This window comes from Nuphar pumila, chromosome 5 (assembly GCF_984573655.1).
Source record: "Nuphar pumila chromosome 5, dmNupPumi1.hap1.1, whole genome shotgun sequence".
Lineage (NCBI taxonomy): Eukaryota > Viridiplantae > Streptophyta > Magnoliopsida > Nymphaeales > Nymphaeaceae > Nuphar > Nuphar pumila.
In genome coordinates, this window is record NC_143253.1 from 7929844 (window position 1) to 7984940 (window position 55097).

The window sequence follows — 55097 nt, forward strand, 5'->3', positions numbered from 1 at the left end:
AACCATACAAAATAAATTTAATTTGTTTTAACATTGTCAACAGTAAATTTCTTTCTTCCTCGAAAAACTATATTGCCAACAGTAAATTGAAGAAATTGATATTAAACTAACTTGCATATTATATGAGAACAGATAGTGATCTGAAAGTGATTTGACATCTTCACCATACATTGCTTCATCTCACATGGCCTCATGGTCCTTGTGCACATTGTAGACGGTGAGGATGCCAAATGACATTGTGGACTATGACATTTGATATGATCCTGTGCTCCAAATGATTTGATGAGTGGCATTTATTCATAATTATTCATAAAAGAGTAGTTATGCAATAAATATTCCACACTCATCAATGGTGCAGGTACGGGTTGGTGGGTCAGAATACCTCAACACGAACATGACCCATTTATTAAACGGGTAACCCGACCCATTTATTAAACGGGTAACCCGTTTAATAAACAGGTCGAGTCAACACGACACGATTACATGACACGGCGACCCGTTTATTAAACGGGTCGACCCGATAACATAGACACGATAACCGACCCGAGTAACCTGAATAACCTGTCTAACCCGAATAACACAATTAGAAACACAAAAAAAAATACATATTATACTTTTTTCTGCAAATCTCAATATGGAATTGTACTACCAACATTAACATAAAATTTCAACATAAAGTCATAAACATAAAGACACATAACTGTCATACAAGTTACAACCATACTACAAACATATCCACCAAGTTGTCTTACAATCATCAAGATAAACATAAATAATTAAACGGGTTGACCCTTCCGCCTAACCCGTTTATTAAACGGGTCAAACGGGTTGGCGGGTTGGCATACCCCTAACACAAACACGACCCATTTAATAAACAGGTTAGGCGGGTTGACCCGTTTACGACACGAACCCGTTTAAGCCAAACCCTAACCCGGCTAAAAAGCGGGTTGGCGGGTCGGGTCAGATTTTGCCACCCTTAGGTGCAAGAAACAGGAAGCAAGCTTTGTAGCACATGCTAGTATTGACTGCTAGAAATGACGTGCCAATTAAAGATTGCTTATTGTTATTGTTACGTAGAGGCAACTGAGAAAACTACCTTTCTTATCTTTTTTTTTCTTTTCTTTTTTCCAGCTACTTATCGCAATGTTTCATGCACTGCTATTTTGGCGGTTGCCTTCTTTTGTGGATTTATAACCAAAAGAAACTGCACCCGGCGCTAAGACCTGGTTGTGCTTGCAGTATAAAATTTTAAAACTATGACCCCTGCCCCGAAGGCCTATGATATGCTTTGGCTTGCGTATAGAGGCAATCGATGAAAATCGAACCTTGACTGCCCGTCTAGCAGTTAAGGCCCCACCCCACTACGCCAACCCCCCCTTAGAGCCGTTATTTAAGTGACTGACTTGATATTGAATAATGAGAATGCGTCAAAGCATGCTTCAGTAGGTGTCTAGTCTCTAAGTTAGTTTTAATCCACCAAACTCATTGCATAATTGTTTTGCTATTGTTTTTCAAAACGTGTAATCTTTCAATCCTTGGCATTATCTTCTACTTTAAGGCAAGTTTGAAAGCGAGAAAGATGTAGAAAAAGTGATGCAAAACAGAAAATCCGTATGGATTTTTTGACCCTTCCAAACAAGAGAGACTTTTTCTTTGAGAGTTTTTTTTTAAAAGTACACTTTTTGATAGAAAATAGTTCTCCATTTGGGGGGAATGTTTTCTATCAAGAGAAAATTTATTTTACATTCCTCACAACTCATCTCACCATCTCATATGATTATCTGAAAAATGACACATGATTCGCTGAAAAATGATGAACGATCACTGAAATACAACTCCAACAACGTTCCTAAAACAAGAGATGAACAAATGCGGATGTGCCTCTGTCTATTCTATAATATTTTTTGGCTACTTAAATAAATAAAAACATATCAAAACATTAGCTTTTCAACGCCACTATGATCATCTTTATCTAATGAACAAGTTAAAGATAAACATCCTCTAAAAGATAGATTGTTCAATATATGCAAGGACGAAGAAGTCCGCATAAATATATGCGAGGATGGGAAAGTCCGTCACCAAGATTACCTTAATCTGATGAGCGGTGGGGGATAAACATTCTCCGTAAGATAAATTGTTCGATTGTTTTAGTTTGCAAAGCATGCTTTTATTCCGATTTTAGAAATCAAAAATAGAAACCTTAAAATGGTTTTTGGCTCTGACCCAAAATAGAAAAATTATAGACGTGTCTCAGCTTTTCAACAACTATACAAACATAAGTTTTGACATCGAATGAGAGAAATACAGATATAAGAAAAGCAATTGTACTGTAAAAAATATATATATATATATGATTTTTCTCTTATATATATATATATAAGAGAAAAATCATATATATATATTTTTTATATATGATAACTATACAAACATAAGTCTGGTTTTTGCCCAGGCCGATGTGGACATCATGCCTCCTAGCCCCATTGGCTTCGGTCAACGGATCTGGCTTAGGCCTTGGGTTCAAAACCCTTTTGCAATTAGCCCATCTCGGTTAGATGGAGTATAGCCTCTTGCCCCTATTTTTTCATCTCCAGCCAGGCACAAGGCGAAGGTGAAGTCTGGCTTTCGCCCAGTCATGACAGGCCTGCAATGGAGAAGGAACTTTCCTAGGAAGGGGGATCACTTAGTAGCACCTCTACATAGTAAACCCCAGTGGAGAACCTTCGTGGTGACGCCCTCCAAAAAAGCCGACTGTATGATCTCAGGGAAAATCGATAGTAAGCAAGACAAGATTCCACACCAACGGGAGCTCCGTTTGTTTGGTAGGAACAGTTTGTGCAAGTCACCATATAATGGGACGTTACAAGTTCAAACCCCACTGATATGGGTGGTTGAATAACTGCCCGATTGTATAACCACCAGTAAGGCTTGTCTACTGGAAAGGAGGGTGTCCTTTATCTCCCAGGCTGATCATCAAACATAAAAAAAACAAGACAGGATTCCACCATCTTCCTAAAAACTGCCCCAATCACTTTTTTTCGACAGAGAAAGCTACTGCCCCAATCATTCCGGGTAGGTTTGCAATACCATGAGCCACTTTTTTCATTTGGGAGATTGGCCTATGAATCATGGGAACTTCATTCACGAGAAAATTTTTTTTTTTTTGAAAGGCAAGCTGGGTTAGGCAGACCCCTACCAGATATCTCTTAAGCCCTGGCAGAGGGATTCAAACCTGGGCCTTCAGCTTGGCACAGGACCCCGCTTGCCTATAACACAAAAGGGCACTTTTGCAAGTGGAAAAGTAGACCACCGCCCCTATGAAAGTGGCTGAAATTTATTTGCTCAGTGCCGAGAATGGAGACAAATATCATAGGCAAGTGTTCTCATCTGTGAAACATGCCTTTTTGACAATTCCCCCCCTGAGAAATTGAATCATATGTTTGCACAGCTGTGAAGAACTTTCTCACGTAAGAAAGCATGGCCTACCATCTCACCTGAGAATCCATTTCACAGGTTTGAAAACGTGCCCTGAGTGCATGCATCCCACTGACTGCAATCAGAAAACGTGAGTAAAGAGGACCCTCACTGTAAGCCCCACATAGCATGTTAAAGCCCGGAAGCCAGTTTCCGTGAGGAAATCCGCCCCCAAAATCAGCGCCAACCTCATAAATCCAGAGAAGTGCCGGCCCCATAAATCTGTAGAAACAAAACGGAAGCAAAGGAAAGAATGTTGAAGAACGCTCCCACTTGGTTCCACCCAGAGCCTTCTTCCATGGGATACAAACCTCCCTAACAATGATCCTTTTCCCATAAAAAACTATGAACATAGTCAGCAAGAATAGATAGACTAAACTCTCAGGCACAAATATTTCATAGATTTGCAAACATGCCTTTAATTTTTTCTTTTCCAATTAATTAACAAGTAGAACCAAGAGTTGCCAACAATAACCCGGTGAGCCAAAAGTAATCAGGTGGGCTGTCAATTTTGGTGAAAATATGAGACCTATGCAACTCCGAAAGTTGATTCAGCAAAGACTGACCATGCACAGGTGCTACCGTGCTAGGTTACAGATGATACATTTTTAAACTAACCAATGACTCCCTGGTTCCAATCCCAGCTGCAACTACTAACCCCTCCCTTGGCTACCAATTTATCAAAACAAGATAAGAGAAAAGGTTGCATGTATGCAAGAACCTGTCAATAGATTTTTAGTTATTGAACTCATGCCAAGCACAAAAAGTCCCCCAAGATCCTTGTGAGCATTAAGGTCTATCCTTAGTCTCATTGAGCCCTTGGATGCAGCCAAAGTTCACTTGGTGCAACTGTAGCAGCAATGATGAGGACTCGATAGATAATTATACCATAAAAGCCACGACCACCATTAAAGGTAGCAATCTGTGACATCAAAAATGAGGTTTCCTGTGCCAGATTATGGATTATTTTACAAATAAAACAAGCAGGGTGGGAACCTCCTGGAGCATTCCATGAACCTCCCCATTACTATATGCCTTCATGGTCCTGATTGCGAAACCACTAAAAGCTAGTGGACAGAAACCAGTCAGACCGGTAGAGACTTCATTCAAGCCAAATTTCCAATTCATTGCCTATGATGTTTCGAGCAAACAGAGCAACGTTGCTGGCAAATTTGGTTGACTAGGCCACTATACCTTGGCGCCCTGAAACATCACAAGAAAAATTACATAAGGCCTCTGTTAGAGGATGAACTAGCAGCACGTGTTACAAGGTGTCTGCGATTCAAATTTTTCTGGCCAAGGTGTGAGTGGACAAGAGATGAGTCATAAAAAAATGCTTTAGGCTTCAGATCTTCAACAAGCAGACATTTCCACCACCGGAAATTTTCTATTACAATCATACAGAACCCTAAATCTGGTCAACTACCAAAATTTTGATTTCTTAATTGAATGGTTGATGAAGCCTAAAGCTCTAAATATGAAACAAAATTATTTTCAAAAATCCAGGCTACCAGTGCTTTCCACAAAAGGTTGACATAAAGGCACCAATCAGAACCATAACCTTGAGCATTCAAATCCATACAGACAAAATTGCAACTTCAATACTTCCAAGCCCAACTCCAACTCAAATTGGGACTTCTTGGTTGAATGCTACCCAAAACCTAATGCCAATCAACAAAAGAGAAATAAATAAAATGCATATTTGCAAGGAAAGGCGATCCAAGACAGGAACCTGGCTGTATGATTCGTGTATCAATAGATTTGATGAAAAAAGAATTGCAGAAGGTTAGCTAGCAGAGATTGTGAAGGGAAGAATAACAAGGAACCAAAGAGGAAGAGGTGAAGAAGACAAAGACGACGATGGTGGAAGTACGTTAGGATGAGAGAAGAAAACAAGTGCAAACACAAAGACGGACAAGTTTGCAAGTAGGTATAGTAGAGGAGGAAAAGAAGAAGATAAAAGGCGATCAAAGACGGGAACCTGGCTGGTTTGAGGATGCACAGCTATGTAACATGGACACTTCTATCAGGGCAATGCACCCATGTCTCACCCGCACCGATGAGGGTGACACTTGAACACGACTTTGTATCAGATGAAGTCAACCAGCCATTTCTGTCCAAAAGTGGATTTGGTGAACCCTAAAGTTCAGTTTTATATATATCATATACATAAATACATAAAATGCACACACACACATAATATATATATATATATATATATATATATATATATATTCACCCCCACCCCATGACGTATCCTCCACACCCCCACCCGCACCTATGTGATATAGATGCACAGATATATAGCACTATTTCTTGGAATATGTACAATATTGTAACACACGCATGTGTGTTACCCCTCTTCTTGTACATACTATTGTTTATAGGGGTAATATTGTACCTTTTTACTTTCTTGTATTATATTGTTAGCATGTGGAGGTCGACCCCCTTTTTGTAAAGATTTAAAGAGACTTCAATCATGAACCAAAAGTCCACCAATCTTCAACTTGAGTAGATAACAAAAGTGTTCTCTAAGGACACACCTTATACACCCACAAAGGGAACCACAAAGCGTTCTAAAAGAACACACTCACAAACCCCACAAAGGGCATATACAAATGACAATATAAAAAATATATATTTTATTCAATGGAGAGATTGTGCAAAAGCATACATTATAAGGAGGGAAAGACCCCTATATACGCATTATGAAGGGGAGTTAGAAGGAATAAGACAAAAAGGAAAAGGAGATCAGGCTCATTCCCAACAGTTAGATTTCTAGCTGTTGGGAGAGCCCAACGGCAGCTGGGAAGGCTTAGTCAAACTTAGTTTGACTAAGTCCAAATCTGTCCCAAAAAATAACTAAATATAAAAATAATATATATATATTATTGTATATACATAGATATATATATAGTACATAATTATGCATGTACAATTTTAACACTCCCCTTACACTTTCGGTAGGATAACCAAAAGTTGGCCTAGAAGGAAGTAAAATTTAGGAGCAGAGAGAGGTTTGGTGAAAAAGTCTGTCAATTGGTACTCTAATGTGACATAAGGCAGATCAATGATCCCTTAAAAGTATTTCTCTCACACATAGTGGCAGTCCATTTCGATGTGCTTTTTTCTTTCATGAAAAGTGTTGTTGCTGGCAATGTAGATAATGCTCTTATTGTTGCAGCACATCTTTGACGCTCCTAGTATAGTGACTCTCATATCAGCCAGCAGTCTCCTCAGCCAAACCACCTCTATTATGGTTGTAGCAATAGCCCGGTTCTCAGCTTCAGTTGAAGAAAGAAAGACCTTATGTTGGTTTTTGCACCTCCACGAGATTAATGATTCACCTAAAAAAACACAGAAACTCGTGGTTGAGTGTGTTGTTGGGATCTCCTTCCCAATCTGCATCGGTATATGCAAGCAAGGTTAGTGCAGACGTAGATGACATAAAAAGACCTCTAGAAATAAAACATTTAAGATATCTAATAATACACAAAACATCTTCCATGTGAACAAATGTGGGAGTATGCTGAAAATGACTAGTTGGGTATACAGCGTGTGTTATATTAGGTCTCATAATAGATAAGTAAGAAAGAGCTCCAATAAGTTGTTGATAAGGGGTTGGATCATCTAGAGGTTCCCCATCATCGATCTTCATCTTGACATTTATCATTGTTGAAGTGTCAACCTTCTTGTCATCTGTGATTTCAGATCTTAGAATAATATCATAAGCAAATTTAGATTAAGATAACAAGTACCATCTAGGAGAATAAGCGACTTCTATGCCTAAAAAATATAGTAAAAACCCCAAGTCAGTCATTTCGAAATTAGTTTTAAGAATCCTTTTAATATTTTGAATTCCCTGTTTGTCGCCTCCAATGATTATCATATCATCTACATAGAGCAACAAAATAACAGTAATTGCAATAGAATCCTTAACAAAGAAAGCAGTGTCAGTCAAGCAAGATCTAAAACCAATATCAAACATAACTTTGTTGAATCTATCATATCAGGCTTTAGGTGCTTATTTTAACCCATACAATGCTTTTTATAGGCGAAGAGTGTTTCTTAGAGGAAGACTCATACCAGGAGGTGCCTCTATGTACACTTCTTCTATAAGATTTTCATTTAAAAAAGCATTTTTAACATCCATTTTGTATATATACCATTTTTTAATTGAAGCTATTGTAATAAGAGTTCTAACCATGGTCATGTGGGCTACCGGTGCAAAGGTTTCTTCATAATCAATGTCATGTTCTTGCAAATATCCCTTTGCAACTAGCCTAGCTTTATATCGCTCAAGGGCTCCATCACTCTTTGTTTTATTTTATATACCCATCTACAACCTATGGGTTTCTTTTCTTGTGAAAGATTTTGAATAGACCAAGTTTGAGCCATTTCTAAAGCTTCAAGTTATACCCTCATAGCTTTAACCCATTCAGGGTGTTCACTGGCATGAGCGTAAGATAAAGGTTCTATATATGAGTGAATTAGGGTTAGCCACGCTTGGTATTTTGAAGAAAATTAATCATAGGATACAAATTTTAATGGAGATTTTGATACTCTAGATGATTTTCTAATTTGCAGTTCATCTTTATTAAGGTTAGAAAACTTTTCAAGTGCACATGGAGAGTTTTGATTTCCCCGCATAGAATATTGAATACAAGTTTAATCATTGTGAGACAATTCATCAAGTGATTCAAAGTTGCTAGATTCAATTGTTAAAATGTATCATTCAACCTTTGTAATATTATATATATTTTATATATATAAAGGATAATACATATTCATATATTGTATATATGCATATGTATTATCCTAATTATATATATAAAATATATATTTTTCTATTTATAGGCATAGGGGTAGTTTAGACATTTCCAGTTTTACGCATATTCCATTCGAAATATGTTTGTAATTTATTTTTATTTTTTTATTTTTTATTTTTCTATTTTTTGGGGTTTGCGCCACCTAGGGAGGCTCCCCAAAGAGTCGTTGGGGGCTCCCAACGACTCCTTTGAGAGCACCCTTTGTGGCTCCTCTCTTGTGTTATAAATAGGGGTCTCCCCCTTGTATTTCTTTAAGATTTGGAGGAGCTCTTGCCCCATTGTAAGGGGTTTTTCCCCTCTTCTCCATTTTCTTCAATAATATTCAACTTATGACTTTAAGTCATATTTTTGCCCCTTGTGTGGGTTTATGTGTTAGCACATTATGTGCTTATGTTGTTCCCTTTAATGGGTTTATTCGCACTTTATGTGCATGTATGGGTTCATTATTGAACCTAATGTATTCAAAGTCACTTTCTAACATGGTATCAGAGCCCGGTTACGATGGGGTTGTCTCTTAGCGCAACCGAAAGCGTGGTGCTCAAGAAATGGTGAAGTATTCATTGTCCTTCTCTTTTTTCTTAAGTTTTCGGTATGTATCTCTTTTCTTAACATATTATACATTGTGAAACTATTTTTTTTTTTTTGCATATGTAATGTTTATAATAGTTGAATCACCTTTTTTCACATTTCGCATGTTCAAAAACTTTTAAAATATCTTCTTTTAAATTTAGTAAACTTGTTTTTCAAATATATAATTCTTATTTATATGTGTATCGATTACTCATCGCATATAAATAGTAAGTTATGTTCTTTCTTAAAAATTGTCTTCAATTATGTGGGATTTATGATGATTACATGAGTATTTCATAAATTAACTTTTAAAGATTATATATGATCTCTTGATTAATGATCTTTGTTTAAAAAAATCTTTTCTCTCATATAAAGTCTAATTTGGTTTTGAGTTCCTCTCTTGTTTATGGATTTTAGTGCATTCTTTCTTGAAAAATCTTGATATAATTCTTGTATAAGAATCTCTCACATCTAAATCTTTGTTGTGAATCCTAAGTAGTTATTGTTAATGATAACTATTTATGAAAACTCCTAAAGATGTTTTCAATGGTTTTGGTTTAGTTAAAGGATTTTGAAAAATTATTTGTGATAAATATGTTATATGTACCATTGTGTTCATTAGGAAAGATCTTTTAAAATCTTCTCACACTATATAGAATGCATAATGTATCTATTGCATCCTTTGGTATAAAAGATTTCATTAATTTTTGAGCTTTCTTCTAATGATAGAACTTTACAAACATGGTTGTTTGTATTTTTTATATAAAGTTTCAAAACCTCTTGATTGTATCTCTAAGGATGCCTACATTGGCCATAATATGGTCTTCTTTATCTTAAATTGCATTTATCAAGCATATAATCGCATAATTAAAGCTTGAGAGTCTCAAGCATTTGGTTATTTATATAAAATACATGTCATTGTGCATGTTTATCATTTTTACGTTTTTGCGTATTTTATTCAAGTGTTGTGAGAGTGCCTTCGTGCACATCTTTTCTATATTATTTGTGCTCGTATGAGTATTGTCTTTTCATAGACAATTTTATGCTTGGATGCACATTGTCTCTTCGTAGACTTTTTCACATAGTACTCTCTTTTCAATAAAGAGATGTTTTGTTGCCCTCTTTAGGGCTTGTGGTTGTTTTCATCCCTTAATGAACTTGTAAGATTGTTTCTTTTATCATTATAAATGCTTCTGCAATATCTTGGTACATGTTGTCCCAAAATTTCACATTTAAGATTATTGTCATTTTACATCTTGGTATACATATAATTGCAAATTATAAAGGCTTGATTTGTTTCTTGGATGATTCCAATTCCTTTCTCACACATGACATAGCTTAAGTATTTCATGTTGTGTTTATTGAGTCTTTTGATAATGATCATGATGTTGCTTAATATTTCATAAATTGTGTTAGTTGCATAATAAGTCTTTTTGTATAAATGACTTCTTTTGAAGATTAAGCATAATTCGGATTTATGCAAAATTCTTGTTATAAAGCATATTATTGTGATTGATTATATTGGACCTTTGATTCAATTTTTAAATCGGTCCTCTTTTCTTTGAAAAATGATTCCTAAAGTGTTTATTGCCTTTTTGTGGCATTTATATTTGCCCATCACATGTTATTTAATGCATCATTTGTTTGGCCTTATTATTGTTTTATTAGAGATGTTTGTTGAGGTGAGTTATGGGCACCTCGTGTTATATCATTCTAGATTGTCCACTTGTCATATTATAGATGGTGATTGAGGTGAGTTATGGGCACCTTAGGACTCTAGAATGATTTGGTATATGATCTCTAATTATGAGTGTGTCACTCATTGTTATGTCATTTTAGTTTGTCCACTTACCATATTATAGATGGTGGTTGAGGTGAGTTATGGGCGCCTTGGGACTCTAAAATGATTTGGTATATGAGTGTGTCACTTGTTTAATGTTGGTCATTGATCTTATGGATGCTCTTATAAATGTGATGGATATATGATGTTTAAAACCTTAAATGTTTTAAGGTATATTAAAATCAAGGTTTTGGGGTTATTGCCCAACCTTTTATTGTTTATGAATCATATGAATGCATTTGCACATTTATATTTTGTGCTTTTGTGCACAAGTGTTCTTGGTGTGTGTATATTCACACATTTTATTTCAAAATTATATTGTTATGGGTATTCTTTTTTTGAAGAATATTGTTTCAAGGTTTTATTTATATGTTTGTCATTACAAGTTTTATTGCCTCAGAAGTCTTCTCCCTTTATGCCCCTTATCTAAGTGTCATCATGTGTAGACAAAAATCTTATTACACCTTCGTGTGTTGGTAGCCCTTTGTTGGTTTTTGCTCTCTTGGTCTAGTAGCTGAACACACTTGTCTTGAGTGTTATTTATGTAGACAAGGCATGTTGATTCACACCATGGTGTGTGATTTTATTCCATGTTGGCGTTTGTGTCCTTGTTCTAGTCGCTGAGATGTATGCTCATGGTTGGCTTATTTCACTCATTTCAAGTGTCATCTTATGTAGACAAGAGATGTATTGTGTTTTAGCCCATAGTTGGATTGTTACTCTTGTTCTAGTAGCTGAACATACTTTGTTTTGAGTGTATTTTTACGTAGACAAGAGATGCTTTTGGTCCATGTTGGCGTGTATTCTCTTGTTCTTGTCGTAGATGCACTCATTTCAAGTATTATTATATGTAGACAAGAGGTTCTTTAGCACACATTTGTGTGTGTCTTTGGCCTTTAATGGCATTATATTTATATTCTTGATCTAGTAGCTTATACATTTGATTTATGGGTTTTTGAGGACTAATGAGGTAGTTGTTTGTAATGAATGAACTATTATTGAAATTTGTAAAATTTCATTCATGACTTGTGTTTTAAGATATTCAAGTGAATCATATTTTTGATATGCATATTTTAAAATCAAGTTGATTTGGTGGCATTTAATCTATATATTAAGTGCTTATGATTTTTCGGCATCATTTGATATGAAAAATAAGTCTTTTGTCTCGAATGATATTGGGTGGATGTTTTAATATACTTAGTCAAATCATGCTTCCTATATATGGTATTTGTGTGACATAGATCTTCTCCCTAAAAGATATAAAAATCTCAATTGTTGATCTATGTGTGTTAAAATTATAAAGTCCCTCTTATTGAAGTTCATATTCATCATGCTTTTGAACATTTGTATCCGTGTTCATTTTGACTAAAGTGTGTTTGAAGCATGTTCATTAATGATGTTCTTTAAGTATTAATTCATTTTTATGATTGTATATGCATATGCTCATTATGGCCTTTTAGGCCCTCATTTAATAAAGCATATGTAGCTTATGTCTCTTCGTAGGCTTACTATAGTGTCCCTTAGGGGACCATTGTGTTATTCCCCATTATGGAGTTATGTTTGTCCAATGTTGGACCTTTTGAATGAATTATGCATTCTTGCAATTCATTTCCGCATAATTTGCTCCCGCTTACCATTTAACATGATATATGATTTTGAAATCTTGTTTTTTCTAAATTTTCCTCATGCTAAAGTAATTATTTTATCATGTGATCTTGCATAAATATAATTTTGCACCTTGTTAGGAAAGTTTCATTTGAGTAAAGTGCAAAGATATTTTTTACTTGTTCTTTGTTGTTGTTCCACAGGATCTTGAAGATAAGTGGAAAAGGAAGTACTTTGGATAGATCATGGAAGGTGCTCATCGTTAAAGACGTTGGAGGAAGACATTTACATTTTCAATGGCATTCGGACTAAAGGCTCTTGAAGCCTTGAGATTCTTCCTCTTGCTTTCTTCAATCTTTTCGTTCCCCCACGCAAAGTTTGAGGGGGGGTGTTAAAATATATCATTCAACCTTTGTAATATTATTTATATTTTATATATATAAAGGATAATACATATTCATATATTGTATATATGCATATGTATTATCCTAATTATATATATAAAATATATATTTTTCTATTTATAGGCATAGGGGTAGTTTAGACATTTCCAGTTTTACGTATATTCCATTCGAAATATGTTTGTAATTTATTTTTATTTTTTATTTTTCTATTTTTTTGGGTTTGCGCCACCTAGGGAGGCTCCCCAAAGAGTCGTTGGGGAGCCCCGGGCTCCCAACGACTCCTTTGGGAGCCCCCTTTGTGGCTCCTCTCTTGTGTTATAAATAAGAGTCTCCCCCTTGTATTTCTTTAAGATTTGGAGGAGCTCTTGCTCCATTGTAAGGGGTTTTTCCCCTCTTCTCCCTTTTCTTCATTAATATTCAACTTATGACTTTAAGTCATATTTTTGCCCCTTGTGTGGGTTTATGTGTTAGCACATTATGTGCTTATGTTGTTCCCTTTAATGGGTTTATTCGCACTTTATGTGCATGTATGGGTTCATTATTGAACCTAATGTATTCAAAGCCACTTTCTAACATCAATAGCATTCTCCAAATCATGCTCGCAATCATAGTTGTCAATATCTTGTTTTGAAACAAAATCAAACAAAAAAGAGTAATCGGTTACTTCCTTTGGTTGATCCTTATCAAAGAAATTTTCTTTTTCGAAGAAGGTTACATTTCGAGATAAGTATAATTTTTCATTTTTAGAATCATAACACCTATATCATTTTTTGTTATCGGCATAACCAAAGAAGGCACAAGGAATAGCTCTAGGAGAAAATTTGTTATTCTTATTGGTGAAAATAAAACATTTGCAAACAAAAGTTTCTAATCTTGAATAATCAGGGGTGAGTTTAAAGAGTTTCAACTAATAAACTATTGTGTAAAGAAGATGGCATTTTGTTTATAAAGATAAACAGCAGTCTTCTGCCCAAAAAACCTTATGCATATAGCTAACAATAAGTAAAGTCCTTGAAATTTCAATAAGGTGCCTATTTTTTCTCTGAGCTAAGTCATTTTGTTGTGGTGTATGTGGACAAGATCTTTGACGTGGGATGCCTTGTGAGTGGAGATAATTTTTAAATTCATTTGACAAAAATTCTCCCCTTGAATCACTACGAAATATGAAAACATCATTTCAAAACTATTTTTAACCATCTTATGAAATGGAAATATCATTTTCAAATCCATTTTTGACCATCTTATGAAAACTTTGAAAATGGGAAAATAATTCAAATTTATGCTTAAGGAAGTAAATCCAAGTATATCTAGTAAATTCATCCACAAAAATAATATAATATGCATATCCACATTTAGACAGAACTGGTTATGGACCTCAAACATCCAAATGAACCAACTCAAATAGTCTAGATGAAACAAAAGTTATATCTTTGAATGGCAATCTTTTCATTTTTCCAAAAACACAGTCTTCACAAGTGAAATCATTAATATTACAAAAAAATTTCAAACTTGAAAAATATTGGATTTTTGATACACTAGGATATCATAATCTTCTATGCCATAATTTTAAATCTGTTTTTTGGACATTACAACAAAAAGCATCTTTCGGTATTTCAAAAAAAATCATATAGTAGAGACCTCCTTCTCTATGGCCTTGCCCAATCAGCTTCCCTGACTGGTGATCCTGCACCAAACATTCATCTGAAGAGGAGATATTACAACCATAATCGAATATTTAAGACATAGATAAAAAAATTTAATTTTAATTTAGGAATGTATCTAATTTTTAGAATGAGAAATTTTTTAGAGTTTGAAAGGTCTTTTTCAAAACTTAATATTCCTTTGATTTAGAGGCATACCATCGGCCGTAAAAACTTTTGACACACTTGAGTTACTATAACATTTGGATAAAATATCATTGTTTGGAGTCATGTGAAAAGATGCACCAGTATCAAGAAGCCAAGGGATCTTACCTAGGTCCAAATAAGATGATACCGCAGCCCCAGCTGAGGAAGATGATCCTTTAAGAAGAGGTTGAAAGTCTTTAACTAATTGAGCTAGAGACATACTTCCAATAGATGATTCTCGAGTAGTGATAATGTCTTTGCCCTTTGACTTTTGAGAGTCGACCGAAACAACCTTCTTTTCAAATGTCCATTTTAGTTTAAGACATTGGGACTTTGTGTGACCTGGTTCATGACAATAATAACAAATGGTTTTCTTTCTCTCATAATCATTTCGTTGTTTTCTATACTAAGGTTGCTTATATGTACGAACATAGTTTTTCGGTCTAGAAACGGCTAAGACCTAGTCATTTTCACTTTTACTTACATGCTTTTTCAATCTATTTTCTCTCATACTTAACTCTTCGATAGTATCTTCAATAGAGAGAATTTTTCCTCTATAGAGAATAATAGACTTTGTAGATTCAAATTTTGGTCTTAGACCGTTAATGGATTGGTAAAAGTGCTTTGTATCTATTTGTCTTTGGCGGAATTCGATATTTTCGGGACAATGCCACTTTAGCTTTAAAAGAGTCAATTCTTCCCAAAATTCGAATAGGTCATTATAGTATTCTCTAATAGTTTTATCCCCTTGGACCATAGTTCGAACTTTATCTTACATATTGCATATATGTGCAATATCTTTAGGAGAATACATTCTCTTAAGATAATCACAAGCCTTGTCAGCATGCTAAAATTTAGCAAGGCTTGAACACTTTTTCACATTCACACTGATATGATCTTGGCATGTCCCATCTTCCATTCTTTTCACTTCTTCTCATAAGTGGTTATAGCCTTAGCTTTCTCATTTTCAGTTAAAGGTACCTCTTTCTCACCATCTACCATAGTGAGAACTAGCTTGGGTTCGGGATCAGATCCATCTACTAGTCCCCACAACCCCCTTTCCCCAAATAAGGTGCTTTATAATAGAAGCTCATGTTACATAATTGAAATCATTGAATTTTATGGGTTTATTGATGACATTATCATTGTCATCCATTTTTACAAGGACTAAGAGAGGAGGAAAGAATGAGAAAAATAAAGAGAGAAGAGGAGAAAGAAGAGGCAAAGAACCTGAGCACTCCAACAATGATTCACATGATCACTTGAATACTTGGAAGATCACCAACACTTTGAAAAAGGGTCTTTAAATGAGCTTTAATACTTCCAAGCTCTGATACCATGTAAAGATTTAAAGAGACTTCAATCACGAACCAAAAGTCCACCAATCTTCAACTTGAGTAGAAAACAAGTGTTCTCTAAGGAACACACACAACACCCACAAAGGAAACCGCAAAGTGTTCTAAAAGAACATACTCACAAACCCGACAAAGGGGATATACAAATGACTATAAAAAATATATATTTTATTTAATGAAGAGACTGTGCAAAAGCATACATTACAAGGAGGGGAAGACCCTTATATATACACATTATGAAGAGGATTTAGAGGAAAGAAGACAAAAAGGAAAAGGAGAGCAGGCCCATTCCCAACGGCTAGAAATCTAGTCGTTGGGGGCTGGGAAGGCTTAGTCAAACTTAGTTTGACTAAGTCCAAATCTGTCCCAAAAAATAACTAAATATAAAAATAAAATATATACATACATATATGTATATACATATTATTGTATATACATAGATATATATATTACATAATTATACATGTACAATTTTAACATTTTTTAGTTGTATTGTTCACTTGGGAAACTAATGAAGTTTCATTAGAGTTCTCCCTCAATTCTTGATCTCTCATCTTCTTATGTTATTTTCTTGATATGGTATTAAAGCCATAATCAAGAGGAGAGAGTGTTGTGTGAGGGAGTATTTGGTGTGATTGAAGCTTTGTTCCTGGGCTGCTACAATGCTGCCTCGGATTGTGTGACTCAAAGATGGCGTTTGTACGATTTTGGGGGTTTCACCAGATTGAGGTATGCATCTGCTAGAGCTTGATTTTAAAAGGTGTACAAATCAAAAATCGTGAAGATCGTTTGAGATTTGGATTTTTTATGAATCTTTTCATATTTCTTGGATTTGAGGGTTAATAGTGTCCAAATTGTAGAAATAGGTTGATTCCAATCTCATCGGGGATTCTTAGTTGCTCAGATTTGTTGTAATCTGGACATTTTTGTGTGGAGAAGCTATTGGTACCAATTTTGGGTGTTATCTTGGTGATTTGGCCAAGATTTGGTTGAGTTTTTGAGACCTTATAGCTGGCGGTAAACAGTTTTTGGGTTTATCAATCTCACCGGGGGTTCTTAGTAGCTCAAATTTGTTGTAATCTGGTTGTTTTTGTGTGGAGAAGCTATTGGTACCAATTTTGGGTGTTATCTTTGTGATTTGACCAAGATTCGGTTGAGTTTTTGAGACCTTATAGCTGGCAGTCAACAGTTTTGGGGTTTATTTTCCTAGTTCGACTGCTATATCAGCCCTATCTTCAAGGTTTCCGATATTCGGCCATTATAATTGTGTAAAATGTGCCATCTGGTCCAGATTTATGTAGTTTTGTGCAGCATGATGATAGTTCTTGGTCACTTTGTGTTATCGGTCTAGTTGTGTGACTTTTGTTGGAATCTTGTTGGATTGGACCATCTTCTGCTGCAATCGTGATTTGATTAGCATATATACTCTTGTTCTTGTTGGATTGCCTCTTTTGTGGTATGGAGAAGGAGACTATCCAAATCGTTCTCTTCAAGTTTGATGGGACCAACTTGGCATATTGGGATAAGTTTATGACTAATTAGGAGTTCTGGATACATTGGATATCTTAATGGTATCAAGCCAAGCCCAAGAAGGGAGATGCTAATTTTGACAATGAAATTCTAGAGTGGGAAAAGGATAATGTGAAGGTAAAATCATGGCTTTGCGATCAGTTGAGCAAAATATTGCAGTGAATATTATGAAGTACGAGGCTGCTAAAGATGCATGGGCATATTTGAAGCAAGTGTATGGGCGGTCTAATTGGGCCAAAAGATATCAGCTGGAACAGGAATTAAAAGCATTGAAGCAAGGGAATGAGTCCATTCAGGACCTGTATGCTTGATTTCAGCATCTATCTGATGCCATGTCAGCCATGGTATCACTAAACGGAATAGGTGTGATTAGTGTACAGAGTGTAAGAATCGCAATGTTGAAGCAAGGGACCAAAAACATTAATTTTCTTATGGCTCTTAGCTTAGTCCAAAATTCAACAGCATGTGCAGCAGTATTCTTTATTATCTTTTTCTACCCACTCATGTTCAGACTTTTGGAGAATTAATGGCAAAAGAAACTAAACTTAAGTCTCTTGGTAGTAAGCCCTGTGGGAAAACCTTGCTTGCAGTTGCATGTGACACTGATAGCAGAGGTGGAGGTAGAGGAGATAGTAGGCCTAGTGGTGGTCGAGGAGACTTGATCTCTGTTCAGTGTCATTACTGCAAGGGTTTTGTCACATGAAGAACTTGTGCCTGCTAAAATGTATCTCTTATATATATATATATATATATATATATATATATATATATATATATATATATATATATATATTACATCAATACCTGATAGGGGTATTTTTGTAAATTCACATAGTTGTTTTAGAAAACAACTATTTTCAGTTTTTTTTTAAATGTATTTTTCTTTTCTTATTTTTTAATTTTATTTTTTTTGTATTTCTTAAAGGTCAAAAAGGGCTCCAACCATAGAGTCGTTGGAGCCTCCAACGGTCACAAATGTGACCGTTGGGGGCTCCCAACGACTCCATGGGAGCCCCCTTTTGGGCTCTCCTTTTGAGGCATTTTGCCTCTCTTTCTCTCCTCTCCCTTTTGTATAAATAGGGGTGATCCCCTTGTATATTTTTCATTCTTGAGAGCTCTCTCTCTTTTCAATAAGAGGCTTTTTATATTGTTGCCTTCTTAAAGGCTTGTGCTTGTATTGTCCCTTTGTGGATTTGTGATATTGTCTCTTTTATTCATTGTTGTAAGTGCTTGTAAGCACTTTTTATATTTCCGCTATATCTCATTACATGGTATCAGAGCCACTCGATTCTTGAAGGAAAGGTGTGGTTCGTGTATTTTATATTTGGTGAATCTCTTCTCACTTCTTGGCAACATCATGGAGGCAAAGATTGACCTATCCTTCAAGCTCAATGGAAAGAATTATATGATGTAGGCATCGGCAATGGAAGATAATCTCAAAGATAAGAAACTTTGGGGTTTTGTCATGGGCACCGTTCCGGAACCTAAGCTTATGCTCACAAAGGACGAAGAAGGTCAAGAAAAGGCTCTTAAAGGAGATGCTCGCCTCAAGGCCATTGAAAATCATCAAAAAAAGTGGAAGATTGGGAAAGCAATCACGCAAAAATCCTTGCGTGGTTCATGAATAATGTTGAGCTTAAGGTATGTGCTAATATAGCTAAATTTCGTAGAGCCAATGAGGCTTGGTCCTTTATGAAGGGTATGTATACCCAAAAGGATCTTGCAAGAGCATATTTCTTGCAAGAAAAGATTAGAACCACCAAACAAGGTGATTCTAGCATTCAAGACTATTATAGTGCCCTAAACCCACTATGGGATGAATTGGCTCACTTGGAGCCAAAATGGGTTTCTATGGAAGATATTGATTTAAGACAAAAACAAATGGAACAAGAACGATTGTTTCAATTCCTTTTTGGGCTACGTCCCGAATTTGAGCAAGTGAGATCCTCACTTCTCCATAGATCTATTTTTCCTCCTATTGAGGATGTTATTGCCGAAATCACTCAAGAGGAGACAAGGCTTGGCATGAGTAAACATGTTGATGACGTACTTGCCGTATCAAAACCGGGTAACAATGTTAGAACCTATAAACTTCCTCATTTTGGGAAACAAGGAAACTACAATGGAGGAAGAAAAATGATTGTTTGTCATCATTGCTATGAGTCGTATCACATTAAACCCGCTTGCCCAAAGCTTAATGGAACTTTCAAGCCTAAGGTGGCCTCTCTTGAAGAAACTACCACCAAAGAAGATGACATCAAAGAAACTCTTGGACAAATATCTATGGCTCTCCAACAAATTCTAAAAGTTTCTTCCTCCACATCGGGTGCGGCTATTGATTCGTCATCTTCACCCGGTACGTATTCTTGGATCCTTGACTCCGGAGCTTCTTTTCATATAACCCCCGATGAAAATGCACTTATTGATGTTTGCATCAATTCAAAAGACTCTTGTGTCTCTACGGCCGATGGAACCTTTTTAAAAATTTCAAGTATTGGCTCTTTTAAAGATTCTCAAAATTTTTGTGTTCCAAAAGTAAGAGTTGTTCCCAAACTAAATTTAAACCTTTTTTCGGTCTCTCAAATTGCCGACCATGGATGTGAAATATCTTTCTCATCTAATGGTTGCTTTGTGCAGGATCTCCGGTCCGGGAAGCGGATTGGGCAAGACCATAGAAAGGGAGACCTCTATTATATGGACCATCTCGATCTCCCTACAAATTATTTTTGTTCTTATGTCCAAGAAAAAAACATGAAAACTTGGCATAAAAGACTTGGTCATCCAAGTTATTCCAAAATGTATCTCTTTCCTTTTGGAAACAAATTTTGTAAGGAAAAAGAAATTAATTGCAAAGATTGCATTTTTGGAAAAATGAAGTTTATTCTATTTCCAACTAGAACTTTTCTTTCATCTAGACATTTTAAATTGGTGCATTCGGATGTTTGGGGGCCTTCTCCGGTTATGTCTAAAGGGGGTTATTCATATTATGTTACCTTTATTGATGACTTTACTCGGTATGCTTAGATTTATTTTCTTAGTCATAAATCGGAAGTATTTACTTCCTTTAAAGATTTTCATAAAAAAAATCAAAATCAATTTCAAAATAACATATCTATTTTAAGATCCGATTCCGGTGGCGAATACTTATCCCATGAATTTCAAAACTATTTAACCCAAAATGGAATTCGCCATCAAAAGTCATGTCCTAGGACTCCTCAACAAAATGGCCTAGCGGAAAGGAAACATAGGCACATTATAGAAACCGCTAGAACATTACTTGTTTCTAGGAATATTCCAAAGAAGTTTTGGGCCGAAGCCGTTCTAACCTCAACTTATCTAATCAATAGAATGCCTTCTTCCAAATTGAAAAATGCTTCTCCCTATGAAAAGCTCTTCAAATTTTCACCCGATTTCAATCGTCTTCGTATTTTTTGTTGAAAATGTTTTGTCCTATTATATAAAAGGGATAAGTTGTCTCCAAAAGCAATTGAATGTGTTTTTTTAGGATATGGTGAAAATCAAAAAGGGTATAGATGTTATGATTTTAAGAATGATAAACTATATGTTTCAAAAGATGTAACATTTCTAGAAGAAGAGAACGGTTTTGATAAAATAGAAAAAACAAATAAAATTGATTATATATTCTTATATGATCTTATTGATGACATACAAGAAGATTTTCTTGAAAACATAGAAGATACACGTGAAGTGTCCCATCTTGATATAACATCCTCAAATGATAGTGATTCAAATATAAATGATAGTGATACAAATATAAATGTTTACTCAAGAAGAAATCAAGAAAATCCTATTAGTGCCCTCGAAAAATACTCTCAAATTTCTAAATCTACTGAGGAACCACAAGTTAGACATTCTTCTAGAATATCAATACCCCCAAATAGGTTTGTATTCTATGATTCCTTGACCCCCAACTATTGAGCATGTTTAATAACCCTACATTCTTATTTTGAACTTGCTCACTATAATCAAGCTAAATCTATACAACATTGGGTTGAAGCAATGCAAGTTGAACTAAATGCATTAAAAAAGGCTAATACCTGGGAAATAGTTAATCTACCCTCACACAAAAAACCTATTGGGTGTCGTTGGGTCTTCAAAGTTAAAACTAAAAGCGATGGCTCTTTGGAACGATATAAAGCTAGATTAGTCGCTAAGGGATACTCCCAAGAATACGGCATTGATTATGAAGAAACATTCGCTCCCGTAGCTCGAATGACCAGTGTCAGAACCTTAATAGTTGTCGCATCAACCAAAAATGGCCTATTTATCAACTTGACGTAAAAAATGCCTTTTTAAATGGCAATTTAAGTGAAGAAGTTTACATGGATCCGCCACCCGAAATTAATGTTAAGCAAGGTCAAACACTACGGCTTTTGAAGACATTTTATGGCCTCAAACAAGCTCCTAAGGCTTGGTATGATCGTTTCAGTGATATCACGGTAAAGTTAGGATTTCACTCTTGTTATACTGACACTGCTCTTTTTGTTAAAAATGCAGGTACTAGTATCATGATATTGTTGCTTTATGTTGATGATATGATTATCACTGGGAATGATCAAAATAGTATTATTGATGTTAAAAATATGTTAAAAAATAATTTTGATATGTCTGATTTAGGTTTTCTTCGATATTTTCTTGGAATTGAAGTTGCATATTCTTCTCGAGGATATATTTTGTCACAGATGAAGCTTGCTGCAGATATCTGTTCTAAGTTTGGGATTTCTAATGACAAGAAAGTAGAGACTCCCGAAGTTATTAATGCCAAATTACGGTTGGAGGATGGGGTTCTTCTGGAAGATCCCACACCTTACAGACAACTCATTGGGTCTCTTACCTATTTAACCATCACCAGACCAGATATCGCCCATGCGGTTCACTCAGTTAGCCAATTTCAGCATGCTCCTACAACTGTGCATATGAGTGTTGTTCTCCGAATCATCCGCTATATTCGGAATACCATCAATAAAGGGCTATTTCTATCCTCCTCTTCTTCCTTGAATCTTCTTGCTTATACTGATGCAGATTGGGGAGGTAATCCCAATGATCGAGTCTCAACTACTGGTTTTTGTGTCTTTTTAGGGGACTCTTTGATTGCCTGGCGATGCAAGAGGCAGCAAAAAGTTTCACTGTCATCCACGGAAGCTGAGTATCGGGCCATGGCAACCACGACAATGAAACTTGTATGGTTTCGCAGTCTGCTTAAAGACATGGGGGTTGATATTACCGACGCCTCAAAATTATGTTGCGACAACAAGAGTGCCATCTATATTGCGAGCAATCATACATTCCATGAGCGTGTGACGAATTCTTACAAGGAACAATTGCGCTACCTTATGTCACTTCCGAATATCAGTTGGCGGACTTCTTTACTAAAGCTCTTCCGGCTCCTCGCTTCATGTTCCTTCTTGGCAAACTTTCCGTCATCTCCCCGTAAAGTTTGAGGGGGGGTGTTAAAATGTATCTCTTATATATATATATATATATATAATATTACATCAATACCCAATAGGGGTATTTTTGTAAATTCACATAGTTGTTTTAGAAAACAACTATTTTCAGTTTTTGTTTAAATGTATTTTTCTTTTCTTATTTTTTAATTTTATTTTTTTTGTATTTCTTAAAGGTCAAAAGGGGCTCCAACCATAGAGTCGTTGGAGCCTCCAACGGTTACAAATGTGACCGTTGGGGGCTCCCAACGACTCCATGGGAGCCCCCTTTTGGGCTCTCCTTTTGAGGCATTTTGCCTCTCTTTCTCTCCTCTCCCTTTTGTATAAATAGGGGTGATCCCCTTGTATATTTTTCATTCTTGAGAGCTCTCTCTCTTTTCAATAAGAGGCTTTTTATATTGTTGCCTTCTTAAAGGCTTGTGCTTGTATTGTCCCTTTGTGGATTTGTGATATTGTCTCTTTTATTCATTGTTGTAAATGCTTGTAAGCACTTTTTATATTTCCGCTATATCTCATTACAGTGCCCAGTCTTAAAGAAAAAGAAGGGTGGAGTGGTTGCAACTATGACCGGACAAGAAGGGAAGCATATCAGGTCATGCTGAAAATGAGCGTTTTTGCTCATGCGGACATCTTGGCCGTTTGTTTGCATTTTGGATGAATGCCATGTGGTTTTGTTGACTTTTGAACTTTTTAAAATGCAAATCGGATGGCCACGATGTCAGCATGAGCAAAAACGCTCATTTTCAGCATGACCTGATCTGCTTCCGAGAAGAAGGCTCAAAGCCTAAGGATGTACAGACCGATATTAGTGGCATTGGTACTCAGTCCAATGTCTCACTAGTGACGAGTCCTTCAAAGCATGTGAGTAGTGCTCAGTTACAAATTCTAGAGCAGATGCACCAATTGCAGCTTCTCGCTCAGTCAGTCACTGTCCCCTCTCCCTCTGCTCCTTCCTCCTCTTTTAGTATTGCCTTCGCAGGTCTCTCAAATTGTTCCACTAAGGGGTACGTTGTACTTTTTAGGTTTTTATTAAAAATATCATTATTTTATGTTTATAATTATATTAAAGATACATTTATCAGATCCTACCAAATCTTACCAAATCCATAAATTCTTACCCAAGCTCTTTTTGTTTCCTTCTCTAAACCTTGTATTGTGTCTCCATCTTCTAAATCCTAATATGAAACAAAATCTTCCTAAAGTCTTCGAAATTTAACCTCTCTCTCTCTCTCTCTCCTGTTTTCTTTAACTCCCATGTCCAGACTTGGGCAGCTCTCTAGCATCTCTCTTCATATATACATCTTTTAGTTATTTCCCCAAAAAAAAGTTATAATATGTCAATTGTATAAAATCAGTACAATTTTTCATTCATTTAAATAGGAATTGGTAGAAAGGGAATATATCTTGCTAGAAATCTCTCCTACATTTGGTCCTACTTGTTATCAGTGGGATCAGGGATATTTCTAGCAAGAATATATCCAAGAGTTAACGTCGGGCTAGTTGAAAATCTGAGTTTATCGAAATCTAATGAATATATGGAGAGTACAGACGTTAGTGATAGCAATGACATTAGAGTACAAGAGATGTTTATTCAACAATGCAAGAAGTTCCAGCATTTAGGGTCTATATTACAACAGAATGGGGGATTTGAAGAAGATATCACTAATAGGATCAATGTCAATTGGGTTAAGTGGAAACAAACTAGTGGTGCGTTATGCGATAAAAGAGTACATCTACTACTGAAATGACGTATTTACAAGACTGCCATAAGACCAAAATTGTTATATGCAGTTGAATGTTGGGCTACTAAAGAACGACAAAAAGACAAAGTGAATTATGCATAGATGTGTATGTTAAGATGGATGATCGGGATTACCAGGATAAAATTAGAAATTAATATATTAGAATGCACCTAGGAGTCAGACCAATACAACAACAACAACTACGCCTTCATCCCAAAACAATTGGGGTCGGCGATATGAACCAAAAAAGAAAATCATTCCGGGTCTTCCACATGAATCCTTCTCCTCCAATCATTTCTATCCAATGTCATGTCCTCGGTGAGGTTCAAAGCATTCATATCCTTTCCTATCATCTCCATCCAAGTCTTCCTAGGCCTACCCCGACCTCTTTTAACTAATATATTTTCCCATTTCTCCATCCTTCGAACTGGAGCATCATTAGGCCTTCGCTGAATATGTCCAAACCACCGTAAACGATTCTCTCTCATCTTATTTTCAATGGGTGCAACGCCTACCTTCTTACGTATCTCCTCGTTCTGAATCTTATCTTTTATTGTATTTCCACACATCCATCTAAGCATACGCATCAGCTACACTCATTTTTTGAATATGATGTCTCTTGGCAGCCCAACATTCCGTACCATATAGTAAAGCGGGCCTAATAGTCGTCCTATAAAACTTTCCCTTCAACCGCAATGGCATTCTAAGATCGCACAACACTCCAGTTGCACTTTTTTATTTCATCCACCCAACCTTTATCCTATGATTTACATCTCCATCAATTTCTCCATACTTTTGAATGATAGATCCCAAATATTTGAAACAATCATCCACCGATATTTCTTGTTCACCAAGCATCACTACACTCTCATCACTACTTCGTTGCTTACTAAACTGACATTCCATATATTTTGTCTTACTCTTACTCAACTTAAAACCTCTAGCTTCCAATGTCTGTCTCCATAATTCTAACTTAGCATTAACCCCAGCTCTAGACTCATCAATCAAAACAATATCATCAGCAAACAACATACACCACGGCACATTTTCTTGAATTGATCTCGTAAGCTCATCCATCACTATAGCAAATAGGAAAGGGCTTAAAGCAGATCCTTGATGTAACCCAACCGTTATAGGAAAATTGATTGTTATCCCTCCACAAGTGCGGACATTGGTTACTACTCCTTCATACATATCTTTAATTATACTAATGTACTTGAGAGAAACATATTTCTTCATCATTGTCCACCAGAGAACGTCCCTAGGCACTCTATCGTATGCCTTCTCCAAATCAATAAAAACCATATGCAAATCTTTGTTCATCTCTCTATATCTCTCAATAAGTTGTCTAAGAAGATGTATAGCTTCCATAGTTGATCTTCCAGGCATAAAACCAAATTGATTCTCTGATATCATGACAACCTTCCTCAACCTAGACTCAATCACCCTCTCCCAAAGTTTCATAGCATGACTCATGAGTTTTATACCACGATAAGAGTCAGACCAATAAAGGATAAAATAAGTGAACGACGTTTAAGATGGTTTGGACATGCTCAACGAAGGCCTCTAAAGAAACTTGTGAGAAAGGTTGACATTCTACAAGTAGGAGCTAGGAAAAGAGGAAGACCAATGAAGACTTGGAAGGAGGCAGTTAGAGGTGACATGAAAGATTGTAAAATGACCGAAGTTTTAGCCCTAAATAGACAGAAATGGAGAAACAGGATTCGTAAAGCCGGCCCCATGTAGTTGAGATAAGGCTTTATGATGACGATGATGTATTGCAAGGTGATGCTCACTCCCCGCCCACAGACTTCACAGAGTTATATATATATATATATATATATAAATATATATATATATATATATATATATATATATATAAGATTGAGTTGAGACGGCCTTTAAGATCGAAGTTAGTGACTCTTATTGCACTACCTAATCATGTGTTATTTACTGTTTCATACTTTCATGATTCATTTACTTCCTAATCAGCTTTTTTCTTTTAGCGACCAAATAGAATGTTAAGAATTTTAATTTTTTCCTTTTCATTTAAAAATAAATTCTTTAAATTTCTTCTTTTCCTTAAATAAAAATCATACATTAAAAGAATTATATATTGCCTTCTAATACAAATAAGAGAGAGAGAGAGAATGTGAAAGCAGCTACTTTGGAGAAAGAAAATATAGGATATTTTCCTCCCAAAGGAAGACTGTAGTATTAGAAAAGGTAGTTGTGAAAAAAAACACTGATATTTTAACTAGAAACGCTTAAAATTGAAGTTCAGATATAGCAGAGATCTCCATCACTGTGCTTTTCAAAACAAATAAAGGGTTTTCCAATATGTCACACGGACTCTCCTTAGAGCCGCAGCACCCGCGTCGACGCGACGTGACGCGGGTGCAGGTGCAGTAAATATGAAAACTTTTCCATAAAGAGGCAAGTAAGCAAGGAAAGAAAATAAGCAAAATGGAAATGATTACCTTTCGTGGTGGTGTCCCAGGCTTTGACATGTTAATGTTACCAAATCCAATCTTTGACTTCTTATCTGATGGTTTAAGGATCTGAAATGAGCATACCAAACTTTCATCGACACTCATCATGGCACCAGCATTGTCAAATTCGCCACAATAATTGGGTGCAGAAAATATCGTCACCAGTTGCCTTTTTGCAAAGAATTCATATCCATCCTCCACAACCTGTTCAGTTATTGTTAAACCAAACCAATGCTATAAAAACAAGGTTCAACATTAAGGAACTGTCCCTTCATAACATAATTGAAGATTCTGACAACTCCACCATGTAGTGCGGCATGGTCCCCCATGGAGTTGCAGCAAGACTCAGATTAATATGGGTTTGAGAGTCCAGTCCTATGTCATTCCTGAGTCCCCAAGCAATAAAGGTGGCATAAAATCCACAAAGATCAGTAGTAAACCATGACCTTAACTAGAAACCATAGTTTAACAATTAGCATCCTATTGTCACAACAATATGGCAAACATTTCTAACAATAATAGCAACTTTTGAAAATTAACAAGTATTCTAACTTCTACGCCAAAAAAAGAAAGTAAATAAATAAATAAATTTGCAATTGAAACCTGGTGGGCTCGGCAAACGAGATCAAGGTCATGCCTCTGCAGGAACTCTGCAACCTTATCAGCCCCAAATGTGTATGAGACACCCCTGTCATTCTCACCCCAGCCTTCAATCTCTTTATCAGGATCAGACCATAAAAGGTCACAGAGAAGACCTTGGTCTGGGACATCCACAGGACGAGCAATTTTCCGGATCTCATCTAAATTATTCAAATCTGGTGATAGACCTCCATGCATGCAGAGTATTTTTTCATCAATAAGTGCAGCCACAGGCAAGCAGTTGAAACAATCTGTAAATGTCTTCCATAGGCGAACATTGAACCGCCTCTTGCATTCGTCATAGAATCCATAGATGCGGTTGATTGAAGCACATTCATGGTTGCCTCTGAGAAGGAAGAAGTTCTCTGGGTATTTGATCTTGTAAGCAAGAAGAAGGCATATAGTCTCTATGCTCTGCTTACCACGATCAACATAGTCCCCCAGAAATAAATAATTTGCTTCAGGAGGGAACCCGCCATACTCAAATAATCGGAGGAGGTCCGAGTACTGTCCATGAATATCACCTGTTCAGGACAAGTAGCATGATGTTAATGGAAAAAAGACCAAGATATTCACCACATGAATTTTGATACTAAAAAGAAAAGGAGGAAAGCCATGGGATCTATGGTACCCGGACACTCCATTTTCCCCTCCATACCCGTGTCGACACGCGCCGACACCCAGACACGCCATTTTACCCTCTGCACATGCAAGTTTGTATTTAATTTATAATTTATAATTATATTTTCAGTGTATAATATATATTTTAGATATAGCATATATATTTAGATTGTATTCAGTTTATTTTGAATTTATTTTATATTTATGTGATATTTAATATAAATAGCTGTGTCCCCGCACCCACATTTTTTGGAATTGCTATGTCGTACCCATATCCAGGTGACATAGCATGAGAGTAAAAAAATCCCTAGAAGCCAAGAAAAACTTCTCCATCAAATTTTGAATATGACTAGGAAATGTGTTCAGATAAAATATTTGAAGAAACAGAGATTCAGCAGATATCAAAATTGTAAGTTCCAAAAATCACATTTGATTTGACCATTACAGCAAGCAAAAAGTAAAGTAAAAGGGAATGCTACCATTATAGAAGAGTTGGAGTACACATGACAATTTATGACACTTTTTGATGGGGGCAGACACCCCAATAGTTACTGCGAACTCTAATCTCATCAGATGTATTTATGCCTTTGCATTTGAACAGGAAACATGTGATAGAGAAGATACAACATGCATTAACAACAACTAAACACAATTCCCTGAACAAACATCACGTGCACTGCACATTTGTAACATACACAGGCCCATACAAGATGTGATAATTCACCATCTTTGTATCTGAGGGACCTGATTATGCAACCAACAGAAGTAGGAAAAAAAAAAGAAGAGACCCAAATGAGAATGGGAAAAGGCACAATAGATAGTTTCCATATAACTGTAGACCCATCAAAGATTGAAGCTCCAATAGTAGTTGGAAAGAACGCAAGAAGCCAGTTACAACTTACAAGAACATGAGAATACGAAGATGAGGGGGCAGGAAATTTTTGTTGGGTGGAATTGTAATATACAAACGGTAGGACACCAATTTTCTAAATGAAGATCAACAATCTCAAGGAATGTACGCAAAAGATTGCAAAAACTTTTATTAAGTACAGTTCCAACGAGATTCCACACAGACCTGTAAAATGGTATTGTGAATGATTTTGTGAAGTAGAAAAACATGTCACACAGATACAGATATGGACACAAGTATGATGAGGATACCAAACACAAATACGTGATTTTTGTGAAAAATAGGACACAAAGAGAGCCATTTTATTTAATATGTAACCATATAACTTTATTAGCTATAATATATAAAAATATATTTACTAATAAATGAAAAAAATGCCATATGTGTCACATGGTGTGATCACATGTATTTTCATGTCCCCTAGGCACCGGGCCCTACACTGCGTATCCCTGTGACAAAAAAACACAGTGCAACTTTACAATTGATTATTATTGTTATTATTATTATTATTATTATTATTATTATTATTATTATTATTATAGAAAGAGAGAGAGAAGGAGAAGAAGAATCATCCTACCCCAAAACGTTAGATCACTGATTAGGACCCTTTGAAAATCAGTAGATGCATTTATAATTGCTTATTTATTAAAACACATGCTTTGGATTGAATTGATTTAACGAAAACTTGAGTGTATATGCTACAAAAGTATGCATGGAAAGTTCAACTAAAATAAAAACTACGTGTGGCAGGTTAGCAGCACCCAGATCCATTATCCAGATGTACCAGCAAACATGGGAACACTAAGGATATTGAAGTACCCATGTTACATAGATGGGAAAATACCATATTTGTTTATTAATTGAGTGAGCAGGGCGGATAGGGGCTATGAGAGGCCTCCAAGGTGGCCACATGCCACCCCTCACGTATGCATCTTAGGCGGGTGTTTGATTCAAGGGATGCCCGCAACGTGGAGGCCATGCGCACCCACACAAACACGGGATATCGCAGATGCGGCATCCCGCAGATGACGATTCATCATCCCCCAGCATTCCACCCCTACCCACAGAACTGTTAAAATGTAACCGTAATTCCTTTTGTATATATATATTCGTATATATATAGATACATATACATATATATACATATATGTATACGTATATATATAGATATATATCTATTTTTCTTGTAATACCCTAAAAGGTTATTTTTGTCATTTCCATTTTACGCATATTCCATTAGGAATATGATTGTACTTTTTTATTTCTTTTTCTTTTATTTTTTTCCTTTCTTATTTTCTTTTTGATATTCGTACCACCTTGGGGGCCCCAATGTAGACGTTGGACCCCTCCAACGGTCACATTTATGACCGTTGGAGGGGCTCCAACGACTACATTAGAGCCCCTCCAAGGCCCTCAATGTAACCCCTATAAAAGGGGGTCCTGTCCTTTGTATTGTCATTCTAGCGGGAGCTTTAGCTCCATTGTAAAAGGGTTTTTACCCTATTTCTCATAATAAAAAAATATTCTTTTAGCCTTTTGGCTTAACCCCTTTGTGGGTTTATGGGTTTAGCACTTTATGTGTTTTTGGTTGCCCCTTAGTGGGTTTGTGTATTTGCACCTTAAGTGTGCATTTATGGGTTAATTATCAAACCCTTTGTTTTCTAACAAGAACAACATGGGGTGGACAATAGCGGACGAAAAAATGGGAAAAAAAACCGTCAAGATATACCCAACGCTTCCAACACCCCCCACCCATTCCCTCCTCTCCCGACGGCTTCCCAGACTACCTCCGCTCCTACCGACCTCTCACCAAAGGTACTCTCTCTCTCTCTCTCTCTCTCTCTCTCTCTCTCTCTCTCTCTCTCTCTATATATATATATATATATATATATATATATATATATATATAACCCGATAGGTTTACTAAATCTGAAAGATTTTGGTAGATTTTAGGGCTTTTGAATTTGAATCTTTATTTTTGTAATTGATAGAGTGAATGCATGAAAAATCAGATTGTTTGTGCTCGGGTATGCTAAGATTTTAAGGGTTTTTCATTTTAATCCCTATTTTTGCAATTTATTGAGTGAATGATGCTAAATCCAATTTTTTTTCTTTTTGGTTTGCTTAGATTTTAGGGGTTTTGTATTTTAATTCTTATTTTTGCAATTTATTGAGTGAATGCATGAAAAATACGGTTTTTTTTCAGATATGCTTAGATTTTAGGAGTTTTGCATTTTAATCCATATTTTTGCAATTTATTAAGTGAATGATGCTAAATCCGATCTTTTGGGGGTATGCTTAAATTTTAGGGGTTTATGTATTTTAATCCCTATTTTTATAGGTTATTGAGTGAATGCATGCAAAATCCGATTTTTTCAGTGAATGATTCTAAACCTGGTTTTTTTGTTGGGTATGCTTAGATTTTAGGGGCTTTTGCAATTTAATACCTATTTTTGCAATTTATTGAGTGAATGATGATAAATCTAAATTTTTTAGGTATGCCTAAATTTTAGGAGTTTTGTATTTTAATTCTTATTTTTGTAATTTATGAGTGTATTTTAATCCTTATTTTGCAATTTATTGAGTGAATGCATGCTAAATCTAAATTTCTTTTTTTATACTTTAAATATGATTTTTTTATCAAAATACACAAATTTTAAACGCATCCTAAGTGTATGCAATGATGAATCAAAAGCGAGATACATGGTCGGTAGTGTTGTATCGGGGTCAACACAAACGCTAGACATAGACATCTTGTTATTGTCTGAACTCTGAAAGGGTTAGAATCTATGGTACCCGAACACTCCACTTTACCCTTCGTACCTGTGTCGACACGTGTATCCCCATGTCGACACGCATCAACACCCAGACACGCCATTTTACCCTTCGTATATATAAGTTTTATTTAATTTATAATTTATAATTATATTTTCAGTATATAATATATATTTTTGATATAGCATATATATTTATATTATATTCAATTTATTTTGAATTTATTTTGTATTTATGTGATATATATATATATATATATAGTTGTGTCCCCGTACCCATAATTTTTTGGAATTGTCATGTTGTACCCTTTGTACCTATACCTATACCCATACCCATACCCATACCCATACCCATACCCATACCCATACCCATACCCATACCCATACCCATACCCATACCCAGGTGGCATAGGTCAGAACATAACTGGAGAGAACATGGTGTCTTTGTCCATGATTGTTCGCGAATCAAACGCCCCCTTACTGAACCTAATGGATCCGTTTGAGCATTCAGTACGCATAGGTCAGAACATAACTGGACAGAACATGGTGTCTTTGTCCATGATTGTTCGCGAATCAAACGCCCCCTTACTGAACCTAATGGATCCGTTTGAGCATTCAGTACCTACGGTCTCCCTAGTACATATCTTGCCAAGTGGGATAAACACCCATTGGAGCTTTCTTGTGGACATTAACCCCCGTTTGGATCACTTTATGAATAACTCCATGTTATTTGTACTTATTTTAAATAGCAAGTTTTGGTGTTTGAATCTTTTGGTTTTATTTTTTAAATGAGCTTTTATAAATTTGATGGGAAATCATCCTTTTTTTTAAAAACAGGGAGGGCCCTACTTTTTTCTTTTACAACTTATTTTCTTTCATTCCACCACGATGAACACCAACACTTCACCATCATCAACACCACCACATCTCCACCATCACCACCACCATCATCACCACTTCACCACTATTTCTTTACAACCACCATTACCACTGCCATCATCACCACCATCATTACAACCTCCATCACCATCACCACTACCACCATTATCACTACCACCATCATCACTACCACATCCATCATTCACCACCACCCCTGTCACCACTACCACCACCACCACAATCACCATTACTCATACTTATCACTTTTTCTATTCATTTTAGTTTAAATAATTGGTGATCCATACATTTACCCAAACATAAAGGCAACATTCTTCTTTATAAAATGTGCTTTAATTTATGCATGTAAACAATAAATAAAAATATATCCAAACAGTGTTTAAGCAACCCGAAGGGTTTCTGAGACGCTGGATGAAGCGGAGTTTCAAACTTGATTACAATATATAAACCTGATTTGTATCTTTAGTTCACATATATAACCACTCCAATTATTTTACTTGTAGCCATTTTAATCCAAAGATTTCAAAAAAATTTGGGCCCATTCAATATTTTGAAGGGGAAATTGTTGATGGACAGCGCATCGCCAGCATGATGAATTTCCTACTTTAACCCACAATATCTCCGAAGGGGAAGACAATGTACACTACGCCAGTGCATTATCAAGATGGATTTCCATATTTCATAACCCTTATATGGATTTCTGACAGATTTCTGCCAGATCTAAAACAAAGGACTGAAGCATGCCAGTCAGAAGGAAAAGTCATCTTTAACCAATTCCAATGGATCATTTTCTTTATGGAATAAAAAGTTACCAGGACACTTATCCTTTGCAGCAGATACCTCTCCCACTCGTGAAATCTACCACCCTTTTGAAGATCAGTTCATTGAATATGCATTTCATAGGCATGCACAAGAATTGCTTGGGTTTCACACAAGGTTGTAAGTATTGTATCGTTACCCGTATCGATTGGCCCCAAAATAACATATGTATCATATCGTAAAAAAACTGTAATTTTTAATAAAAAAATCTAAAATATAAAAAAAATCTAAAAAAACATAACACATGATGAAACAATGATGAATTGCACAAAATACAATCATAAAATCACATATGAAGCATTTATGTCTCTATGAGTCGCATAAGAAATAATCAAACATCAACTATCTCACAGGAACAATGCAAAATATTAAATATCTTGCAATTAAGTATTAGAATATGGATCAGATATGGATCCAATAGAGGATCCATATCACGTGTATGTTTATGTATCTTGTATTACTAATGCAGGGCAGTTTTGTCCATGCAAAAGAAGTTGTAACCCTATTAAACTTAACAATGTTTTAGTGCAGCTAAGGTAGATTTGAGTGGCTGCCGATTCCCAACAAGCACCCGAGTTCTCCTTCTCCTCTCTCCCTCTCCTCTTTTCTCGATTCTTGCAGCAGTTTTATCATGGTATCAAAGCATCGATCTCTCTGGGAATAAAAAGGGCCTTCATCGGAACCGGGACAAGTTGTCTTCCTTCTTCTCGTCGTCAGACTTTACTCCTCTCGTCATCACGCAACTTGGTCTCACCATCAGGTTTTATTCTCCTTGTCCCACCTGAGTTAATGACAGCACGTGATTAAAGTTACGTCCCCTTTCTTCTTGTCGTCAGTTTTGTCTCACGCAAGAAACTCGTCTGGCCACGCAAGTTTTTTTTCACGCAACCCAACTCTGGTCACGTGAACACCTCCTGTTCACGTCAGTCATATTTTTTTCCCTGTTTCACGTCTTTTCTCGTCTTCATTCATCTACTCAAGCACACAGAAATCGAGTCCCTATATTCCTTTTCACCTATTGTGGTTGTCTGTCATTGTCAGAGTCTTTCACCTACTCCAGGTCTGATTGAATTAAACCAGCGTCCTTTCATACGAGTCCCTATATTCTTTTTCATCTACTGTCTATATTCCTTTTCATCTATTGTCTATATTCCTTTTCACCTATTGTGGTTGTCTGTCATTGTCAGAGTCTTTCACCTACTCCAGGTCTGATTGAATTAAACCAGCGTCCTTTCATACGAGTCCCTATATTCTTTTTCATCTACTGTCATTGTCTGAGTTTTTTTTTACCTACTCCAAGTCTGACTGCATTAAACCAGCATCCTTTCATCTGCCTTTGTCTGCATTTCTTCATTGATTGAGTCAGATCTGAACCCTACACAGATCTGCTGACGTAAAACTATTTTCCTCTCACTTGATTCTTCATAATCTGTCGTGAGTCGTGACACCATCTTCTTTGTGTGTCGGGCTCTGCTGCAAAGCTATTCTCTATCATAAGATTACAAATGGACAGTTCAGTCAACTTGGGGCTTTCTTCCAATTTTCTTGGGCAGCTCGTTTCTGAAAAATTGAATACCAACAATTATTTGACTTGGAAACGTCAGATCACTCCTTTCATCCGAAGCCAAGATCTTTCAGGTCATTTGGATGGTTCACTCCAACGCCTCTAGAATTTATCACACAAGAAACAAAGGAAGATGGAAGCTTACCAAACATTGTTCGTAATCCTACTTTTGTTACTTGGATGAAGCGTGATCAAGCTCTCATCGCGTACATTACTTCAACATTAACACAAGAAGTATTAGTCTCTATTCCTGATGATTGTACAACTAAAGAATTGTGGGAGACTCTAGCTCAGACTTATGCTCAAATATCAGAGGCTAAGGTGCTATTTCTCAAGCATGAATTTCAGTCTTTGAGAAAAGGGACAATGACCATTATTGAATTTTTAAATCAAGTCAAAAGTATCACAGATCAACTAGTCATTGTTGGATATCCAGTGTCAGATAAAGAAAAAGTGCAGCAGACACTGAATGCTCTGGGGTCAGAGTATCATGTTCTTGTGACTACCTTATTGTGCTTGCCTATATTACCTAGTTTTGAAGATTTGCGTGCTAAATTATTCCAGTATGAGATGTCCTTGAAAAGCATTTTTGATGCTTCAATAGGGCAATCATCTATGCATGATGTTCTTGCCACAGGGATGACTGTTGATCGTACACGAGGAGGGCGTAGCAGAGGTAGGGGAGCACAAATCCAGGGTGGGCGTGGGTTGCTACCTACACCAAATGTCACTCCCGGCCTGTGAAGGAACGTTCCCACATACTACCAGTGCAACAAACGTGGCCACATCAAAGCCAATTGCTGGTTCAATCCTCAGAATCCTCAAAGTCGCAATAGAATACAAAACAACAGAAATGTTGCTACATCAGGATCTGCGAGTACCTTTCGCGTCAGTGATGATGCTAAGGATCTTCTCTTGTCTGTTATGGCTAACTTGAACCTGAAGCAGAATGATGACGGAATATGGTATGTCGACTCTGCGACAGTTGCTTATGTCACTGGCAATGTAGGTAAGTTTTCTACCTTGATCCCTTATTTTGGTAAATTTAATATTGTAACTGGAGATGGGACTCACCACCCTATTTCAAACGTAGGCAACGTCTTCATTCCTTTGTCTGAATCTTTATTCATTCCTTTATCTGATGTTGTGCATGCACCAAATATAAAGAAAAATATTGTCTCTGTTTCCAAGCTTGTTGATTCTACCAATTCATCTATTGAATTCACTCCTACTTTTGTCTTTGTCAAGGATCTTCAAACGAAGAAGATGTTCGCTAAAAGAGAGCGACGTGAAAACATGTATATCTTCAATGAAGATCCAACCTCCAGTGTGTTGAAGCCTTCCAAGTCCGACAACGTCTCTAGAAGTGTTCTAAGTATATCTCAGTGTAATAAGCCAAAAATTTGGCATTCTCGTCTTGGTCATTGTAGTCAAGTCTTTATTGAAAAATTAGTGTCCAATGGATTTCTTCCAAAGTCTATTTCATCTTCGTTGAAGAATAAAATGTGTTCCAGTTGTCAGGTTTGCAAAAGTCATGTACTTCCTTTTTATCAAATAAATAAAAGAGCCTCTATGCCTTTTGAGATAATATGTTCTGATGTTTAGGGCCCAATTCTTCTTCTTCTGGAAGTAAATATTATGTGACATTTATTGACAGTTTTTCCCGCTTTACCTGGATATTCTTTATGAAACACAAATCAGAGGTTTCTCTTATCTTTCGTCACTTTCATGCCTACGTCAATACTCAATTCTCTTAAAATATTCAAATTCTACAATGTGATGGGGGTGGTGAGTATTCCTCCAAGGAATTTTTAGATTTTCTTCAAGATAATGGGATACATCGTAGAGTTTTTTGCCCATACACTCCACAACAAAATGGAGTTGTTGAACGTAAACATAGACACATTGTAGAAAGTGCAATAAGCATGATGCATGGCTCTAACGTGCCCATTAGTCTTTGGACAGAAGCCTTTCATACAGCCACTCATGTGATAAATCATCTTCCTATGCCTATTCTTGAGAATCAACCTCTCTATTATGTTCTCTTTGGGGTACATCCTGATTATGATGAGTTACGAGTTTTTGGCTGCATGTGTTATTTACATGTTGATAAATCCATGAGAACCAAATTTCAGAACAAAACCTCTATATGTCAATTTGTAGGTTATGCAGATAAACACAAGGGATACAGGTGCTATGACCCTGTCAACAAGAAGATCAGAATCTCCAGAAATGTTATTTTTGATGAAAATAGTTTTCTGAGAAATAAAGTAGATCACGATTATGAACATATTGACGCAACTGTCAATTGGTATGATTCATTGCTCAATGCTGAACTCATCTCACATGTTGCAGAACATACTAGTTTGGCTCCTGGAAGCATAAATGATAAGATAGTTTCGAACGAGATATCAGAAACAGAATGTCTGAGATACAAAGGAAATGTCTATACCAGGAGACCCAGATGTACCTGCTGAAGAACAGGTGGCATTGTCCAATAATAACAGAGAAGCACCAAGAAGATCGGGCAGGATAAGGCATCCTATTGAGAAATGGGTGAGTTATGATAACTTTTCTATGGATTTTCAGATTTTTCTATCCAAGATTGAAAAACACGAGGAACCACTTGAATTTCGTTAAGCTATTCAATCCAACAAATGGATTGAAGCAATGAATGAGGAGATCGAGGCACTTCATGAGTGTCGAACATGAAAGATAGTTGGTCGTCCCCCAGACAAAAATGTTGTTGGCTCAAAATGGGTATATAAGATTAAATATAAACCGGATGGTAGCATTGAACGATACAAGGCACGCCTTGTTGCCAAAGGTTTTACTCAAGAATACGATCAAGATTATGATGAGACATTCAGCCCAGTAGTGAAAATGGGAACCATTCGTATTATACTTGGCATGGCCATTGAACATGGATGGACTCTTTGTCAGCTTGATAATGCATTCCTTCATGGGGATTTAAAGGAAGAGGTCTACATGGAGCAACCTCAAGGCTATGTAGAGGGAGACCCAAAGGAATATGTATGCAAATTGAGCAGAGCCTTGTATGGCTTAAAGCAAGCCACCAGGTCATGGTTTTAAAGCTTCTCCTTAGATATTCATAACCACGGTTTCCTCCGCTCTCAACTTGATCATTCTCTATTTATGTACAGAGATAGAACCACTATGGTTTTCTTACTTATATATGTTGATGATATCGTGATCAGTGGTAATGCTCCATACCATATTCGACGAATTAAAGATTTGCTAAGTATGTGATTCAGGATGAAAGATCTTGGAGAACTGAGATATTTCCATGGTGTAGAGGTGGACAGACAAGATGGAAAAATGTCATTAACTCAACACAAATACACTCTTGATCTTCTGGCCAAATCAAGAATGACAGATTGCAAACCTCTGCCTACACCTAGTATTGTCAGTCAAAATCCCAGTATTTGTGATGGTAAGTTATACCCTAATGCAAGCAAATATCGCAGTTTAGTGGGCATGTTACAGTATCTTACCTTTACTAGACCAGACATTGTATATTCTGTAAATCATGTATCGCAGTTCATGCATGAACCAAAGACTAGCCATATGGATGTTGTCAAATATATTCTTCGTTACCTAAAAGGCACAGTAGGTGAGGGACTCACATATGTGCAATCCTCATGGGGGACACCAAAACATGACATAGTGGCTTATACAGATGCGGACTGAGCAGGGGACCCAGATGAGAGGAGGTCTGTTTCAGGATACTGTGTTTTTATCGGAAGAAATCTAGTCTCATGGAGTAGCAGGAAACAGAAGACTGTGGCACGATCTAGCACAGAGGCAGAGTATAGATCTATGGCAGCTACCACAGCAGAAGTGACCCGGATTAGACATCTACTTACAGAGATGGGAGAGAATATCTCAAGTTCGACTCTTATGTGTGATAATAGAAGTGTTATACAAATTGCGTTCAATCCTGTTCATCACAGTCGGACTAAGCATATTGAGATTGACCAACATTTCATCAGACAAAAGATAGCGGACAAAGAGACTGAACCAGTTTATGTGACTTCAGAAGACCAAGTCGTCGATATGTTCACAAAAGTCCTCACAAGTAATCGTTTTTGGTATCTGAAGAACAAGTTGTACATGGTTCAATCCCATGCACAACTTGAGGGAGGGTATTAGAATATGGATCGGATATGGATCCAGTAGAGGATCCATATCACGTGTATGTTTATGTATTTTGTATTACTAATGCAGGGCAGTTTTATTCATGCAAAAGAAGTTGTAACCCTATTAAACTTAACAATGTTTTAGTGCAGCTAAGGTAGATTTGAGTGGCTGTCGATTCCCAACAAGCACCCGAGTTCTCCTTCTCATCTCTCCCTCTCCTCTTTTCTCGATTCTTGCAGCAGTTTTATTATTAAGAACATGCCACAAGACTCGTACTCACATATTACATAAACAAAAATATTATGGAAATAGTTGCACACGATTTTCAATCGATTTCCACTTATTACTTGAGTGTCTCATTGTCATGCCAGATCATCTAATGTCATCTTTGTTGGATGAGTGTGGAGCATGATTTCTACCTTGATATAAATCCCTAATTTTCGAGGATACTTTTCTAATTTTACTCATAATAGAGATTTTTTTACTTTAGCACACTTCCTTATGCACTCTTATTTGAGCAAACTACAAAAGCACTCTCTCTTGCACACGGATTGCCCCCCAAATCTCTCTCACGACTCCTAAGGTGCGTGCATACCCCTCTAATAGACTCTACACAAATGAGAAAGTCGGCCCTCAAGAGGTCTTTAAAACCCAACAAATAAAAAACAAGTTTCGACCATTTTTAAAGTGCGTTAAAGGTGTATCATACGATACATATGATACAGATATGATATACACTCATATCTCGATACAAGTGTATATTGTATCGCTCTTGCCAATAGTAACGATACGTATCATACCGTATCATACGATACTTACAACATTGGTTTTAGACTCACAAGAGGTTTGTCTATGAGGTTGATGACCAGACTATTTTGACAGTTTCAATCATTTCCATCTCCACTTTGCTTCCTCGACCTTCATTGAACTGGTTCCGCTTATTATATTGGTTGGACATACCTTGTTCTACCCAATTTGTTGCCACTAGCCACCATGTCAGCCATAGGTACCATAATTTTCCATCCCCAATGAAAAGAAAGATTAAAATAAAAACATCTACAAATTGATTACTTGAAAATTTTAATTGGTAAAAGTATTAATGCCAACATCAAGCAGATGACATTCAAAACATTTGAACCATGACTTAGAAAACTAGGAAACTATTTATCTTGTTTTCTTCTCCCTGACAAAGGTAGAAAAGGCTAGTTACTGGCCTTGAAGTGTCATCCGACATCTTAAACATCTATAGCTACATAATTACCTTAGAACCATATGTTAACAATCCCCAAAGACGATTTTACATCCTCAAATCTAAAACTACATTCTGAGCTCATTTTTCATATAGATACTTTCCACAAATTCCCTAAAAAGATATATTAAATTTCTCAAAGTACCACGGGATCTTTTACAACTTCAAACACCTCACTAATATCTTGCATACTGCATGAGCTTACAGTTTACTCGGTTGGAAAGTCGGAAAGACTGGCAGCTAGTAGTGGACAGCAACACAAAAGCCACACAGCATACTAAACAGAAGTATACATTTATCAGAATTGGAAGTGGCAATTCCTAGAAATAGTTTATTTCTCCAATGTGAGTGATGACTTGATGCCAAAGTCAAACACTGGCAGAACCGTCATGTATTGGCATGAGTTTGTTACCCGATTATACCTATAGTACACCAATTAGTACCATGCCTTCTCAATATTTGCTTTTGTACTCATGCCAACACATGATGACATTTAGTCCGATTCACAAAACTGGCAAAAAATATTACATCAGTTAGCATCATGGTCACCAGTATCCTTCTTAGGAATTTCTTGTCAAGGGCTTTTCTCAGATTTTTTTTCACAAAAATGGTTTTCTTGGAAAACTAAGGAAGTTTAAAAAAATACAAATTATATATAAATAATAACAAAGAAAAATAATAATAATAAGTTTTGTATTATTCTTCATGCAAAAATATAGAGAAACAAGTTTGAAAAGCTTTTAAAAAAAGCTTTTTTCAAAAAGAAAAGTTTTTAAATACAAAAGAAACAAAAACTAGGCTTAAAATATATAAAAATAAGATTTTTTTTTCAAAAAAAATGCAAAAACATCACAATATAATCAAAATATTTTGTATTCTATTGATATTTTGATATTATCAGCTTACCTTAAAATGGCAAGAATATCGTGAAATTTTCAAAATATCGATGATATCGGTGACTATCATTAGCATTAATGTTCAAGCCAACATTTTCAAGTTGCAGATGGATGGGCCTAACAATGCAATTGATATATCACATATAAACTACAGGAATTGTTCAGTAAGGAGAGTACTAAGAAATATACGCTAATAAAGAACCTTACAACATATGCACCATCCCAGCACCAGCATTAGCATAATGCATCACTACCACCACTGCCATCATATCAATATCTTTATGTCTCATCAACCACACCATCATTTTCATTTGCCAACTCAACCACCATTATCATCCGCAGTCCACACTGTCACTGTATCCACCACCACTATCATCAGCATCATGACAATGTCTTCATCATCATTGTAGTATCATCATGTGACAGCAGAATCATTGGAAATATGTCACCAAAATCCGTAATATAATTTAATTCCATCTCATAATCATGTAACATTTAATGCCATCACAAACCATTATCATCAACTCATCACCACAATGTCCCACCACTATCCACACACACACACCCCTCTCCTCTTCATCATCATACATAACAACTATAGAGTCATCTCTGTGACAACATGAAGGGAACCTCTTCTAGCTGGTCACAAAAAGTAAGCCCCATTGTGGTTCTAGGTGTAAGCCTCAACACCATTTTTGTACAAATTTAACAAATTCATTGAGAAGTATGATATGATTAAATTCAGAGGAAAAGAAAAGATTGATTCCAATAGAATTTAGCAAAGGAACATTAAATATATAGTAATTGCATTGATGAATAACTATATAAGACTATAAACTAAGAAGTAATTGAATCAATAATAGGAATCCCAGTTTCATGAACTTTATACAAAAAATAGAATACGCAGAAACAAATAAGCTCCTCATGTTTCCTATACAAGGTTCACAGCTAAAATTCATTAAATTAACCTAATAAATATTGCTGGAGAAAAATAGGAAGCGTGTTGATTTTTTGTTTCAATGGTTTGAGGGTTTTCCTTCCCCAAACACTCAAACTTGGTTGTCTGGGCTTAAAAATCAAACATTGGGGATTACTAACTCCTTTTGGTAAGTATAACTTTCTAAAGAGAAGGAATAAATTGCATAAAAAGTGAAAAAGCAATTTAGTCACAACCATGTTTCACAGAAATCATGAAACCAATAGAATTATCCCTTATAGTTGAGTCACCTAAAGAGATATGAAAGACTCATCAAAGGATTGAGAGGCATACATCTCATGCATGTAGCATACAACTCTTAGGTTTTGCGCCTTTCATGGTGCCTTGTGTCATTCTATCCCCACAACCTCAAAGTGTATGTTAATGCCCCAAAGAAAGTACAAGTTAAAACCAAGTGCTAGAAAATCAACATCATCATTTTTTGCACCACAATCATCATTATCTGCCACCGCATGCTAATGCCCAAATCAAGCACAAGTTAAAACCATGTATTTTTTCCACCATAATCATCACTATTTGCCACCACAGCCACAACAATCATCATCACTGTGACCATGACCTATGGTGTGTCATCATCATGTGCAACAATCAATTTCATTTTCTTCAATGGTTAAAACCCAACAAGAAAACAAAGAGAGGTTTTATGAAGGAACACACTGGTAAAAGTATTCTTCCTATATAATACAAGTCAATAACTCGGTGTTTGGCCTCACCATACTTTCCAGACTGGGATCACGCACCCATCATTCATGAAAAGAGAAAGCAGCAATAAGGTACAGAAACAGAAAATTCAATAATAATCTAGAAACAACATAAGCTTTAGTCATATTTCCAACACCAAACGACCAGACTCAAAAAAAAAATCGAGGAATCGACCGGCGAAGAGAATTACCGCAAATCTTGATGGGCGCCTCGAGCTCCAACAGATTGGGCTGGCTGATGAAGATCTCCTTGGACGCCAGGCAGAGCTGCCGAATCTCCGCCTCCGTGAGCTGCACCTGCTTCGTCGTCCGGCTGTTCTTCGCGTCCAGGAGCCTCATTATCATGTCGTCGAGGACGCTCTCGTCCATGGGCATCGTCGCCTCCCCCGGGAAACAACCAAGAACAACAGAACCAACGAAACCCTAATTCCCCCAACCCCTTGCCTCGTCTCCTCTCACAGTGAATGAAGAAAAAAAACGAGGTGAAAAGGAAATACGGAAAGGAGAAACCGAAGGGTCACCGGAGACGCGACGGCAATAGGGAGTCCGGCGAGAGTACTCGCGTCCGGCGGCGAGAATCGCACATCGCTCCGGTGGACGGACGGAAGGAGATTGCCACCGGAAGACTGCGAGGTAGCCGATGGGTGAGGGTAACGGAAGCCGAATACTCCGGCGGCCCCTTTATCCCGAGGCGATCGGGAGGAATCTCTCGAACTGTCGCAGAGAGAGACAAGACCAAAGCGCTCGCCCTACCTTTCTTGTCTTTCTTTTATTTTATTTTATTTTATTTTTTTTCTTGTCTTTCCTTATTTGTTTCCCGTCTTATGATAATGTGACATGGGAATCAATTCATCCATCAAGCTATCTATCAATATGATGCCAGCTGCAAGGGAACGGTTAATGAGGAAGCCGTTTTGTGGTGAAAAGATCAGGTGCAATACGATTGCACAAATATTTGTGCGTTAAGCACCCTCCATCAGGGCCTGTCAAGTGTGGGGCCCCAGACGGTGCTTAATGCACAATTTCTGTGCAATCATATTGCACCCGAGACTTACTTGGTTTTGTGGGATGTGTACTTTGGACTCTCTTAATTGGATTTGGATAAAAGTTGGATCCTAGTAATAATCAAAAGGGGATAGATAGAGTAAAGCCATAATTGCCCCTTGTGACTTGTTCCATGGGTTAGATGATATGATAGGATTCAATTATGAACAATGTCATAATGAATATTTTAACCGCTGAGCACAGGAAGCAGTCAGGTCATGCTCGTTTTTTGCTCATGCCGACATCGTGGCCATCCGATTTGCATTTTCAAAAGTCAACAAAACCACGTGGCATTCATCTAAAATGCAAACAGACGGCCAGACGGCCACGATGTCGGCATGAGTAAAAACACTCATGTTCAGCATATGACTTGATCTGCTTCCTTAATCACATGGCCCACTGGATTTGACAGATATTTGAATATGATTACATGTAAAAGAGATGGGACTTAGTTAGTGGTATTCGTCTCATTAAACTCGAATCTGAACTGCTTACTTTCTTACATGAATTTGTAGCTAAAGTGTTTAAAAAAAATCACATATTAATTTTTTTTTTAGATATTTAAAAAAAAACACATTTTCCATAATTACAAAAAAAAAAAATCATAAATGTGTAGAAGAAAATTAGCATATGTGAGAGAAAAGTCACATATTTAGATATTTGGGAGGAAGTTTGCATATCTTGAAAAAATTTACTTGTGTGAAGGGTAGAAAGTTTATTTTATAACTAGAAGTTTACAAATTTAGACACCAAGAAGATTTTTAAAATTATAGGCCATTTTAAAAAATACTTCATTTTTTAGCATAAAATACCATCAATTTCCAACATAGGTAGGGGTACAAATGGATCGGATACTCCCCCGTTCATAGTTTAATGCACATATCCCAAGTTTAAGCACTAATTACAAATTTGTGACAAGAACCACATTTTATTTGGTAATAACGGATCTAGTAAAAAAAGCTTAAGAACATCTGTTTGATATGTAAAAACCCCAAACAATTAGATTGGATACTGATAAACACAAATGCAATGAACTGGACCAGAAAAATTTGCTGAAGACTGCCTGAGCTGATCCAAATGCACTTCATATTTCATTTCTAAATTCATATCCGAAAACAATGTGTCGTGTTCAGCGTATAACTTTTTTTTTTTTCCAAGTCAATCTCGGTTTGTGTTCGAATAGGAAAAAAAGGGATTTTCAATAGGAGATAACAACTCAGTGCAGGAAGGGGCGACCAGATAAATTAAAACAATCCCATGACACTTGATACTTCCAAGAAACAAGCCTAGAAGGTTTTTGTTGCCACGTTTGCCCCCATGTTCTTTACATTTGAGTTTCTCATGCAGATGTCACGTCAGTGTGGATCCCAAAAGAAATAAAAACTGAAAAAGAAGGGTTCTAAACAGTAATTTCATAAGAGATGGTATCAGGTAATTTCATGAACCTTGGATGCCAACACCATCATTTTCTGTTGCTTTTCAACTATCTTGTTTTGTGCTTTAAATGGATTGGGATGGGGGACAAGGTCTCCACTCTCGCCTCATCACAAAATCCTGCCCTCCATCTCGCACAGGTTTTGATTTTAATTTTCATCCCCGCCTCCATATCTATTTCATGTTCTCCATCCCTGATCCAAACAGGGCCCGCTAGGGTGGAGCTCCCTAGGTCCACTGCCATCCCTAGCAATGCTTTTAAAGCGCCACTAAAGTTTTTGACACTTTTGCAAATATTAGGCATAAAGCTATTTCCTTGACATGTCCTAACATTCGCAAATACAATACAACATTCATAAAATAATGAGTCGCAAAGGTCAGAATCCAAATACATGTAAATGTTGAATTTTTAGATAGTTAGATCCAGATTTGATTTTAGCTTATGCCCATCGATCACTGAATCTGACTTCGGGTCCAATTGGATGAACTCAGTAATGGCTATTTTATACTAGGAATGTAAACAGTTCAGATTCAGATCGGATGTGGCCAATACCATATTCAAGTAATCGGATATTGGCTTCGGATTCAGATGATGAGAAGCTCATACTAGATCCATTTTTTTTATAAGTAAGCAGATTCGGATATCCATCAAAGTTGAATATTTGTTGGATTCGATAGCAAAATATCAAAACCCCAGCATCAGGTTGTAATTGGATGTGGTATTGGCTTACCAAATGCAAGTAAAGGGAATCAAATTCAGTAGGATATCGGATAAACATCCCTATATCCAACCAAGTACTCCCATGAACACACCATAAGCTTGAGTAACTAGCCTAGCGTATGAGTATGATATAGATTTTTTTATTTTTATTCTTAATTTGTTATAGCCAAGTCCAAGGTAGGGTTTTTGGTTGACTTGGTAAGACAATAGTAGCTTAAATTAGACTTTACTTGCATGTTAGGTTGCCCTGATGTACTTAAATATTTGGGGTTAGGTTACCATATTTATCCACTTGTCTCGAATAATTGGATCTTTTATAGGCACCATAATTTGGTCATATACTCTCTCGCTCTGTTTGGAAACTGCCTTTTGGAGTTGAAAAAGTGGATTCCACAATGATCATGTATTTAGAAGATCCTCAAGGTTGTTTGGGAGCACTCTTAATAATCCACTAGGGATTCTCCACTTCTATAGTTATGTTGTGTGGGATGCAGTTTTTACCCTAATAAATGAACTTCGAAGGTCACAGGTTTGACCATCGAGAGTATTACCGGTGTAGCATTTGGTAATTACCACCTCATCCTAGTGGTAGCCTAAATTACCGGTCGGGTTTGGTTCAGATCCAAGTGAAACCAGATCTGTTCCTGATTTCGGGTATGGTATCGGGTTCAGACCCAGGTCTAATCAGACCCACAATAAGAGAAACCATACCCAGACCCGATCCATACGTGGTAAAACCATAATTTTTATCATTTTTACATTGAAAATTTGCGGGTCTTAATTGGAACTCGGATCGGGCCTGGGTCTGGTATAAAATTTCGCAAACTGTACCCGGCTCCATGTATTAATCGGATATATGGGTCTGGACACAGATCTTAATCGGGTCTAATTATTTATCACCATACCCGGACCTATAGGGTTTGATTCGGGTTGGGTCCGGGTAAGCCCGACCCGTTGACACCCCTAGCTGAAATGAGGAATAGAAACTGACAAAGGTCATGTGAGTTACCACTTTTCCTCTATTTCCTGGTTTCCAAACAAATTTCGAAATAAGGATTCCACACTTTTCACTCAGGTTACCTTCGTTGGTCACTTCCAAACAGAGCCTTATATATTTTTCTGAATACTTTTTTTCTTTCTTCCCTTAATAATCAGGGTAGTAGGGAGATAACCCCCGTGGGATTTGAACATGAGACCTCATCCAGGGTTTTCTTCCGCAAGGGTTCCTCATCAAAAGAAAAAGTGAGATAAAGTTATTTGACTGCTCTTCCCTTACCATCAGGCTTTATCCATTTACACTTGCGAGATAATGTAGCTAATATAATTATAATCAATCATTTTGGTCATTCAAGTGGTTTTATAAATAACCTAGATCAATCGGGTCAAGAATTTGGTCCATTGAAGAGCTTCTAACTCTTATGGACCGTTACTTTGACTAGTGAAAAGAAAATTCAGTGTTTTGTGTATTACTGAAAAGCTTATTTCCAGCATTATGCATGACGAAATATCATTACTTTTGTGATTTTTCTTTTGCCGATTATTTGAAAATGATAGTGCTTTTTTCTCAAAATTTCATGGAAAATGTTGTAAATAGAGTTTGCTAACTATGGATTTGATCAAATCAGATCTCATTTTTCATTGAAATTTGAAATTTGAAATTTAGTCAGAATCTGTATATTCTATAAACCATATCAAAATATAGACTAAGCTGAATTTTGCTTGACTAGTCGAACATTTTCACTTCTACTTGGTAGTTTGATGTTAGAATAATTAGCAGAAGAAAAGTGTATTCTCATTAGGAGGCATGGTATCCAGTAGATTAATACAGTAAATAGATGCTCTCTATGTCTTTTTTGAATTTATAACTCGAAGAAACTGCATCCGGCACTAAGACTTGTTCGCACTGGCTAAGCCTGCCATACCTACAGTCGTCGTGCCGGAAGCATAAAATTCTGAAGCTAGGACCCCTGCCCCTGGGGCCTATGTTACCCATTGGCTTGCGCAGAGGGGTGATGCCCGTGATAATCGAACCTTGACTGCCCGTCTAGCAGCCAACCCCAACCCCCCTTAGGGCGATGTTCTCTATGTTTGAAAGAGCAAATTTCACAAAGTTTGTGATTAATAAACTCAAGAGGATGAATCATCACAAGTTTGAAACCCACTAGGGGTGTCTTTTGTCGCAAGGTCGAAGCTGGGTGTACTATCCAATGGCCATGGGACTTCAAGGGTTTTACCTACCAAGGAGCTCCCGACGACCGATGACTAGGGTTTTTCCTTGACTGAGAAAAAAAGCAAGAGCTTGACTTTCAATATTCTTATTCTTCTCTTTTATTATGGATGCTGAAATTTATCCTTTTGAAGGTCACATCACATAGATAAACTTCTGTCCCACTAGAACAAATGGAGAATGAGTCGCTCATGCTTTATTTTTAGCTACCCTTTTGATTTTACTAATACCACTTGCATTTTGATACCATGCAGATTTTTTGTTGGTTGCTGCTTTGCATACTTCCGGACGACTTAGTATTAGAGCATACATGTGAGATTGAAACTTTATTTTCGTAAGGTGAATATGTCTAAGAATTTGTGGACTTTTTATAAGGTCCAGGTTTCTCTAAAATAATTTTAAGGCAGTGGTCTCACATGTAAATCAAATTTGACTGGATCTAAACATGATTCGATAGAAAATACTGATCCGAACCCGAATTCAAGTCTGTAAAAGGTTCAATTGTAGGCCAATTGACTATGACATAAATACATACACTTGAAGATATTGTTTTTAGGGTTCAAATAAAGTTGGAGGATGATCCTAATGAGCATGGGCAGAGCCCCCACCCTGACCCTGAAATCCCCAATAAAGGGGTTTGGGTCAGGGTGCACCCTGACCTGAATATTGTGCCTCTCTCTCTCTCTCTCTCTCTCTCTCTCTCTCTCTCTCTTCGTACACATGCACGTGTGCACACGCACACACATATTTGTGCCCACCCTAATTTGGATCCATAATTGAGTTTCTTTTGAAAAGTATTTTTACCTAAATATAAGTTTTCATGTTCTACATGGTTTTCAAAGACCGCCGATTTTTTTTTGCCGATTTTTTGAAAAATGATAAAGTTTCAAATGTTTTTTTCACTTTCAAAGTTTTATTGGAAGGAACATGCTTTAAAGGGAGTTTTGCTAACTATGACCATGATAAATGCGCATTTTTTTTGCCGATTTTTTTAAAATGACTAAGTTTCAAATGTTTTTTTTTTCACTTTCAAAGTTTTATTGGAAGTGCTTTAAAGGGAGTTTTGCTAACTATGACCTTGATAAATGCAAAAGCAGGACAACCCTCGTCGATTTTTATATTAAATTTTGCTCAATTATTGGTTTAAAGTTCAAACAAGATCTAACGGTCTATATTAAGCAGCAGATGCACCGGGTGCTCCCTATCAATACTATTTTATGAATAACTCCAGCAAATTGAAAAAGACCTTTTGATTTTTTAGTCACCAAGATTTGCACAAGGACGTACTTCATCGACCAGGCTGTTAAGAATCAGCAAAAGCCACGTCAAGTGTTAGACAGTATTTTCAAAGTTTGTGTGTGACTCTGTCCTAACCAAATGATTTGTTAGTTCTCTTTTAAAACGCGTAGAACCGTGAGTCTGGACCTAGATTAGTGACAATTTGGGCCAACCTGATGATAATGGATGAAGCGGATTGGTTCCAGCATTGATTCATTCACGTATATCCATTTTTTTATTAAGCTATACAGAGAAATCCAAAGCTTGGACACCATGGCTAGGACCCTTGACCCCAGGGCCTATGTTGGGTGTCGGCTTTGTGCAGGGAGGTGACGCCCATGGGAATTGGGCCTTAACTACCGTCTGATAGCCAAAGGCCCATCCCCACTACACCAACCCCCTTGGGCTCATTCATGTATATCTTAATAATATATTACTTAGCTGTGAAAGACCCCTACCAATTTTACAAAGCTATGTATTCACGGGCATTGAAGTCGTGACATCCCAACACTTGGTGACATTCATACGCTCCTCTGACTATAAAAGTGGGGCCCTCGAGTTTTTTTTTCGACGATGAAAGATGGGGTTAGGCAGACCCCTACTTGTTTATTAGATGAAAACAAGGAGAAATATTTACACGGGAGGGATCCAAAGAAGGTGGCCATGGGTAACGTTCCGTGCACCAAATAAGGTGGCCATGTGCTATGGTGCCTCTGGATGGTCTCTCATGCTGATTTAGAAGAGAACATTGCCATATTATACTATCATTTAGATCTGGTTGCTGCAAAGCCTCTTATAACCGAAACCCAGATTCTTCTAAACGTTGCACTATCATGAGAGGAATATCAATATCCAATCCAGCATTGGGGTCCAATACCTCAACCACGTTGAGAGGTTGCAAGTATTTGATACGTGACCTGCTTATCAAGTATCCCACATGTTCGATCAATGCCGAGTGAGAAACCCACAGATCCAACAAAAAAGAAGTGTGTTGCCCATTACCAATGTGTCATTTGATATTCCCTTGGATGGTGTGAATCCCATGACATAGGCTTTTCTATCTATATGAACCATTCTTCAAAGTTTTAGGAAACCAATCTGAAGTAGATTGGAGGTACTTACATTGAATCAGACAGACCCAAAGATTTGGAGCCTCCTGCAAAATCGCCCACCCCAACTTTGCCAAACAATCTGAGTTGTGCTCCCGTAGGGATTTGATACCCAAACCTCCTTCGTCTTTTGGCCTGCATATCATGTCCCAAGCAAGCAAATGGAAATGGTGATTGGATGTTGAGTCACACCAAATTGGTTCATAATTCGTTCCATTTTCGATATCACTGAACTGGGCAGAAGGAAGCAGGACATCCAATATATGGGAAAGGAAGCCATGATTGATTTAATGAGCACCAACTTGACCGCCATAGAAAAGAGTTTGCTATTCCAGTTTTCCAACCTGCTGCTGAACTTTTTTAACAGTGGATCACAATGAGATAGCTTGATCTGTCTTTTAAAAAGAGGTAAACCCAAGTACTTAATGGGGAGATGGCATCTTTGCCACTCACCGAGGTGACTGACAAAATGCATCTGACTTGGAAGAGAGATTGAAAGGAATAAAAACAGACTTTTTTGGACCAACTTTGAGACCAGGTTTAGCTTCAAATTCATGAATAATGTGCAGAAAGTTACTAATTAAGCTCCTCTTGTCCTGAATGAAAAATAGGGAATCATTTGTGAAGAAGGAATGGCTCCAGCGAAATCCCTTAGCAGAAATAGGTCTGAACAGGTCTGCTTCTTCCACTTGATTTACACAAGCTAATGGGCCAAAATTTGAAGAGAGAGAGTGTGGGCTCCCTGGTTGTGTGAAATTTATGCTAGTGAAGATTTTTCCTTTGAGGAAAAAGTGACCTCACAAACATCCTTAGCAATGATTTGCCAAAAAGAGATAAAAAAGCTACCTGAGAATTCATCGAGGCCGGGAGAGCTATCCCAATCGTGGCTGAAGACCACTTTGAAAATTTCCTCTTATGAAACAAGAAGAACGAGACCATAATTCTCCGCAGCAGTGACGATGGGATCCAAGACTTCTTCGAAAGTATTAGGATCTACCAAAGTGCAAGTAAATAATTTAGAGAAATAGTCCATTGCCTCTAGAAAGATTCCCTCTCGTCCAATCACACTTGACTCATCCTCTTTCTTAAGCCAATGGATCTACTTCCTCTGCATATTTCTGTTCGCCATGAGGTGAAAAAAGTGGCTATTTCGATCCCCCGTATTGAGTCATCTATACCTGGAGAATTGCCTTTAATTTGCCTCTTGCATTTTGAGAGTTCATCTTGAAGATGAATCTCTTTTTCAATTGCGGATGGACAACCTTGTTCAACCAGAGGTTGCAGATCCACAATTGCTTCATCAAGCTGCACTTTTCAAATTCGCAGATCCCCCACAACATGTTTCTTCCATCTCCACAGGTGATGATGGACTGCTGCCAATTTTGAAGCAAATTCAGAAAATGGGGCAACCCGTGATTCTGGTGGGCCATGCCCTGTTGACTACGTTGTAGCATTTCGGTAGTTGGTCTCATGATGAAGAGAACTTGAAGGGTCGGGGCACCTTGAGGCGTTGGTTTGTTGTAAACATCAAGGCATTGTGATCAGACACTGATTTCGGGAGTAGACAAAGAGGATGTAGGGAAACAGAACATCAAGTGATCATTTACAAAGCATCAATCCAATTTGCTTGCTCTAAAATTTGGACCAACCTGCTTGTTATGCCATGTGAAACGGGAGGGAGTGTCTTCAATTTCCATGAGTCTTGCCAAGCCGATAAATTGGTTGAATTCATCAACTCCTACATGATATGGAGTCGAACCCCAGTCTTCTGACCAACTGCGGGTGACATTTCAATCTTTGATGTTCAACCAGGGACACTCGGTGATTCTGGAGGTGGTGCCACAACGATCGGCGATCAAGGTAAGAATTTTGACTGTACACCCTCGAAATTAGTAGGACATTCGACCCTTCTTCCACCATCACTGTTAGAATCTGACCCGATACCCACATCATTTCAGCCCGGACACGTTGAGATAGACATATGCATAAAATCTGACTGGAAGGCTATTTCTCGAAATTACCAACTATCTCATAAGTTGGAAAACTGGCATTTAATGCATCCAGGGCTTCCTTAGAGACTTTAGTTTCTAAAGAAAACAACTTGTGGCTGGTGCTGCTGAAGCATATTAACAATGTGTCAGCGAGCCCAAGACCTCTCGAGAGTATGGGCGTTCCAGCTAAGGATTCACATTGAAAACCGAAGGGTGGATCTGATTACCAGTCATAACGCAGACCTCTATCAACGAAGAGGGATTAACTTCCCTCTGTCATGAATGGTGGGTTGCAGAAGATGTTGATCGCCTCCTCTGGTCTCTGATCCAAAGGCATTGAAGGAACAACTTGGAACGAGGTGTCTCTTCTATGAAGTCGCTCCAAACGAACAACTCTGCCCAGCGACCATTGTTCATGCAAAGGAGACTTAGAGACCTCGAATGCACTTGCCTTGTGTCGTCGATGAGGTCGCAGAGGGGCTTGAGGAGGAGTCTTATTGGTTCCACCTGATCCATCAGATGAAATATTTTCCTTGTCGACTACACTGGTGGTGAAGGAATAGCTTGGTGAGATGGGTTTCCATTGTCAAGGAGGAACTCGTCTTGCGCGGGAAGGGTCGAGTTCTCCTTTGGAGCCAATGAAGAAGGATGCGGCAGGAGGGTTTCCATTGTCAAGGAGGAACTCGTCTTGCGCGGGAAGGGGCGGTTTCTCTAAATTTCTTCTGAGGATTTGGGCTCTTCCTTTCATATCGAGTAGTCTTTATGTCCATGGCCGCCTCTTGTGCTTGGGACTCGTTCTCAAATGGTTGACAGATAGGTTGCTCCGTCGGAGGGGTTGTTTCCCCGTTTAAGAAATCTGATAACACAGAAAACCGATTGAGGGTCGGTTCCTTTCTGCCTCGATGAGTAATATTCTTGGTCTTCTTGTGCAACTTAACATGTTGCCAGTCATCCTTGGGTGGCTGAACTGGGTTTTCATTATTTTCTCTCCTCCAAACCGGAAAGTCACTATGGAATGATTTGTCGATCCTCATTCAGAACAAAATCCACGATTTCGATCAGAGGCTTTGAAGTAAAATTGAATGTCCCAACTACACAGATGCAGGAGAACGACATATCTCCATGGATCAAGTGAAGCCATCAATTTCAATAAGCTGCCTTGTAAGTATTCTGTAATTCCTTTAAACACATATCTTGTCCAACATTTTGCAGATAGATTAGGACCTGAAAGGATGACAGCACGCAGTGAAAAAACCTGCTTTTTCTCACACGTTTTCTGTGAGTGCAAAATTGGTTTTGTATAAAGATGGTAACTGTATGTTACCCAATTTACAAAGCTAACAAAGATACAGGAATAACTGGTAAATACAATATATTTCAGGAAGCTGTTAAAACAATAACTACAATAGAGATTGAACACCACAATCTAAGGGATTGACCATTATAATTGCTGTAACTCTAAGATTTACCCTTAAAGATTATCATTGGGCGTTATAGATTCATTTGATGAGTTATTGCTTATCAAGTCACGTTGAGCTTGTGACAAAGGTTGAAGAATTGATTTAAGGGAATTAGTTTGCTTAGTCCATCCACCAGCTGGTCACGAGAAGAGATTAATTGAATTTGAAGATGGCTCCTGTGAACGTGATCACAAACAAAGTGAAAGTCGATGTCATGGTCCTAGCATGAATAACATGATTGATAGCAAGGTAGAGAGCACTTATATTATCACATCATACCATTGGTGGTGTATGAGGAGAAAATCCAAGTTTACGGAGAAGAGATTGTAACAAAAGCATATTAAAAGCAGCGCAAGCTAGGGATTTATATTCGGCCTCTGAACTAGAGTGAACTACTATTTTTGTTTTTGGAATGACTAAAAAATGACATTCAAACCAAGAAAAACTACAAA

General features: G+C 37.1%; 1 protein-coding gene across 3 annotated transcripts; it reads right to left on the reverse strand.

Annotated features, from left to right (window-relative positions):
* Positions 1-4181: 4181 nt before the first annotated feature.
* Positions 4182-44249, reverse strand: LOC149836662 (serine/threonine-protein phosphatase PP1-like). Of its 3 annotated transcripts, none has more exons than XM_090005505.1 (4): positions 43573-44184; positions 27757-28316; positions 27142-27357; positions 4182-4674 (listed from the first exon to the last, which is right to left on the reverse strand). In XM_090005505.1, exons 1-4 carry the CDS (start codon positions 43754-43756, stop codon positions 4660-4662), a joined length of 975 nt encoding a protein of 324 aa, XP_089861631.1. In that variant the 5' UTR covers positions 43757-44184; the 3' UTR covers positions 4182-4659. The 3 variants fall into 3 exon arrangements, with proteins under 3 accessions (XP_089861631.1, XP_089861630.1, XP_089861632.1); XM_090005504.1 differs by lacking the exon at positions 4182-4674 and adding an exon at positions 6550-6873 and having other exon boundaries at positions 43573-44249; XM_090005506.1 differs by lacking the exon at positions 4182-4674 and adding an exon at positions 6694-6818 and having other exon boundaries at positions 43573-44195.
* Between the last annotated feature and the right edge of the window lie 10848 nt (positions 44250-55097).

Coding starts and splice junctions, on each gene's coding strand:
- LOC149836662 (XM_090005504.1), bottom strand. CDS start 43,756: ATGCCCATGGACGAGAGCGTCCTCGACGACATGATAATGAGGCTCCTG. Junction 27,358..27,756: donor TCGTTTGCCGAGCCCACCAG/GTTTCAATTGCA, acceptor ATAACTGAACAG/GTTGTGGAGGATGGATATGA. Junction 6,874..27,141: donor CTGGGACACCACCACGAAAG/GTAATCATTTCC, acceptor ATACCGATGCAG/ATTGGGAAGGAGATCCCAAC.